The sequence below is a fragment of the Pseudophryne corroboree genome, chromosome 3, assembly GCF_028390025.1.
Source record: "Pseudophryne corroboree isolate aPseCor3 chromosome 3, aPseCor3.hap2, whole genome shotgun sequence".
In the NCBI taxonomy this organism is placed as follows: Eukaryota; Metazoa; Chordata; class Amphibia; order Anura; family Myobatrachidae; genus Pseudophryne; species Pseudophryne corroboree.
Genome location: NC_086446.1, coordinates 667,088,816 through 667,160,904, shown reverse-complemented (window position 1 = coordinate 667,160,904; position 72,089 = coordinate 667,088,816). Strand labels below are relative to the sequence as shown.

Here is a 72,089-nt window from a genome sequence, read left to right as displayed (position 1 = left end):
AATCTGTTAACTATTTTCATATTGTGTCTTACACTCCAGCTATGTTCAGAAAATTTATACTTCAAAGTTATGTTCATGATTTGTATAGCTATCTCTCAGATACTTTTGGCTCATCCATGAATGTCAAGGGGTTAAATACTCCTCAGAAGCATTACTCTCTGTTCAGTTCACTAAAAAATCTTAGGGCAGGGATAGTACTTATTCAGGAGATGCATTTTAAGTCCCACTCACACCCATCCTTACTGTCTAAATAATATCCTACTGTCTTCTACTTCTCTAGCCAAACCAAACACAACGGGGGGGGGGGCAATCATGATGAATAGTAAAGTCACATACTCCCTTGACTCTGTTAATAAGGATTCTGAAGGTCATTATATCATGCTGACTGGTAAACTGGGGTATCTGGATTGCACAATTGCAAATCTCTATGCACCTAATTCTGGCCAAGCCTCCTTCTTTAATTCCTTTTTATCAGAACTAATTAGACTTAGAAAGGGTTACTTGCTAATAGGTGGAGACTTCAATGCCATTCTCGATACCTTCTTATATAAATCCTCATCTCCTTCCCAAACACAATCACAACCCTCAACTGGATATCTAAACAAACATATTATAGAGTTTGAACTTTTTGATGTCTGGCGAGCCCTTAACCCTACATCTAGAGATTATACCTTTTCTTCTGTACCACATCAATATTACTGTTGAATAAATCTCTTTCTGTGCTGTACTTTTGCTGCTAAACATATCGCAGGCTCCTCTATAATCACTAACTCATGGTTTGACCACTCAATAATAACTGCCTCATTAGACTTTACAGCATCTTTCCCCCCATGGTTTTTAAACAAAACATTACTAAAAATACCACATTTTCAATATAAAATTAAATCTGCTTTATCAGACTACTTTACTATCAACGTCAATGATGGCTCCTGCTCTCCATTAGTTTGGAAACCACACAAGGCTATTATTAGGGGCCATATCATCAGTTATGCTTCCTACAGAAGTAAAGAACACAACTTAAAGTTGAGTTCTCTTACAGACGAGGTCCACAATTTAGAAACCCAACATAAAAAGAGTCCTACCCGAGCTCTTTTTAACCGACTCTCTGCCGCAACGTCTGCCCTTAATGCTCAGTTAGTCGAAAAAAATGAGAAATCTTTATGCTGGCTCAAACAAAAATTTTATGAAAAGAGTAACAAAGCCTACACTTTATTAGCTAACAGACTTAAAACTCAGAAAGTTTTGACTACTATTAAAGCTATTAAAGACTATAATGGCACCCTTCAATAAAACCTGATCTAAATTAACTCTCTCTTTAAAACCGATTATGAAAAATGGTATAATCTCTCAGACTCCCCAAGCATAACACCTTCAACCAATCCCTCAATTTCACTTTGTTAGGCTTGGACAGGCTTATCACTGAGAAAGAAATAAAATCAGCGCTTGCAACACAAAAAACGTCTAAAGCTCCAGGACCTGATGGCTTACCAATGTCATATTATAAAACCTTTCAGTCCTCTCTGATCCCTCACCTCTGTAACATGTTCAATCTTAGCCTACATGTCTCTAGTTTCCACTCCTAGTCTACAAAGGCCACAATCACAGTAATCCCAAACCCGGCAGGGATCTTCAATCTATTCCTAACTACCATCCTACAGTATCTCACTCTTCAATACTGATCTGAAAATCTTTGCTAAAATTCTTGCCAATAGACTCAACACAATTCTTCCTATCCAGATCCACCCTGATCTGGTGCGCTTTGTCCCATCCAGACAAGCAATGGATAATACTAGGCATACGTTTGATATTATTCATCATATTAATGCTAACAGATTGCCTTCTTTGGTGCTTGCTCTGGGAGCGGAGAAGGCCCTTGACCGGGTTTTTTGCCCATTTATGCACTAAACTCTCTTGCAATTTGGTCTCCGAGGGAAATTTTTGCAAGCCATTCAGGCTTTATATCTCAACCTGTCAGCTATGGTTCATTCTGGTGGACAACTATCTGATCCCTTCTCAATTAACAATGGCACCCCTCATATTCGCACTTGTAATTGAACCTCTTGCTAGTCACATACGTATCAACCCTGATATCTCTGATATCACAATCAACCATTCTCAATATATTCTTTCCTTAATCGCAGACAATATACTTCTTACTCTTATGAAACCACTTATCTCCTTACTGCACCGTTTCCGTGAACTCCTCATCTATGGTAATCTCTTGGGCTAAAAAATTAACCATATTACAGTAAGTCAGAGGCTTTACCGTTCCATTTATCGGCCGACACCAAGAAGTTATTGCAGTCTAATTTTTATTTTTCCTGGCGTAACAATGTACTGAAATATTTATGAGTACAAATTACAAAATCATAAAGCTCCATTTATAACGCTAACTACCCCTCGCTATTCAGGTCAATTCATAATTATCTTCAGCAATGGCAGTCATATTTTTGTCTTGTACTGGTCACATTAACGCAATAAAAATGTATGTACTTCCCAAGATTTTATATCTTTTTCAAACACTCCCAATCAGGGTTCCCACACATTCTCTTTGTACTTAGCTCTTTAAATTTATCTGGAACCACAAAAAACATGAATCAGATGGGATATTCTAGTTAAACATGTACAAAATTGTGGTCTTGGCTTACCCACCCTCCAGCGTTACTATAGAGTCATATGATTGCATGGCATTCTCCTCGATTTATTAAAAAGTGGGTTGACCTGGAAAGCGATTTAGTAGGTGTATCGTCGATTTCTTATTTACCATGGCCGCCATGCAAACATCTTCCTACATCTGCCTCTTCTTCTTCTACAGTGGAGTTTACTCTTCAAAACTGGGTGACCCTTAATAAGAAATTAAAGCTTTCTACTCTTCTATCCCCCCTAAATCCCTTTTAGTTTTACCAAACTTTTCCCCCGGGACTCTCTCCCACGATGGCCATCCCCTGAATTCCAGCGGGAATCACAAGAGTCCACCATGTTACAGGTACTCACACCCTAAAATCATTCACTAATTTTCAAGAAAAATTTGGAATCCATACCTCTTTACATTTCCAATACCTACAAATTCACCACTTCATATCATTTCTACACATATTTTTCCCTCTTCAAATCCCCTCCCCACAAGAAAGATCCTGTACACATAGGTTCACTGATAAAGGTGCTATTTAAATTGTATACACTTTTATTCTGGCATTGGAACCTCCTCCTATTGAACCTCATGAGCAAGCATGGGAGACAGATCTAGGATTACACTTAGATGATGAGGATTGGGACACAATTTGGACCATGATATCCAAATTTCTATGAGTGTAGCTATACGTGAAAATTAATACAAAGTTTATGCAAGATGGTACTTAGTACCAGAGAGATTACATCAAATGTATCCTAGTACTTCTAATTTGTGTTGGAGAAACTGTGGGCAGACAGGCTCATTTTATCATATATGGTGGTCCTGCCCAGTGATTATGCAATACTGGAACAAGAATTGTTCCCTTCTTACCCATCTCGTAGAGTTTACAACTACTCCCTCTCCTGTAAATCTACTCCTCTGTGCCCCAGTTGAAGGTTAATCTAAAGAGTCAAACAAATTGATTCTTCATATTGTATGTGCAGCCAAATATCAAATATCTCAAAACTGGAAGGTTTCCAATGCCCCTAACAAGCAGGAATTACTAAATAGAATATAGTTCATCCCAAAGATGGAATATATTACAAGTTTACAAAATAACACAATACAAAAAAATCCACTCTATATTGCTCCCTTGGTATAGATATCACAATATCTCTTTTCCGGGCCTTAGATAAAATTCTGAAACCCCCCTTTTTATTTTATTATATTTTTTAAAATCAATAATCCATTTTTATTTTTCTTCTCCCGATTTGTTATGGTTTTTTCAACTTTATCTCACCCTACTCCCCTCTTTTGCCTTTCTTCTCTGCAATAGGGCCCTCATTCCGAGTTGTTCGCTCGCTAGCTGCTTTTAGCAGCATTGCGCACGCTAAACCGCCACCCTCTGGGGGTGTTTCTTAGCTTATCAGAATTGCAAACGAAAGATTAGCAGAATTGCAAAAATAAATTTCTTAGCAGTTTCTGAGTAGCTCGAGACTTGCTCCTCTACATTGCGATCAGTTCAGTCAGTTTCGTTCCTGGTGTGACGTCACAAACACACCCAGCGTTCAACCAGACACTCCCCCGTTTCTTCAGACACTCCCGAGTTTTTCCCAGAAATGCCAGCGTTTTTTCGCACACTCCCAGAAAACGACAAGTATCGGCCCAGAAACACCCACTTCCTGTCAATCACACTACGATCACCAGAACGATGAAAAATCCTCGTTATGCCGTGAGTAAAATACCGAACTTTTGTGTAAAATAACTAAGCGCATGCGCTCTGCGAACCTTGCGCATGCGCAGTAAGTGACTAATCGCAGCATAGCAAAAATCGTCAACGAGCGAACAACTGGGAATGACCCCCTATGTGCTTAATTCAAGGTTAATTGCAAAACAACATTTTCCTTTAATGGGTAAAACCATGGGGGCCACTGAGATCTGATCGCTGCTGTGCGTTTTTGCACAGTGGGCGATCAGATCCAAACTGCGCATGCATATGCACCGCACTGCGCCAGCGCATCGCACAGCTGCACCAGGTATTAATGCCCTGCAATGGGATTGTGTGAAGGATCCATTCACATGGGTGTTCGCAAGGAGATTGACAGGAAAAGGCTGTTTGTGGGTGGCAACTGACCGTTTTCAGGGAGTGTCTGGAAAAAGGCAGGCGAGCTCAGGTATTTTCTGGGTGGGTGTCTTAACGTCAGCTCCGGCCCTGATCAGCAGGATTCTATCGCACAGAATAAGTCATGTGCTGCGCAGAGACTGCACAAAATCAGTCTGTGCAGCTCTGCTACACATATGATCACACACTTGCACAGCAAACATACTCTCCCCCTGTAGGCGGCGACTATCTGATCGCAGGACTGCAAATATTGCCCAGCATTCAGATCTGAATGTTTCCCATGTGCAGTGGAGGTGGGGCTGATATAACGTGCAGAGAGAGTTCGATTTGGGTGGGTTATTTTGTTTCTGTGCAGGGTAAATACTGGCTGCTTTTTTTTTACACTGCAATTTAGATTTCAGTTTGAACACACTCCACCCAAATCTAACTCTCTCTGCACATGTTATATCTGCCCCACCTGCAGTGCACATTGGCCCTCATTCCGAGTCGTTCGCTCGGTAAATTTCATCGCATCACAGCGATTTTCCACTTAGTGCGCATGCGCAATGTCCGCACTGCGACTGCGCCAAGTAAATTTGCTATGAAGTTAGTATTTTTACTCACGGCTTTTTCATCGCTCTGGCGATCGTAGTGTGATTGACAGGAAATGGGTGTTACTGGGCGGAAACAGGCCGTTTTAGGGGCGTGTGGGAAAAAACGCTACCGTTTCCGGAAAAAACGCAGGAGTGGCCGGAGAAACGGGGGAGTGTCTGGACCAACGCTGGGTGTGTTTGTGACGTCAAACCAGGAACAACAAGCACTGAAGTGATCGCAGATGCCGAGTAAGTCTGAAGCTACTCTGAAACTGCTTAGAAGTGTGCTAATCGCAATATTGCGAATACATCGTTCGCAATTTTAAGATGCTAAGATACACTCCCAGTAGGCGGCGGCTTAGCGTGAGCAACTCTGCTAAAATCGCCTTGCGAGCGAACAACTCGGAATGACCTCCATGGTTTTGCCCATTAGAGGTAAATTATGTTTTACAATCAACCTTGAATTAGGCCCATGTTCGAATTTTTTCTTTCACTTTTTTGTCAGCCCTCTCTGTTTTTGACTAAACACTTTTTTTGACTACTCAATGCTGGGGATTCTGCAATATATATTAAATTTATGATAGACAGTATACTACAGTTTGTTGAATCTGTTAACTATTTTCATATTGTGTCTTACACTCCAGCTATGTTCAGAAAATTTATACTTCAAAGTTATGTTCATGATTTGTATAGCTATCTCTCAGATACTTTTGGCTCACGTCTTTTGTATTTCTGTTCTATGCTGATTTTCTGTATACATTTATTCATGCAATAAAAATTTATGTAGAAAAAAAACGGTTCCAAACTCTTTCATTCACTTTTTTAAGTAAGCAGATTGCATTTTCCACACTTAGAATGGGAAATGAGAACTTACCGAAACTACAATTTATTTAAAAAAAAACACAGCAGTGAGCCCTGTGGTAATTACGCTAGCAATAGTACAGCTTGCGTAATCACAGGGCTCACTGTGGACTCTGTACTTCTAGGCAAAGAAAGCTGTGCGGGTAGCCGGCAGTGTGATCAGCCATGTGTGTCCAACAGACACATACTGTAAGCTGATCACTGAGTAAAAAAAATATATATATATACTGTATATATATATATATATATATATACTCACCTACACCTGGGCTGGTAATCGGTGCGGGCTACCGGTCACCAGGTCCTCCTGCATTGTTGAGCACAGGTGCGGTAAAGTGATGCTGCAAACTTTACAGCACTGGGAGTCACAGCAAAAAAGAGGCTCCGATGACCGGCAGCCCTCCATCCTCTGGTCCCTGGTCTGGTGATGTCACAGTTCAAGGAAAATACCTAGGCTGACTGGTGTGGAGATCTTGGTAGGCTGAGGATAACAAGTAAGAAGGACGCCAATCTTTTGGACAGTAAATCTGCACACCTGGCTGTAAGACTAGTAGACTATGTCAGCAGGTCTTCTAGCCTATAACAGTCGTCCTTCCCATAAGGCCAGACACGCCTACCAGTACTAGAATGCTGCCAGGACTCATGCCACTGGCGACAGTATGAGCTTACCCCTGAGATAACCAGAGCTACCTGTCAGTAGAAAAGACAAGGACAGAAAGAAAAGAGCTAAAAACTAGAAAAGGTCTGGGTGCAGAATATGGGTACTACAGCAACAATTATGATTAAAGATGTGCAATGCAGAAAGACTAGTAGGGAAGAAGGTAGAGGATAATGAGAAAGATTATATGGTAATGTATGGTACTGTTGTTGGTTTAATTCCAACAAGTAATCAGGGGTAACAATTAGAAAGACAAAGTGCTAAGCACAAGTAAAAGATAAGTATAATCTTTGGAAAAACTCACACTGAACCTGATGCAGACAAAGTTCTGGACAGGACTGGATATTGCACAGATTCAGGAGTACATAGAACTGGCAGTTTCACACCAAAATAATTAATTATAACCAGCATTTGAGGAGTGGACAGGAAATGAATATAACTGGTGACTGCACCAATCAAAACTGAGTAGTCTTGATGAATAACACTGTGCAGCTTCCCTGCTGCATGTCCACACACAGCGCTCACTGATTGCGCAGCAACGGGGACCTCTATCTGCCTCCAGCGTCCCTGTTGCCAAGAACCCAGAGGCTCCCAGGCACCCCCATAGCAACATTGCTAGGCTCAAGACTGGTCCTGGAAGCTCCAGTGGCTGGAAGAGGTACAGCGTCTCAGTTCCCTAGCAATGGCCAGGAACTGTCTGCCTCGAGCCACGCTGTGGCCACTAACAGTACCCCCCCTCCTTGAAAAGGGGTTAAGAAACCCCTAGATCCTGGTTTCAGGGGAAAGCTCATGAAGAAGCTTTTTTTAAGTTCAGGAGCAGGTAGGAACTCCAAGGAATCCTTGCCGTCTCTTTTATACCGTTGCCCTTCAAATGGACTAAAAAGTGTACCTGGCCAAAAACAAACTGGGAGTCCAAGATTTTTTTCATCACAAACTCTTGAACGCCCCTGAACCATGACTGGGGCAGGCCTCCTAAATTTTCTGACCTTAAACCTCCTCGAAACAAATGCAGGCTTGAGCAAAGAACAATTATATGTGTTATTATTTCTCAAAGATCTGGGCAAATGAAGATGGAAGGCAACAGTTTTAACTTGTTGAATGATTTGGCATGGCCTAATATAATGGGGGACCAATTTCTGTGATGGTTGGCAAAGCTTGACAATCCGGGCAGATAACCTCACCATACAGATGGAGCCGCACTCATCTGAGATGGCTCCATCGCAAATGAGCACTGCCAGCGTGACTAGGCAATTCGTCCACCTTGCCACGCCGGGAGTGCACAAAGACGCTCTCCCATTCATAGAATAGGAGAGCGTCTCCATCTGGTCGCACGCGCCCGCCCGGATGGAGACGCTCTCCCATTCTAGTGAATGGGGTGTGTCTCCGTCATGGTCACCCGCATCCAGTCGGAGACAGAGATGCTGATTCATTGGCGGGCGTGCCTAGGCACAGATGGAGTCACGACTAGCATGGCTCCATCTGTATCTCACAACAGACCCTAAAAGATTGGTCATCAAACATCTTGGACTGGACTGCAGCACTTTCCAAGGCTTGATGTACCTTCCTCCAGACCTTCCTGAGATTAAACACAGGAGATAAAGATGGAAGTGACTGTTGAGAAAGAGTGAAAGTATTAGATTTGGGATGGAAACCAGAAACACAAAAGAATGGAGACATGGAAGTAGAAGAATGTCCAAATTGTTTTACGCAAATTCTGCAAAGGTCCACCCAATCAGCCTGACATTCAGAAACATAATATCATAAATACTGCTCCAGAGACTAATTTATCCACTCTGTCTGTCCATTGAACTGTGGATGGTACCCTGAAGAAAAGCTGGGGTCGATCCCCACTTCGGAACAACAAGACCGCCAGAAACGTGCTATAAACTGCATGCCCCTTTCAGAGACAATGTCCTGAGGAAATCCATGTATTCTGAAGATGGATAAACAAAGAGGCAAAATCCTTGGCACTAGGCAAATTGGTCGGAGGAATAAAGTGAGCCATTTTACTGAAACGGTGTACAACATCTGAGATAACCGAACACTTAGAGGAGTTTGGCAGATCTACAATAAAATCCATGTATAAGTGAGTCCATGGGTTGAAGGGCACAGGTAAAGGTAACAACTTCCCAGAGGGAAGAACTCAAGGAGCCTTATTCATGGCACAGACACTGCAAACCCTTACAAACTCCTGTGCATCTGTTTTAATTGTAGTCCTACACACAGGATGTATAAGTAGATCCAACATTTTAGCAATCCCCAGCTGCCCAAAGATCCTTCTGAAGTGGAATTCAGACAAAACAACAATTCTGAACTTTTCCAGTACAAACAAAAGTCCAGATGGAGTATTGGATGCAGCCAGTGCTTGTGCAGACTGTATGAGAGACTCCAAATCCATGGTAAGACCGGCAAAGATGCACTTGGGGGAAATAATTGGCACCAGAGATCAAGAGACCTCTTGACTATGTAAAAAACTGTGAAAAAGGGCATCAGCCTTCAGGTTCTTGGACCCAGGCCTAAAAGTAATCACAAAATTAAATCTAGCCCCCCAAAAAATGCCCATCTGGCCTGCCGGGAATTAACTCTTTTTGCAGATTCAATGTATGCCAAGTTCTTGTGATTGGTGAACACTGTTACCGCATGTCTGGCCAGTGTCTCCATTCCTCCAGGGCCAATTTGACTGCCAGGAGCTCCTGATTTCTTACATCATAATTGACCTTTGCAGAGGAACATTTCTGAGAGAAGAAAGCACAGGGGTGGAGTTTATGGTCAACTGGATCTTCTTGTGGAAGAATAGCTCCTACTCCAACCTCAGAAGTGTCAACTTCTACAACAAAGGGCAGATCTGGATCAGAGTTGCAGAGGACTGGAGCAGAGACAAATGCCTTCTTTAAATCTTCAAACATTTTTAATGCATGTGGGGACCAACGTGTGGGATCTGCACCTTTTTTAGTTAAATTCACAATAAGTGCCACAATGGTGGAGAAGAAGTGAATAAACCTCCTGTAATGGGGGTTATTCCGAGTTGATCGCTAGCTGCCGTTGTTCGCTGCACAGCGATCAGGCTAAAAATCGGCATTTCTGTGCATGCGTATGGGACGCAATGCGCACGCGCGACATACTTTCACAACAAATGCAAATGCAGTTTCACACAAGGTCTAGCGACGCTTTTCAATCGCACTGCTGGCCGCAGAGTGATTGACAGGAAGTGGGTGTTTCTGGGAGGTAACTGACCATTTCGGGGGAGTGTGTTTAAAAACGCATGCATGTCAGATACAAACGCAGGTGTGGAAATGCAGGCGTGGCTGGCCGAACGCAGGGCGTGTTTGTGACATCAAAACAGGAACTAAATAGTCTGAAGTGATCGCAAGCTAGGAGTAGGTCTGGAGCTACTCAGAAACTGCTCAAATATTTTTGTGCCTTTTTGCGATCCTTTCATTTACACTTCTGCTAAGCTAAGATACACTCCCAGAGGGCGGCGGCTTAGCATTTGCATGGCTGCTAAAAGCAGCTAGCGAGCGAACAACTCGGAATGAGGGCAAATAATCAGAGAAGCCAAGAAAGCATTAAGTGGCTTTTAAATTTGTGGTACAAACCCAATATAGGATAGCTTGAAGTTTCTTAGGCTCTACAGAAAAGCCCTTGGAGGTGATAACATATCCTAAAAATGCAACCTTCTCCACCTTTAACTCACATTTCTCCAGTTTAGTATACAGATGGTTCTCTCTGAGTTTCTGGAGAACCACCTTGACATGTGCCCGATGTTCTTGAGGAGACCACAAATAAATCAAGATATTGTCCAGATAGTTGACCACAAAATTTCCTAAGAATTCCAGGAGAACATCATTAATCAGATCTTGAAACACCACCAGCACTTTTGAGAGGCCAAACGGCAAAATGAATACTCATAATGACCTGACTGGGTGTTAAAGGCAGACTTCCACTCATCGCCCTGTCTTATCCAGATTTGATTGTTTGCTCCTCATAAATCAATTTTGGAGTAGATCACAGACTCCCTTAGTTGATCGAACAAGACAGAGATTAATGGCAGTGGGTACAATTTTTTTATAGTAATCTTATTCATACACCTATAATCATTGCATGGCCATAGATAGTTATCCTTCTTGTCCACAAAGAAGAAACAGGCCCCACGGGTGATTTGGAAGGGCGAATGAAGCCCTTTTCAAGACTCTTCTGAAAGATACTCCCCCATGGCCTTGGTTTCTGGCAGAGACAATGCATAGAGTCAAACCTTAGGAAGCTTGGGTCTGGGAATTAAGTTGATTGCTCAGTCATTAGAATGATTGGGAGGCAGAGATTCAGCCCACTGCTTGGAAAATATATCCATGAAAGCAAGATAATTGTTTGGCAACCCCTGAAGAACTGGAAGTACCGACCGGACAGGAATGGTCACACATTTAAAAAAAAATACTCTACCTCAGGAAACTAGATCTCCAGTTCTCCAATTGAACACTGGGTTATGTGCTTTAAGCCAAGTTAGACCTAGCACAACAGGAGTCAAAGGACAATGGACAAGAAAGAAAGAAAACTCAGAATGTAGGACTGCAACAGAAAAATTAAGAACTGGTGTCCATGAGTTCACCTGGCCATTGAGGAGCGGATTCCCATCCAAGTCACAGGCGGTTATTGGTAAATTTAGGTCTTTAGGAATACCCTAGGAATGGGCAAATTCCAGATCCATTAAATTTCCAGTGGCCCGAGAATCTAAGAAGGCCAGAACCTCAATCATTGCAGTTGGAATAGAAACCTTAGTGCAGGGCAAAAATTAATTATTCAGGGAATAAGACCTGAGAAAATTCCCCACTTGTTTACCAGCTTTTGAGGACAGGTACAGTACTTGCCATGTTTCCCTTCCCTTGCAATATAAGCATAACCCAAAATCTTGTCACCTAACCTTCTTCTTGGTTTCAAGCAGAAAGCCCCGATCTGCATGGGGTCCACAGAATCCTCAAAAACCTTCTGCACTGTCCACCGCGATGATGGCAATGAAACTTCCTTTTCCATCCTCTATTCATGGATCCGTATTTCAATTTTAATTGCCAGCTCCATGTGAGCATCAAGGGTTGCTGGAGTCAGGTATTGAACCAGATAATCCTTAATTTGTTCAGTAAGGCCTGGGCGAAACTAGCTCCAAAGTACCGGGTCATTACAACAACAATCATTAGACTAATGGCTAAACTCAGTACAATAAATCTCTGCTGAATTTATCCCTTGCTTTAGGGAGCGAAGATGTACCTCTGCGGATGCTGCACGATCTGGGTCATCGTAGAGCACTCCCAGGGTCTGGAAGACAGCATCCACCGAACATAGATTAGGATGATCTGATGGTAGACCAAAAGCCCAGGATTGAGGATCACCCTGCATGAGGGAAATAACAATACCCACCAACTGGATCTCAGAGGCCGATGAATAATGCCTGAGTCGGAAATAAAACTTGCAGCTCTCACTGAAATCTAGGAATTGTTTGCATTCCCTAGTGAACTTGTAAGGAAGATTGAATTTAGGCTCCTTCGGTGTTGGCTGAGAAGAGGACTGAGACCTCTGGCATTAAAGGTCCTGTAGCTGCTGGGTAAGACACTGAATTTAACTAGCCAGAATCTGGGCAGTGTTTTGCTGTAACGGATCCATCCAGACAAGAACAACCTGAGATGCTACAGTTTAGTGGCTGGTTATACTGTCATGGTACAAGAAGAATACCTGGACCGAATGGTGTGGAGATCTTGGTAGACTGAGGATGATGAGTTGGAAGGACGCCAATCTTCTGGACAGTAACACTGGACACTTGGCTGTAAGACTCGTAGAGTGTGCCAGCAGGTCTTCTAGCCTATGACAGCCGTCCTTCCCATAAGGTCAGACACGCCTACCAGTAGTATAATGCCGCTAGGAGTTATGAGCTTAACTTTGAGATAACCAGAGCTACCTGTCAGTTGAACAAACGAGGACAGAAATAAATGAACTAAAAACTACAAAAGTTCTGGGGGAAGGCTACTGGTAATACAACAATGATTATGATTAAATAGGTGAAATGCAGAAAGGCTGTAGTAGAGAAGAAGGCAGTGGATAATGAGACAGACTATATGGTATGTTACTGTTGTTAGTGAAATGCCAACAAGTTATCAGGGGTAACAATTAGAAAGACAACAAGCAAAATACAAGGAAAAGATAAGTATAATCTGTGGTAAAACCTCACATTTAACCTGATGCTTTGGCAGACAAAGTTCTGGACAGGACTGGATATTGCAGAGATTCAGGAGTACACAGCACTGGCAGTTTCACACCAGAGTTATGAACTATAACCAGCGTTTGAGGAGTGCACAGGAAAGGAATATAACTGGTGACTGCACCAATCAAAACTAAGGGGTCTTGATGAATAACACCGCACAGCTACTCTGCTGCACATCCACACACAGTGCTCACTGATTGCCCAGTAATGGGGAACGCCGTCTGCCTCCAGCGTTCCTGTTGCCAAGCACCCGGCAGCTCCCAGGCACCCCCACGGCAGCATTGCTAGGTGCAAGGCAAGGCCGGAAAGCTCCGGTGGCCGGAAGAGACATTGCCTACCAATTGCCTGGCAATGGCCAGGAGCTGTGTCTGCCTCGAGCCCCAATTGAGTATGATCAGCACTTGGGGGGTTGCGGCATGGGAGTGGTAGTTTCGATTGGGGGTTGACCTGGTGGTGATGGTAGGGGCAATGGTGGTGGCGAATGCACAGCACATACACAGGGTGTTTTTCACAAAATTTACCCTTATAACACTGTGGAGTGGCATTGCAGACAGGGCTGGTGATACAGTGTTCATCGCCCCCTTGCAAAACTATAAATTTGCGCCCTCCCATAATTTACAAAGAGACGGTGTGCATTTAAAAAGGGGTGTGGTGTCACAATGAAGGGGTGTGGCCACACAATAGTACCCAATTTCAAAAATATGACACAGAGTAGAACAATCTTATTCACATTACACCGCAAGTGGTAGTGCAGCTTATACACATAATGTCCCCAGTAGTAGTGCCATTTCTACACATAATGCCCATAGTAGTACTACCGTGTATACACATAATGCCCACAGTAGCAGTGCTGATTACACACATAATGCTTACAATAGTAGTGTCGCTAATACACATAATGCCCACAATAGCAGTGCCCCTTATACATATAACGCTCCCAGTAGTAGCGCCACTTAAACATAATGTCCCCAGTAATAGTGCTGCTTATACACATAATGTCCCCAGCAGTAGTGTCACTTACACATAACTCCCCCCGTGGTAGCATCACTGATTCATAATGCCCCAGCAGTAGCACCACTTACACATAACGTACCCAGTGGTAGCGTCACTGATTCATAATGTCCACAGAACTAGCGCCACTTATACATAACGGCCCTGCAGTAGCACCACTTATTATACATAATGCCCCTAGCATCAGCACCACTGATACATGGTGCCCCCAGTAGTAGCACCGCTTATACAAGACACTCCCAGTAGCAGCGCCGCTGATATATGACGCCCCCAGTAGTATCGCTGCTTATACATTACGTCCTCAGTAGTAGCTTTGCTTATACATAACGTCCAAAGTAGAAGTGCTGCTGATACATAATTCTTCCAGTAGTAGTGCGACTTATACATAATGCACCCAGCAGTATATTATTATGCCCCACCAGCCTGCTCCCCCGCACACCCATATGCATACTCACTCAGAAACAAATACATACACATATACATACATACACACAAGGGCTGGATCCAGACTTTGTGGTGCCCTGGGCAAAAAATATGGGCGTGGCTTAATGGAGAAAGGACATGGTCAGTTATGCTCCTTCCCACGGCGGCACCCTGGGCAAAAATCCTGCGTGCCCGTAGCAAGATACTGGTATCTGGACGCCATTACTTACCCTTCAGATGCCTCCTAAGGCTGGCTCAGCGTTCCAGGACCAGATTCCATCTGTTATACTGATGTCCACATTCTTGCCTCCTCTCCTGTCACTCTGAGACGCTGTCACCGCGGCGCCATCCTACATCCGGAATGGCATCTCCCGCGGCCTCCGCCGCCATCCCTGAGTTTCTGCATGCAGGATGTCAGAGTGGTGATTACGTCAGCCGCGGCCTCCGCTGTGCCCGCGTGGTTCAAGTGTGCACTCATCAGCCTGGCGTCTCATGTTTACTGTGGCTGGTGCCGCCAAAACTGTTAAAGTTCCCACATGTATTAAAAACCCATCTTCCCTCCAAGTGTCTGCATGGGCGCAGCCATGTTGGATTCTGTCATCTGTTCATTTCCACCAATCTGCTGTCTGCATTGTTAATCTGCATAATTGCCTAGCCAATCCCTTCCTTGCTGCAGGTATAAATATTCTGTGCCTGAGCAAGGAAGGCGTCAGTGCTTTGGTTGTCAAACCTAGTTCCAGTTTGTCTCTCTCCTGTGGTTGTTTTCCAGGTTCCAGATCCTATTTCCAAACCTCCACTAAAGAGATCCGCTCCAGCCTTCCACCTGCGGTGTAGCCTGACTCTCCTATCCTTTTGGACTCATCTGCTTCCAGCCACAGATCCACCTGCTTACAGCATCCAGCTTCCAGCAGAGGTCAGCTCTTCTTAAGGTGCCGGTACCCTTTTCTGCAGATTACCATTCACCATTGGTATTATTATTTCACCGCTCTCAAGCTCCACACATCATTCCATATTTCATCGCTCTCAAGCTACATTTTATTATTTAACTGGTTTTAGCCTGGTTGTCGTGGTCACGCCTTCGGGCAGTTATTCTACATGTTACTTACATGTCTAGGGGTCTGATACAACCTCCCAGGTTCCGTTACATCTCAGCCCCTACAACTGAGGCTGCCTCCCGTCAGCTCAGGCCCTCAGTTGTGACAGAAACGCTACTGATACACATACACTTTCTCACTCACTGTCCCTCCACTTGCCTATCGCAGTCTGGCTAGCTGGATCTGGAGCAGCACGTCCTCCTCTACAGCAGTCTTGTAGTCCCATGTAGCTCCGCCCCCTGTGTCCGCCCTCAGTCCGTGTTGCTCAGGCCCCTTTTCAATGCCTGATGCTGTGTTGAGGACGGTGGAGAGACAGTCTCAGCAGCTGGTAGAAGGGGACCTCAGCACATGGATGCATAGCAGGGACAGCGCCTCTCCAGCCTGGTGCCTACCTGCTTTGCATCCCTTTGCTGATCGTGCAGCGTCGGGTATGATCACTTGTACAGCTCTCTCAGAAGCTCTGTTCCTGTATGCAATTATTGATACATCCATGGACTGCAATCAAAAATTGCATTGCGAATTGAGTCAATTTTATTACCTCACATCCTCAGATGCAGATGGTAACAAATAGTCCCCTAAACATTTTATCTCATTTCAATCTGGCTCAAACAGTGCATCCTGTACTGGACCCATTTTTCATATAGATTGTAAGATTGTGAGCAGGGCCCTCCTACTGTATCTCTTTGCTTGTACCCTGTCATGTTTAATTATTGAGGCTGGTACTACTTTATATGCATAAATGTTTATAATAAAAATAATTAAAATATTAATCATATTAAAAATAATGATTCATTATATTGGACCGATCTAGAAATGAAATGTTTTGGCTGAGCACCTAGATCACAGGGAAAGGGGGGTGGGGGGAATGTAATAGCCAATTGTTATTCCCAAAAATCATGTGTATGACTTCTGACAGAAGAGGAGAAAAAGTAAAATCTCACTAGTGAAGTTATAAAAGTTATTGACAAAACTAGTTCTCTTGTTTTTCAACAACTCTTTTGAATACTCCCCAGAGTTTATAATCCCTAGAATTAGTATAAAATAGCTCACTGTGGCAACTCTGCAGTTACAGTAGTTTACTGTGACGATCACCATCATTCTCATTTACAGGTGCTGGTGATAACTTTTGCAACTGTTAAAAATGGGTATGTACAGTATGAACGGAGCATAATTAATGCAGTGAACTTAAATACAAATGTTTTGGGTATTTTTCATATTACCAAATTTTTATTACATATTATATTGCTCAAGAAATGTTAGTATTAGATCTTACAGCTACATGCTACTTACATTTTATAATTTGAATGGTACGTGCCTACCTGTATACCTGAGCTGAAAAACTACTCTAAAAACGTATGTTTTGGATGTTTCAAAGAGTTGTTAATTTGATATGTGAAATGATTCTCTTAACCAATTTAGAGTTCATTTCCTTAATGCATTTAGATTATTCAGTGTACTGTTTGTCAATTACTTTTGAACACAATATTCCCACCACTCCCACTTGTTTCACGCTACACAGTACTAAATGCTACACTCACTTTTATGCCAAATATAATATCACAGATACAGTATCTTGGTTAATGATGTTACATAAAAACTGATTGTTTCAACGCAGATGGTCTTGGAGGGGTCCTGTAGAAGATTCAGCAAACACATAACAGAGAATAATTTTTATCTAAGTTTCAGTTAAATCACTAATCAAGATAGCAACCCAAACATATAACAATGAAATAAACTTTATGATATTTTTATGTTTTATCAAGATCAGATTTAAGATATAACCTGACATATAAGCAGCACTCCAAATCCTAAACATACTCTCCCTGTCAGGTGACCCTTAATTAATAACTAGTTGCTTACCAGAAGTGAGGGATTCAATAATCTATTATGTTAAGAACTGGTTCTCATGCAGATAAACAAAATGCGAGATACAGTATTAATGTTAAAGGCTAACTTTACCGAAAATCTCTTATTTACCACAGCAGGTCTGTCACTGCTTCTAACATTCTAAACTAGGACAGAAATTGTTTAAGCTGTCAACTATATGAATAAAATAGAAATGCAAATTAAAGTACCAATGTAAAATTAACCGTATAATCTAACAATTTGTAAAAAAATATTAAATATATATGAAATTAACAAATGTACAACTATAAAATGAACCATATAATCTATCAATTTGTAAAAACATTAAATATATACAGGTTGAGTATCCCTTATCCAAAATGCTTGGGACCAGAGGTAATTTGGATATCGGATTTTTCCGTATTTTGGAATAATTGCATACCATAATGAGATATCCTGGTGATGGAACCTAAGTCTAAGCACAGAATGCATTTATGTTACATATACACCTTATACACACACAGCCTGCAGGTCATTTTAGCCAATATTTTTAATAACTTTGTGCATTAAACAAAGTGTGTCTACATACACACAAGTCATTTATGTTTCATATACACCTTATACACACAGCCTGAAGGTCATTTAATATAATATTTTTAATAACTTTGTGTATTAAACAAAGTTTGTGTACATTGAGCCATCAAAAAACAAAGGTTTCACTATGTCACTCTCACTCAAAAAAGTCTGTATTTCGGAATATTCTGTATTTCGGAATATTTGGATATGGGATACTCAACCTGTATATATATAAAATGTAGTATATATGAACATAAGTATTTTATCTATGTAATTACAGGATTATAACTTTAAAAAAAATGATCCTTTAGAGCTACAATAGCAACTTGTAAAACACCAACACAAATCCTGGCAATTTGCAGACTAGTGACCAGTATTTCAGTGCTTTTCTAACTGATTACATTATTACTGATTTATAGTATCTGACAACATATGTACAGTACATACGTATTTTATTTATATTGATTGTATTGCAAACACTGAAACTGTTACAGTAGGTGTCTGAAAATACAGTATGATGCTGATCTTATAAAATTGTATATATGTATGTTTCATATTATTTCATGTAATAATTTTGATTTATATGTAATATTATATAGCTATTGCTCAGCTGTTTCATTACGGAATGGCTTCCTCTCCTTGCAGACCAGGCCAAGTTTAACAATTTGGTTCATTATTTGCTCTGCATTATAAGCGTTTTCATGACATATATGCAGGCCCGGCGCTACCCGCTCAGCAAGGTCTGCAAAGCAGGGAGGCGCTGGGCAAGAGAGGCACTCCCCGCTCTGCAGACTTGCTGATGCGCAGTGCTGTCACACACTGACAGGCAGCAGCAGCGCCGGCAAAAGCACTTCACTGTGAGGAATTTCTGTGTGAGCCGAGGGCCATTCCCTCTCCTCCTTGCTCCTCCTGCTGCAAGTCAAGCTAGAGACATACAGCAGCGTCCCTGTCCAGTGTCCATCCCTGTTCCCTCCCCCTGACTCTGAAGACCCACTCCCTCCCTCTCTCCCCTCCCCTCCCCTTTGTGGATTCACTAAAACCCAGGAAGTCACGTGGTGCACTTGCCTGTGTGCACCGTGCAGTGACGGAGGAGCCTGCAGACGTGAGTAGAGGAGCAGCCACACCACAGGCAGTGGTGTATTATTAATGTGTGTGCTGGGTGGGGGGGGGGAGAGAGTGTAGGTGTAATATTAATGTGCGTGCTGGGAAGGGGGGGGAGAGAGTGTAGGTGTAATATTAATGTGTGTGCTGGGAAGGGGGGGGGGAGTGTAGGTGTAATATTAATGTGTGTGCTGGGAGGGGGGGGAGTGTAAGTGTAATATTAATGTGTCTAAAAGGGTTTACAAAGGACTGCCGCGCCCCAGAGAGCAGCAGTAGTGATATCTGCAGGTGGTCACTCAACCCCCTAAAACATGGATACACAAAACAAAAAGAGAAATCACGTCTGCGCTCGTCTCGGAGTATACACTAAGAGGTCGTCTCGGAGTATACACTAAGAGGTAGGGTTAATAGTACATAAGTCTCTAATAAAAGGATTGTTCTTGAATTAAATGTGTTGACTTAATATATCCCGTAGGGTCATTGATGCGTATTTGGGCCTCTCTTTATGTGTTTTTGTTTCTACTTCTCCAAGTTGGATCATGAGTGGGTTCGTGTTGTTGGACTGTGGTGTATTCCTCTTGTACCGGTAAATTTGGTATTCGTTCTCTGGATTTTCTCCTGTGCTTCCCTCCGGGGTACCAAGATATTTCTTGTCCTCAAAAATTAGGGATAGAGAAACAGAGATAGCCGCTGATAGTGTAGTAAGCGTATTAAGAATGACGTTATAGACTAGTAGGGGTGTCTTATGGGGAGATCTTAAAGAAGTGGCAACTGTTGGTTGCGTACCGTACTCACGTGAGAGACGTGATGTACCCCTTGCATAAAGGTATCTTTAATGTTCTTATGCTGTTCTCCTCTTCCTCCAGACAGGATTCTATATGGTTCTTATCCTTGAACAACTAGTGAGTGACATGGGGGTCACGGCAAGGCACCCTCAGATCTCTTCCCAGAATTAACCCTACTAGGCAGAAACGGACAGAGAACTGACCGGAATCTGCGGAGAGCAGCGGCAACAGAATCACAGAGCACAGAATAAGTGATTGTGCGCGCTGCCGGCCGGCGCGCACAGCTGCTCTGTCTACACCTGTGTAGACAGAGCAGCTGTGCGCGCCGGCCGGCAGTGCGCACAATCACTTATTCTGTGCTCTGTGATTCTGTTGCCGCTGCTCTCCGCAGATTCCGGTCAGTTCTCTGTCCTTTTCTGCCTAGTAGGGTTAATTCTGGGAAGAGATCTGAGGGTGCCTTGCCGTGACCCCCATGTCACTCACTAGTTGTTCAAGGATAAGAACCATATAGAATCCTGTCTGGAGGAAGAGGAGAACAGCATAAGAACATTAAAGATACCTTTATGCAAGGGGTACATCACGTCTCTCACGTGAGTACGGTACGCAACCAACAGTTGCCACTTCTTTAAGATCTCCCCATAAGACACCCCTACTAGTCTATAACGTCATTCTTAATACGCTTACTACACTATCAGCGGCTATCTCTGTTTCTCTATCCCTAATTTTTGAGGACAAGAAATATCTTGGTACCCCGGAGGAAAGCACAGGAGAAAATCCAGAGAACGAATACCAAATTTACCGGTACAAGAGGAATACACCACAGTCCAACAACACGAACCCACTCAAGATCCAACTTGGAGAAGTAGAAACAAAAACACATAAAGAGAGGCCCAAATACACATCAATGACCCTACGGGATATATTAAGTCAACACACTTAATTCAAGAACAATCCTTTTATTAGAGACTTATGTACTATTAACCCTACCTCTTAGTGTATACTCCGAGACGAGCGCAGACGTGATTTCTCTTTTTGTTTTGTGTAATATTAATGTGTGTCCTGGGGAGGGGGGAGTGTAGGTGTAATAATGTGTATGCTGGGGAGGGGGGGGAGTGTAAGTGTAATATTAATGTGTGTGCTGTTGAGGGGGGTGTGTGTGTAAGAGTAATATTAATGTGTGTGCTGGGGAGGGGGGGAGTGTAGGTGTAATAATGTGTGTGCTGGGGAGGGGAGGAGTGTAAGTGTAATATTAATGTGTGTTCTGGGGAGGGGGGGAGTGTAGGTGTAATAATGTGTATGCTGGGGAGGGGGGGGGAGTGTAGGTGTAATAATGTGTATGCTGGGGAGGGGGGGGAGTGTAGGTGTAATAATGTGTATGCTGGGGAGGGGGGGGAGTGTAGGTGTAATAATGTGTATGCTGGGGAGGGGGGGGAGTGTAGGTGTAATAATGTGTATGCTGGGGAGGGGGGAGAGTGTAGGTGTAATAATGTGTGCTGGGGTTGGGGGGCATGTCATTGTGTTATGTGGAGGAAACCCAGTGGTGCAACAAAAAAAAAAGGGAATACTCACCTGCTCCGGCGGTCCGCTGTTTTCTGTTTCAGGCTGCTCATCCTCTGACCGTTGAACCAACTCCTGCATGAAGAAAGAAGACAGCCAGAGACGGTAAGTGTAGTGTAGTTTATGCAGGGAGAAAGGCGCAGGGTAGCGGCGATGTAGTGTGTGGGGTGCAGTGTAGTGTAGTGTGTGGGAGGGAGCTTCAGGGCAGTGGCTGCAGTGTAGTGTGCATGGAGTAGAAAAATAGAATCGGGGGAGAGGCAGCTCTGCATAAGGTAATTAAAGACTATGCTAAATGGAAAATTGCTTAATTAGTCATTGGGGGTTGCCTATCACCCGCTGCATCACCTCTCTCTCTCGCTCTCTCTGGTCACCCACTCACTCTTACTCTCTCTCTTGTCACTCTCTTCCTCCCGGCGCATATGCGGGTTACGCAGCCGCATAGAGCGCCAGACAGTAGAGGGCGCTGCTGCAGACAGTGAGTCATCGTGACTCACTCTCTACAGCGCAGCGGCCGCCCGCCCCTCAGGGACACAGTTCCCCCTGCATCGCTGCCTTCCCCTGATGCCCAGAAACATGGAGAGGGAACAGTGCAGCGTGTGGTGACGGCAAGAAGCTGTAGCAGCCCCATAACAGAGGTGAAATGGTTTGTCCCTCTGCATGGCAGCCAGCTCTCCCTGCACAATGTCTATGTATGTGTGTGTCAGTGTGCACCTGCTCCCTGTGTAATGTCCCTTGTCACTATCACCCTCTCCCCCCGGTCTCAGTCACCCATTATCACCCTGTCGCCCCTGCTTCAGTCACACACTATCTCCCTGTCGCCCCTGCTTCAGTCATCCCCCATCTCCCAGGCCCTGTACCCTTGGGGGTACAATTGTATAGCCACACCCCTGTCTTGTAAGACCACACCCCTTTTGTGGCACGCGCCGCCTTCAAGGGGAGCCAAAATTGATTTTTGCTTACTAAAATAAAATAAACTCATGCGGCCCGGCCTGTTACCCACCCCTCACCCCATCACCTCTCTCTCCTACCACCCTCTCCCCTACCCATCACCTCTTTCTCCTGTTAATCGCTCCGTCTCCCTATGATTCTCACCCTTTGCCAATCACCTCCTTCTGATTCTCACCCTCTCCCTGTCATCCTCTCTTTTCACTCTCTGCTTTCTCAGCAAACAGGATTTGTTTGCCATGATAAGCTTGCCCGTGGGTATGCGTGAGTGTGCATTCACTTGCGATCCATACAATTGCATGGTGTGTACACTCCTGCGAATTGGCCACAGCTAGTCTTATGCGCAATGTAGTTGTTTGCGGGTTGGATGAGTTTGGCCACATCTGTGCTTGTAGAAAGGCGCAAAATGTATAGTTTGCAGGAGGGTGCCGAACACCCTAGCACCGGCCCTGCATATATGCACTATTTGTCATAGAACAGTGGAGTAAAAGTATCCTAATTTTCTGGTAATAATATGGAAAATACCAGAAAAATAAGGGGAAGATGAGTTATATTACTTATGATTCATGCACAAGGAAATAATATAGTGCTACCCAAATATTTGTGCCACTCCCCACTAGAGTGTAATGCTGTCTCGCAATCCTGCATGATGTCTGCTTCCCCCCCCCCCCTTTGTCTACTTGTTTTTAAGCCTCATCCATGTTCTATACTGTGTTTTTGTGTTTATTCTATACTTTAACTACTACAGCTTAGGTACTATATTATTGGCCTTATTCAGACCCTGTCGCGAAACCGTCCACACTGCATGTGCACGAGGTGACATGATGCGATTACCTCATGATTGACAGGTGATGGACGTCCAGGGCAGCAATGTGGATTTGCAAGGATGAGGGCAGGAAACGCAGTCATATAAAGGCCATTTTGGGGATGGGCCGATGATGTCGCCTGCGTTTCCTGTGAGTGGAAACATGGCGGTGGTGCTCCTGCATTCGTGGCCATGCTGCCTAGGCAGGGGTCAAGCTGTATTTGAATTTTCTTCTATGTGATCACTATTCAATTGGGATTGCAATGCAGGGTGGCTCCACACATACTGAGCCCAGTACTGGGCGTCACCCAGATGTGATTTAAGTATTCGCAGATTTCGACTAACTCTGAACAATCCCCTATGTAAAGGGGACAATTTATCAATTAGTATATGTTGGATTTCCCGCAAATGTTAAGTATTTGGTTATTGTATGTGCAGGTGCCCCATTTTCACATCAAAAGCACACTACCACATATCTTGCTTCAATACACCACACAGTGTACGATACCTAGCTTGAGCGGCCAGGTCACATGCAACTCTGAAAGCATTGGTCGTCATTTTCTGCCAAAAATCTATTATTTGCAATGTGATGCATCTTGTGTATTGTGTGTGACTGGGTCTGTATACAAAGGACGACAGAACCCGTTTTCGAGAAAAGCTGCAGCTACTACATTGTTGCACTGTGTATGCAGATTCAGTAACACTGTCACACACAGAAATACAAGTGTTGAATATCAAATTATTCAGCACGGTTTCCTGGTGTGACCTAGTCGCATCAAGTTGCGACTAAAGGGCCCTACATACAGCGCATTGTGCCGCCGAGGTGCCCGACGGCCGATGCAGGGCTGCGCATCATTCATTGTTGGTGCATACACACTGAAAGATATGAATGATATCCCGTTCATTAATGAACGAGATCGTTCATATCTTTCAGTGTTAATGCTTAGTGTGTAGGTCCTATTAGATGTATGAGTCTCAAAGGACCTAGTACACCAACCGAGGGGGCTGTTTGGCATAATTACAGCAATGATGAAGGTTTCTATTGGGGGCTGTTTTTTTTTTTTTTCCCACCAACTTTACCAAGCTACTGACTGCTGTGCATTCAGGAGCATGACCTGGGTAACTTATGGCGTTCTCTAATCAACATATGCAGTCTGCAGATAGCGCATGTGCATAACGGCGCCTTTATTGGGAAGGTGAAGTTATTGCATTAGCGATCACTTCACCTCTAACACACTGCAGGTCTGGTCTTGTTACAGAACCCCTGTACATGCAGGTGCATTTTAATACATTCCGGTGATCAATCATTTCTTGTTGCCATGAATAGCAGTGACAACAAATCATAATAGTTTTATTGATTCATGCATTCTTGATTATTATATACTTTAGTGGCATTTTTTGTTGGACCACTCAGTTTTAATCACTGCTTTGCTTTCCCACTTTAAGATACTTGGAATTTTTGTGGATCCCTATAAATATACAGTAGAAGTAATAATAATAATAATAATAATAATAATAATAACGATTTTCTCTAAATGAACTACATTATTTCTGATGAGCAAAATGATACCAAATATATGTAATTTATACCAAAACATCACTATAAAATCCAAGGGCAAGTGTACAGTATGCATTTTGGCTTTAAACTGTGTTTATATTATACTAAACTATGCTTTGTATAATACAGTATGTCCATGTAAACCAGTATTCAGGTCATTTGTCAAATAAAGTGGGAGATTTACCAAAGCTTGGAGTGATATAATGTGTGACAATTAAAAGCTGATTGATCAGTACTTATCTCTATCAACCTTATCTCTCTAAAAGGTTTAATAAATAACTCCCATAATCACTGGCACAACTAAGCAGGGGAATGTTGTCTTGTGCCTTGGGTGTCAAATTTATGATCATAAAAATATACAAAATCAACATCTAATTTGGTTACAAAACTTTATTTAGGGACAAATTGGATTAATAATGTATTAGTTGAATAACAGCTAAGGGGGGTCATTCCGTGTTGATCGTAGCTGTGCAAAATTTTGCACAGCTACAATCAACTTTCCTGACATGCGGGGGGACGTCCAGCACGGGGCTAGTCCTCCCCGCATGTCAGTCTGGCCCCCCTCGCAGAAGTGCAAAGGCATCGCACAGTGGCCTCCCTTTCTTTCCTGTTTCTTTGCATTCATCCCCTGTAATTTTTTTTTTTCTTGTTCCTCTCTTTGTCTCTCCTGATAACACATTTTGCCCCTGGCGTTCCCACCGGTTCAGCCGGGTGTCTTCACATGTGTCAGGTTGCGAGTCACAGCTGCCAGTGGTCTCTCTGGGCCCCATTGTATGACGATGGTTAACCCAGCATTCCAGCAGGACCCCGCGGCTTCTCCACTGGCCCCACACAAGAAAACAGTGAGTTACAGTACAAGACAATGTAACCCTGTTTGTGAGATCTTAAATCTGAAAGTGAATATATTGAGATTGCGGCTTCGGGTTAATTGCACTATATATATTTCAGGCATGCTCACACCTTTATATGGAATCCCTGTGAATTACATTTAATACAAGTGACATTGTTTAGGGTTTCAAAACAACTATCCTATTACGGATATATTATGGATACACACTGCAGAGGCTCCCTAGAGGTTCTGTTTTTATATGTGCATATGATTTTTTTTACAGCTTGAGATACGATTTCAGTGTCTATGTATATGTATTTTATGTTTCTTATTACATATTAAACTATATAATTTTTATAATTTTCCGTGTATAGCGCTCTTTTTAGGTGACATAGTTTGACTACAATCCAGCGTATAAGGGATCAGAAGCTTCTTTTAGTATCTTGGATTGTGGTTATACACACACACACACACACACACACACACACACACACACACACAGACACACTACTGTGCAAAAGTTTCAGGCAGGTGTGGAAAAAATATGCTGCAAAATAAGAATGCTTTCACAATAGAAGTGTTAATAGTTAATAGTTTATTTTTGTCTTCTGTTCATTCAAATATGAAATGAACAGAAGAGAAATCTAAATCAAATCAGTATTTGATATGAACAACCTTTGCCTTCAAAGGGGTGGTCAGGCTAAGCAGTGTTTTGCATGATGCAGCGGCTGTTGGTTCCTGGGGAAGGAAGCCAGGACATATGTTGCCTACAACTTCATATATATGCTCATATGTTTTGGCCAGCTCCCCCCTGCAGTGTTTGGATGGCGCTGTAGCCCAGGGGAAGCAGCCACTACTGTTCCTGAATCAGGCCCATTTACACTGAACCCATGTCTGCTCTGCATGTCACTCACAGACACTCCCTTGAGGCTGACCTCTGCATACACGGCGAATCAGCAGTTTTTAGGTATAACCTGGGTCACCCCATTTACAAACTACACCCTTACACTTATTTCCCAAGGACCCTTTTACACTGAGCCACGACCCAAGTAGACCCAGTTCCACCCAATACTATTTTTCTGGAAATATAGGTTCAGGAACTATGGGTCTGGGTGTGGAGCTATTATAAAAGTTTCTAGAAATGATAGAAAAGAAGGTAGTCAAAATGAACTTAAAAATCCCCCGTATTTTATGGAAACTACATTTTGCCCAAGGACAGGTTCAGGAACCAAGTTATTAATCTACAATATATATATATATATATATATATATATATATATATATAAAAATATATGTATGTATTGTATGTATGTATGTATGTATGTATGTATGTATGTATGTATGTACAGTATGTATGTATGTATGTATGTTCCAGCAAAACTTTGGAATGCCTGGAGCAATTTACACCAAACTTGGTACACTTATGACTTACAATCTGGAAAAAAAAATGTGGGGGTAAGACACCCCTAGCACCCCTAGGGATGGGGGTGGGATGGGGTGACATGTAAAAATCCATAGTTTCCGGGTTCGCGGACATGAATAGTGACACTCCCAGTGCCGTTTCATTCCAAGCTCAGCCCCCATCAGCATGTACAAATGTGTACATATATATATATATATGTGCGTGTACTTAACCAACCTATTTCCAGTCAGGAGAGAATAGTGTCTCAATTATCAGAGGTTAACATGTCACTTTAATTAAACATTGCTGAACCTCTCAGAAAGCAATAGAAGGAAAGGTGACATTAACATTTTTACTCTTACATGCATTAAAGGAAAGCTTGATAGTCAGCTACTGCTTAGCTGCTGTGTAAAGGGTACCAACAGATCTCCCAGTGACCTTAAGTGTTGTGCAAAATCTTTACATTTTTATCTCAAAGGAAGAGCTCTCGGGAGAGTGAGAAGCTAAGCAAGGAGACTTAGGGCCCTTCGGAATAGAGTCAACCTAACCCTGCAAGCCTTACATATTTAACATACAGAGGGCGGAGCATGGCTTGTTATCCTAGCATTTACAGCACTGACCAGGGCAGCATCAGAGGCGGGACGGGGCAGAGAATGAAGCGGATTAGCTCCTCAGTGCCAGCCTTTTGACAGCATCAATCTGAGTAAGGCCCGCCCAGTCTTACAAAGATTGGCAGTGGCGGGTGCAGCAAGTCCTGTTGTAAGTCTAATTAGTTTACCAGAAAGTACTTCAAAATTATAGTTATACGCACAGAAATACTTGACATTCCGTAGCAAAGCACGGTTATTCAGCTAGTTATGTCATATTTAATGAAAGGTTCAGGAACTGAGTTCCTGTTGGTTCCTGCTGAAAAATAGCATTGGTTTCGCTAATGAAAGACTATTAGTAGTACAGTACTTAGAATCTCCCTTACTTTATTCTGCTGTCAAGATTTTAGATTTGCATCTCTGGTACTCATGAACTCTCACTCTTGCATAGTTTAAGCCAGTGTAAAAGTTATTGCTGGTTTAAAGTGTTACAAATCTGTCTAGCGATGCAGACAGTGTCAAGGGCCCCAAACTTAATGAAACCTAGTAGTTTCACTATTTTTTAAGTGACCAAGAACTCTATAGAATTATATCATTGGGTGGCACATAATAAGATATGTCTGCAATAAAAAAAAAAAATTGTATTTCATGGGTGTGTGCTCGGCGGGAGACGGCAGCGGTATTGAACAGGCGGCCACAGCAGTGACTAATGCCCATTACACAATATGCAACACACAGAAATTCCCATTGCACATTATGCAACACACAGTAATGCCTATTACACATTATGCCACACATGGTAATGTCCATTTTGCAATATGTCACACACCGTAATGCCCATTAAGCATCATGCCACACACTGTAATGTCAATTACATATTATGCCACACACAGTTATGGCCCTGACACTATTTTATGCAGCACACACAATACTGCCCCTTGCAAATGATGCAAAACAGTAAGGCTTCTAATTACTTTTAAATTACCTGTCTGATGTCAGGGGTCTCATGCTCATTGCCAAGGGTTTCATGCACGTTGTCAGGGGTTGTATGCTCTGGGTTCCATGCTCGCAGGGATCTCCTGTGCATTGCAGGGGTTTCATGCGCGTTGTCAGAGGTTTTCAGCACATTGTCAGGGGTTTCATGCGCGTTGCCAACAAAGTATGGGAGGGTAGGTGCTGGCATCACTAAGTATACTGCTAGTATACTGCTAGCCAGTGGCAGAACTGTTAGGGTCTCCTGCCCTGTGCTGCCACGTCGTCATGGCAACCGGGAGACAAGTGCTAGCGGAGTAACCTGAACGCAGCTGATACTTTGGTTCGGGTCTTTTGCTGTGCAGTGGTTACAGGCTCTGTGCACGGCAGGGCATCCGGTGCTGGTTTTTGTGCTCATAGTCTGTGAGGTCTGAGTGGGGCGTGGACAGCACATGCTTTATAAACCCTCTTCTCAGGTTAAGCAGATGCTGCTGAATCTTTGTTGTTTAGTCAGTTCCTGAAAGTTAGCCAGTACTGTGTAGCTTTGTATTTGTTGTTGCTTACTGCAAATAGGCCTGGGGATTTGGTACTACACTCTGCCAATCCAGACCTAGCAGTAAGACTGGAGTCAGTTGTTTAACTTGCTGGGGTTCTTTTGCTACTCTGTGAACTTAGCAAGTTTGCGGCTGTATTCTCAGAATTGTCTGCCTAAATCCTTCCACACTGTGCAAGGTGTTTAGGTGTCAGTTTAGTGGCAGTAAGCTGAACCTGTGCACTGCAAGTGAGGATTGGGATTGTGGAGACTCTCCTTGTGTCTATTATTCCATCTCTGACCAAGGAGTTTACTGCCACACCCGTTGGTAACCCTTTAGGGTTTTGCTGTTGCCCTTAGCAACAGCATTTCAGGTTCTCTACGTATTAAAACACAACATCTTGCTTTTTCCATCTGAGCATTCCTATACTAGGGAGACACCCAGTTTCTTAGCATCTGGGCTTCTCTGTTCACTTTGTGTTTATTTTGTTACCCTATCACATTCTGTGTATGTAATGTCATATTCCCCAGTCTGTCTGTGAGTTCAGACACCAGTGCATTCCTGCATGCACTGGTGTGCATAACAGTTCAGACACCAGTACATTCCTGCAGGCACTGGTGTGCATAACATATTCAGCAGCCTAATACTCCTGTTGAAATTTTGTGGGAATATGGAGCATACCCCTCAAAATACGTTGCAACAGGTGGTCGATCAGGTGCAGGTCCTGATTCGACAATTTAATGATTTGTCCATTAAAATGCACACCTCCCAGGACGCTGGCGGAGCTCCCGCAGCAGCAGCACCTTCAGGGGTTAAGGAGCCGATAGTAAATCTTCCGGATCGTTTTTCTGGAGATCGCTCGCAGTTCTTTTGTTTCAAGGAGAGCTGCAAGCTATATTTCCAGCTTAGGCCTCAGTCTTCTGGGTCGGAGATTCAGCGGGTGGGCATAGTGATTTCCTTGCTACAAGGAGACCCACAGGTCTGGGCATATGGGTTGCAGCCTGACTGTCCGTCGCTTAAAAGTGTTGATGCTTTTTTCTGTTTCATCCACTAGGGGACACTGGAGTCCTATACAGTAAGGGGTGTGAAGCCTTGAACCGGAAGTGTGGCACAATCTTAAATTAGCATTGTCTGCACAGCCGGCTCCTCCCCCTTCACATCCCTCATCCCTCAGTTTAAAAAATTGTGCTGGAGGCACAATACGTGGAGCAGCTCCAGACAGAAAAGCTAAAAGGGGCTGCGTAACCCTAATAAAGGGGGAACAAAGCTACCTAAGTCCAGAGAGACAAAGATCCCTATAGAAGGGAACTGCATCTCTCCACAGGAGATCCTCAAAACAGCTAATAGTGAGTACTGGTAAAAACTTAGGATAGGGTCTTACAGTACTAAAAGTTTTTTTTTTTTCTCCTTTCTCTTTTTAACTTCTCTCTCCCTCTAGTATAGCTTGCTATAATAAAATCCCCTTTATACAACAGGGAAAGGCAAGCGACGGTGGGCGGCGCGTGGGACCCTTAGTGCGGCGCGAGACTCGGTCTGTCTTCCCTTTAAGCAGGGGGGGACTGCAAGCGGCACTACACAGAGACCCACGGCCGGAGAGGAGAACGGGCGCCACTACAGCAGGCGGACCCTTCGCGCGCACCAGTAGGCGGCTCCTGGGTGCGCTGCATAATAGGTAGAGGCCGTACAGAGACCCACGGGCGGCGGAACAGAGCACAGGCGCCGCTAGGGGAGACAGACCCGTCGCGCGCTCCAGCCGGCGGGTCCGGAGCGGGCTGTATAGCGGCCAGAAGGAAATAAACATAGAACACTTAAATGTGAATAAAAGTGCAGCAAGCCAGTGTTTTATATGATCTTACGCAGTGGGGGCCATGTTGCTTCGCTTTGGCGCCAAGCTGAGGTGAGGGACGGGTCCTCCCCCTACCCCCTCCAGTAGTGTACAGCAGGGAATAGTTTAAGGAAAAGGAAAACTCCCCCTGCTGCATGGCCTGGAAAGTGCAGGCATTAAGATAGTAAAGAGAGTTAGACAACAGCTCCCTCTGCTGGTGAAATGTATATATAAAATATGAGGATCTCCTGAAAAAAGTAATCAAACTTTACAAATTATATTTTCAAGGGACGTCTCTTTCAAAGATCCCAGAGAAAATACACAGAAGCAAGCCAACTCTAACATCGTAGCTGATTTACAGTTGGGGTGTGAGGTTTGCGAGTCGGCTGGTGTTTTATTTTGTTTTTGTTTTTGGCCTGTTCCTTTTATTAAAAAAAAAAGAGACGGTTAATTCCAGCCGGATCCAATACCTTTGCTTCCGTCATCTCCCAGTCTTTCTCTTCCTAGTTTAAATGGTGAAACCGCTGCGTAATACCCTGATAATGGGTTTTAAAAATACAAAAACAACATGTCTAAGGCTACCAAGACCTCAAAGACCTGCTATGTTTGTACGAAATGTAACAAGAAGAGCACGCGGGTTGGCAGCTCCGGGGTGTGCGACTCCTGCTTAGACAAGGACGCTCCACCTGGGAGCAGTGCTCTGGCTAAGGCATGGGAGGACAACCTTGCTAATAGAATCTCCAAGGAAATGGCAGAATCCCACAAACAGCATTCGGAATGGGCTGCGGGATTCTCAAAGACAATGGAGGAATTTCTCATCAAGTTAACGCTGCCCGCACACGCTGAGACGACTGTGCGCAGGGCTGTTAAAAGAACTCTTCCTATTATACCAGAATCTGAGGAGGAAGAGGGTTTTCTTCCGGATACGGAAGAAGGTGAGTTAATTGAACCCAACCTAGACGCCGATTTTCCTGAAGAAGACTCGGCAATCTCTGGTCTGGATTCCTTAATTGACGCAGTAAAGGGCATCCTAAGCTTTAAGGAAGAGGAAGTCCGGGAGCCAGAAGATTTCGACTTGTTCGAATCCCAGAAACCGCATTCAGCAGCGTTCCCCATTCCTAAATCCCTCCAGTCTCAGATGGAGGAGGCTTGGAAACAACCGGACAAACGTTTTCAATTTCCGAAACGTTTTCAGGTAACTTACCCCCTACCTAAGGGTGTAATGGACAAGTGGGAGTCTCCACCGGTAGTTGATGCTTCACTAGAAAGATTGTCAAAGAAGACAATCTTGCCAATTCCTAACGTAACTACTTTAAAAGATGCGTCCGAGTGAAGAGTTGACACAGCGTTAAAATCAATGTTTGTAGCAGCAGGTGCAGCGCAGAGACCTGCGATCGTCTGTGCTTGGGTCAACAAGGCCATGGGTGCATGGTCCGGGCGTATTGTAGAAGCTATTGAGGAGGAAAATAGCTTAGAAGAGATTACACAGCTGGCGGAACACATTCGAGAATATGCTTCATACTTGTGTCAAGCTTCTAAGGATATTAGCAGAATAGCATCGCGCATATCTGCATCGGCCATATCGGCTAGAAGGATTTTATGGCTCAGAGAATGGCAAGGTGACTCTGACACCAAGAAGGCGGTAGAATCCATTCCATTTGGGGGTGACATGCTGTTCGGACCAGAATTGGACAAGTGGATTTCGCAGGCTACAGCGGGGAAGTCCACTTTTCTGCCTACTCCTTATACGAGAACCGCTCCACAGACTAGGAGAGGGTATTCGGGACCATCGTTTACTTCATTTAGATCACAGTCCTTTCGAGCCCGAGGTAGGGGTTTAGGTACACAAGCACGCGGGGGCAGAGGTAGAGGCCGCTCGCAAGCAGCAACCAGAAAGCAGGATAAACCTGCTGACAAGACCGTGGCATGATGGCCTCCCAGCTCACCTGGGGTCCCCCTTGGTGGGCGGCCGACTGGAAGGTTTTCAGGACATCTGGGCCAAAACCTCACCAGAGCTTTGGGTGAACAACTTAATCTCTCAGGGATACAAACTGGAATTTCAACAGAGGCCTCACAGTCAATTTTTTACAACAGGATTGCCTCAGTGCCCTCAAAAAGCAAGGGCACTACGGTCAGCAATTCAAAAATTACTACAAGCAGAGGTCATTATTCCGGTTCCCCCTTCTCAGAGAGGAATGGGGTTCTATTCCAATCTTTTTGTCGTGCCAAAACCAGACGGGATGGTCAGACCAATACTCAATTTAAAAGTTTTCAACCAGTTTTTAAGAGTCTACAGATTCAAGATGGAATCAATACAATCAGTTATTGCAGGCTTAGAACCAAGCGAGTTCATGGTATCCATGGACATAAAGGATGCATATCTGCATATCCCAATCTGGACTCCTCACCAAGCTTACTTACGGTTCGCACTGGTGGCGGAGCACTACCAATTCCGGGCCTTGCCGTTCGGTCTAGCGTTAGCCCCAAGAATTTTCACAAAGATCATGGCGATCATGGTGGCAGGACTGAGACTGTTGGGGGTCACGATTATACCTTACATGGACGATTTACTGATCAAAGCTCCATCTCAGAATCGACTGATCAGGGATGTTCAGACATCCCATCAATTTCTAATTCAACATGGATGGATTGTCAATTTCCAAAAGTCCAACCTCATACCGACTCAGCGGATTCAATTCCTTGGTCTCATCTTGGACACGGTCCTATTACGTGTGTTCCTACCAGAGAACAAGGTACGGGACTTACAGAGATTAGTGGCTCAGGTACTGAGGACGCAGACCGTTTCTCTGCACCTCTGTGTGCAACTTCTCGGGAAGATGGTGGCGTCGTTCGAAGCTCTCCAGTACGGCAGACTTCATTCCCGACCATTCCAAATGAACCTCATTGCTCAGGGAGCAGGCTCGCACTGGCTTCTCCATCGGAGAATTCGACTTCAACCACAAGTACGGGTCTCCTTGATATGGTGGTCTTTACACAAGAACCTTACAGCCGGCAAGAAATGCGGCATTTGGGATTGGAAGATCTTGACGACGGACGCCAGTCTCAAAGGTTGGGGAGCCGTCCTAGGCAACCATCAGTTTCAGGGACGGTGGACGCTACAGGAAAGCAAATTACCCATAAATATCTTCGAACTAAGAGCAGTCTACAACGCCCTTCTCTTAGCATAAGACCTAGTCATGAATCAGAACATCAGGATTCAGTCAGACAATGTCACGACGACGGCTTACATAAACCGTCAAGGAGGAACAAAGAGCAGGATGGCATTAAAGGAGGCCACAAAGATCTTGTTGTGGGCAGAAAGAAGAGACATCATTCTCTCCGCAGTGTTCATTCCAGGTGTGGAGAACTGGGAGGCAGATTACCTCAGTCGCCAGGACATGCATCCGGGGGAGTGGTGCCTTCATCCACGGATTTTCAACATGATTGTGAGAAGATGGGGTCTACCTCAGGTGGACCTAATGGCGTCTCGACAAAACCATCAACTGCCCAGATATGTGTCAAGAACTCGAGACCCAGCAGCAGAAGGAGTGGACGCATTAACACTTCCGTGGTGTTACAGAAGGGTTTACATATTTCCACCATTCCCACTCATACCCAGGGTTCTGAAAAGAGTAAAGCGGGAACGAGTGTGGGTTATTCTAATCGCACCAGATTGGCCCCGCAGTAGTTGGTACACCGACCTGCGAGGGTTACTTGCGGAAGATCCTTGGAGGTTACCTCAGAGAGAGGACCTGCTATCTCAGGGACCGTTCCTGCACCCCGACCTAAACAGGCTGCGTTTGACGGCGTGGCTATTGAAACCCGTATCTTAAGAAACAGAGGGATCCCACGAACGGCCATTCCTACAATGATTGCCGCTAGGAAGCCGGTCACAGCCAGGCACTACTACAGGATCTGGAGACGGTACATGGCTTGGTGTCAGGAACGGGGATGGAATTCATCAAACTTCCATTTATCGCGACTTCTACTGTTCCTTCAAGCCGGTCTAGAGGGAGGACTCAGATTGGGCTCTTTGAAGGTTCAGATTTCGTCTCTCTCCATTCTTTTTCAACAGCGGCTAGCATCCTTGCCAGAGATTCAAACCTTTTTACAGGGGGTTCTGAGGATTCAACCCCCTTTTCATCCTCCCACGGCACCATGGGACTTAGGTTTAGTGTTAGAATATTTGAAGTCACCGATTTTTGAGCCGTTGACAAGTACAGACCTGAAATATCTTTCTTGGAAGGTCACGTTATTACTTGCCTTGGCTTCGGCTAGGCGGGTTTCCGAGTTGGGAGCCTTATCCTGTAAGAGTCCTTTCTTAGTTTTTCATGAGGATACGGCGGAACTCCGTACAAGAGCAGACTTCCTTCCGAAGGTGGTGTCGGGGTTTCATGTAAACCAGCCAATAGTGGTCCCATCTTTCCAGGGTCTCTACAGGTTACGTCATCTTTCAGAAAGTCGGACCATTTGTTTGTTCATTATGATGGGCCAAAGAAGGGTTGGCCGGCCTCTAAGCAGACTTTGTCCAGATGGATTAGACTTGCCATTCGGCAGGCTTATATTTCCTGTGGAAAAGAGGTGCCGGTTCAGACGGGTGCTCATACTACCCGATCAGTGGGTGCCTCGTGGGCGGCTGCCAGGGGTGCTTCCACTACTCAACTTTGCAGAGCGGCAAAGTGGTCTTCAGCCCACACGTTTGCAAAATTTTACAAGTTTGATACTTTTGCGTCCGGCGAATCTAAGTTCGGACGTTTAGTTTTGCAGGCCACAGACAGCACTCCCTCCCTGGGGGAAAACTTTGGGACGTCCCCTACTGTATAGGACTCAAGTGTCCCCTAGTGGATGAAAGAGAAAAGAGGATTTTGGTACTTACCGATAAATCCATTTCTCTGAATCCTCTAGGGGACACTGGACGCCCGCCTCGGTGCTGTCAACCTGCTGTGTTCAAAGTTCTTGTTGTAAACAGTTCGTGCAAACAGCGTTAGTTATTCGGTTAAGAGTTCTTAGCCGCTGTTTGATATGTTGTACAGTTCGGTTCCTCGCCATGGGCTATAGTGTCATGTCCTAGTCTCTCAGTCAAATTTTTCAAACTGAGGGATGAGGGATGTGAAGGGGGAGGAGCCGGCTGTGCAGACAATGCTAATTTAAGATTGTGCCACACCTCAGGTTCAAGGCTTCACACCCCTTACCGTATAGGACTCCAGTGTCCCCTAGAGGATTCAGAGAAATGGATTTATCGGTAAGTATCAAAATCCTCTTTTTACGGCACTGGGCATGTTGTATGATAACCCTGACAAGACGGCCTCAGCCGAGGCTCAGATTTCGATCCTTAAGCAAGGGCGAAGGCCAGTTGAGGTTTACTGTACGGAGTTTCGGAGGTTGGCCCATGATACCCAGTGGAATGACCCAGCCCTGAGACACCAGTACCGAAGAGGTCTTTCTAACCAGATAAAAGTCCAACTGGTACAATATCCCTTGCCTGATAGCTTGGATCAGCTCATGCAGATATCCATCCGGGTGGATAGACGGCTGAGAGAGTGTAGGCTTGAAAGGGAAACCGAGGTTTCCTTCTTTCCCGAGGGAACCTCAGACTCTGAGGAATTTTCCGAGGAGCCTATGCAGATTGGGGCTACCCGCCTCTCCTCGCGTGAGAAGACGCGGAGGAGACAGCAGGGGTTGTGTTTGTACTGTGGGAATAAGGGTCATGTGGTAGTATCATGCCCAGAAAAGCCGGAAAACTTCAGGGCCTGAGGGTGATGGGAAATATCCTGTCAGGCCAGAAGTCAGAATTTCCCAAGAAGAATTTATCATTCTGGTGACCTTGAAGATCCTCGGTCAAACTGTCAAGACTGAGGCCTTTGTGGACAGTGGGGCCGACGGGGTTTTATGGACCGCCAATTCGCCCTGAAACACTCTGTTCCCTTAGTACCCTTGGCATCAGAAATTGAGATTTGTGGGTTAAACGGGGAACCATTATCCCAGGGTAAAATTACCTCTTGCACTAGCCAGATTTCTTTGTTTATTGGAGCCACACACTCTTAAAAATTGTCCTTTTATGTGACTGTCTGTACTTTTGCCCCATTGGTGTTGGGGTTACCCTGGTTAAGGGCCCACAATCCTCAATTTGACTGGGTCTCTGGGGAGATTCTTAGTTGGGGTACTGATTGTTTCAGGAGTTGCTTGAGCCTTCCAGTCAGGCTCTCGCAGCTAAGTTTGCCAGGATTGCCAGGGTGTTATGCAGATTTTGCGGACGTGTTCTCCAAAAAAGTTGCAGAGGTACTACCTCCCCATCGCCCCTATGACTGTGCCATTGATTTGTTGCTGAATGCTAAGCTTCCCAAGAGCAGGTTGTACTCCCTGTCACGTCCTGAGACTCAGGCTATGGCAGAGTACATTCAGGAGAACTTGGCTAAGGGATTTATCAGACCTTCACAGTCTCCAGTTGGGTCGGGGTTCTTCTTCGTGGGTAAAAAGGACGGTTCGTTGCGACCCTGCATCGACTTCAGGGAATTGAACCGTATCACGATTAAAAACTCATACCCACTGCCTCTCATTTCGGTCTTGTTTGACCAGCTTCGTACTGCCACCATTTTTTCTAAGATTGACCTACGTGGTGCGTACAATCTAATCCGAATAAGAGAGGGGGATGAATGGAAGACTGCCTTTAATACCCACTCAGGGCATTATGAATATTTGGTGATACCTTTTGGGCTCTGTAATGCCCCGGCAGTCTTCCAGGATTTCATGAACGATGTGCTCAGGGAATATTTGGATAGATTCTTAGTTTTATTCTTAGATGACATCCTAATCTTCTCCCATTCCCTGGAGGAACATCGGAAGCATGTACGCTTAGTCCTCCAGAAACTCAGAGACCACCGGCTTGGGGCGAAGCAGGAGAAGTGCGAATTTGAAGTTCAGCAAATCGCATTTCTAGGATATATTATCTCCCCAGAAGGTTTCCAAATGGAGGGTTCCAAGGTACAGGCAGTCCTGGATTGGGTGCAGCCCACTAGTTTGAAGGCACTGGGCTTTGCAAATTTTTATAGACGATTTATCGCTGGATTTTCGTCTATAGTGGCGCCCTTGGTGGCACTCACTAAGAAAGGGGCGGATGTTGCTCACTGGTCGTGTGAGGCCAAAGCGGCTTTTGCCCGTCTCAAAAGGGCATTTGTCTCGGCCAAGGTGCTGTGACACCCAGATCCAGAGCGTCCTTTTGTGGTGGAGGTGGATGCCTCTGAGATGGGTATTGGGGCAGTGCTCTCTCAGATTGGAGTGTCTGATAATCACCTTCATCTCTGTGCTTACTTTTCCCGTAAATTTTCGCCTGCCGAGATGAATTATGACGAGGGTAACCGGGAATTATTGGCTATTAAGGATACACTCGAGGAGTGGAGACACTGGCTTGAGGGGGCTAAGTTTGTGGTCTCAATTCTCACCGACCATAAGAATTTGGCATATTTAGAGTCAGCGAAGCGTCTCAATGCCAGGCAGGCACGATGGGCTTTGTTTTTAGCTCGCTTTAATTTTTTGATAACATATCGCCCTGGGTCAAAAAACATCAAGGCTGATGCGCTCTCGCAGAGTTTTGCTCCAATCCAGGAGACCACCGAGGAGCCATTGCCCATTGTGTCCCCATCATGTATTAAAGTGGGCATTACCCAGGACCTCTTGTCGTTAGTCCTTAGAGCACAGGAGCAGGCTCCTCCAGACCTTCCGGTAGGTCTTTTGTTTGTGCCTCCTAGGTTAAGACAGCGAGTGTTCCTGGAATTCCATGCCAAGAAGTCGGCAGGTCACCCGGGTATTGCCAGAACTCGGGAGTTGCTATCTAGGGCGGTGTGGTGGCCCTCGGTGGCTAAGGATGTGGATCAGTGGGTTCGGGCATGTGACATCTGTGCCCGAAATAAGACTCCTAGAGGGGTTCCTGTTGGCCCATTACATCCACTCTCTATTCCATCTAAGCCATGGACCCACATTTCAATGGATTTTGTGGTGGACTTGCCCAAATCCTCGGGGATGACAGCCATCTGGGTTGTCGTTGACAGGTTTTCGAAGATGGCGCACTTCGTTCCACTGGTTGGGCTGCCACCGGCTAGACGCCTGTCTGAATTATTTATGCTGCATGTTGTGCGTCTCCACGGGTTGCCACTTGATGTGGTCTCTGACCGCGGATCCCAGTTTGTGGCCAAATTCTGGAGGGCATTTTGTTCCGATCTCCAGATTTCTGTCAGCTTGTCGTCAGGCTACCATCCGCAGTCTAATGGGCAGACGGAAAGGGTTAACCAGTCCTTGGAGCAGTTCCTCAGGTGTTATGTCTCCAAGTGTCAGACTGACTGGGTTGCTCATCTGTCCATGGCGGAGTTTGCCTATAACAACGCGGCTCACTCTGCTACAGGGATCTCTCCCTTCCTTTGTGTGTATGGGCATCATCCTAAGGCCAATTCTTTTGACCCCCTGGACTCCACGCCTGGTGGTTCCTCTGTGGTTTCGGTCCGTAGAGGTATTTGGAGGAAAGTGAAGAAAGCCCTTGTGTCTGTGTCATTTGTGACCAAAAGGGTTTTTGATAAGCGGAAAAGACCCTGCAGCTTCAAATTAGGAGACTTCGTCTGGTTGTCTACCAAGAATTTGAAGTTGAGACAGCCATCTCATAAGTTAGGCCCCCGGTTCATCGGCCCTTATAAGATCACCAGGGTTATCAATCCGGTGGCATTTCAGTTAGATCTGCCCCGTTCTTTGGGTATCAATAAAACATTTCATTGTTCCCTTTTAAAACGGGCGATTAGTAATCCTTCTTCCAGTGGAAGACCTTCCCCTCTTCTGATATGTGGTCAGAGGGAGTTTGTTGTTGAAAGGATTCTTGACTCCAAGATGGTTCGGAGTCGGCTGTCATTTTTGGTGTACTGGAAGGGGTATGGCCCGGAGGAGCGGTCGTGGGTGCGCAGTTGTGATCTTCATGCCCCCAGACTGATACGCTCTTTCTTCTCGCAGTTCCCCGATAGACCCGGTGGTAGGGGTTCTTTGACCCCTCGTCAGAGGGGGGGTACTGTTAGGGTCTCCTGCCCTGTGCTGCCACGTCATCATGGCAACCGGGAGACAAGTGCTAGCGGTAAGACTGGAGTCAGTTGTTTAACTTGCTGGGGTTCTTTTGCTACTCTGTGAACTTAGCAAGTTTGCGGCTGTATTCTCAGAATTGTCTGCCTAAATCCTTCCTCACTGTGCAAGGTGTTCAGGTGTCAGTTTAGTGGCAGTAAGCTGAACCTGTGCACTGCAAGTGAGGATTGGGATTGTGGAGACTCTCCTTGTGTCTATTATTCCATCTCTGACCAAGGAGTTTACTGCCACACCCGTTGGTAACCCTTTAGGGTTTTGCTGTTGCCCTTAGCAACAGCATTTCGGGTTCTCTACGTATTAAAACACAACATCTTGCTTTTTCCATCTGAGCATTCCTATACTAGGGAGACATCCAGTTTCTTAGCCTCTGGGCTTCTCTGTTCACTTTGTGTTTATTTTGTTACCCTATCACATTCTGTGTATGTAATGTCATATTCCCCAGTCTGTCTGTGAGTTCAGACACCAGTGCATTCCTGCAGGCACTGGTGTGCATAACAGTTCAGACACCAGTACATTCCTGCAGGCACTGGTGTGCATAACAAGAACTAGCAAGTAGTTGGCCCAGGCACAAAAATATGCTTTGGGACCCCACCAAAACACCTCAGGGAGGGCGGACACACACTGGGCTCTGGGTGGATGACATGGTGACACATACACTGGGGCCCAGGTGGGAACAACATGGTTATACACATACCAAGGCTTGGGGAGGGCATGGTGACACACACACACACACACATACACACTTGGCCCTCGGTGGGAATGATATGGTGACACATACTAGGGCCTGTGGTGGGGATGGTGATGCACATACTAGGGATTGGGGTGGTGGCATGGTGACATAAACACACACACACACACACACACACACACTGGCTTTTGGGGGATTACAAGGTGACACACATACCAGGGCTGGAGGTGAGGGGGGTCATTGTGACACACACATACAGTGAGTCCAAGGGGAGTGGGGGGGCATTGTGATATACATACTGGGGGGAGGAGCATGGTGATGCACACAAACACACACATATACAGTTTGTCCCATGGGAGTTGGGGGCATGGTCATGGTGACACAAACACATACAGTGGGCCATGGGGGAGGAGCAGCATGGCGATAAACACGTAGGAGGTTTGCCATGGTAACACACACTGCGTCCTGAGGGAGGGGGGTGGGCTTGGTGATACATAAACTGGGGGGCATGGTGACACACACTGATACAGTGGGTACTTGGGGAGGGAGGTCATGATGATACACACACACGAATAGTGGATCATGGGAGGAGGGGTGCCTGGTATCACAAACACATTCATACAGTGGGTTCTGGGGGAGGGGGGTCATGGTGTCATACACACATAAATACATACAGTGGGTCCTGGGGAGTGGGGCCTGGTGTCACACATACATACACACATACATACAGTGGGTCCTGGGGAAGGGGGGGCATGGTGTCATACACACATACACATACATACAGTGGGTCCTGTGGAGGGGGGCCTGGTGTCACACATGCACACATACATACAATGGGTCCTGGGGGAGGGGGGGGTCATGATGACACATATACATATGGGGGTTTGCCATGGTAGCACACACATACTGTGTCCTGGGGAGGGGGGGGTCTTGGTGATAGTTCCACCACTGGTGCTTGTCACTGCAGCCCACACAGTGGATTGAGATGCGCTGTGGGCTGTGGAAATGCTTTCGTACAGTGCAGTGTAAAAAAAACCCTTAAAATGCCCGCTACCGGGGAGACAGGCGCTACAGGTCAAATGTGACCTTTGGCGTCTATCTCCTCCTTGCATGCACACTGCGGCCGGTGCACATGCACAGACCAAATTGACGAAGCTGCTGCATACAGACGTGCTGTGTGTCCATCTCTGAATCGGCCCCTAAGTTAGTTAGGCCTAAAGGCAAATCTGGCTAGCTGAATGTTAAAAGGCTGAAAACACAAAAGTGCACTGATTCCTATATTGGCCAAATTAAGCATTCCACTGTATCTGCCCTTCATAAGAACAATCCTAAACTGTTTAAATTTAAAGAAAAAGTGATAAAAGTTATTTTGTATATTTAACTTTGTGATAAAGCAATGTAATAATAATATTAGAATACTAGCACGGGAGTTTCTCCTTTTCACTGTTGCAAATACAAATGAGTGTTAAAAATTTGGTAAATCTATAGAGCTGTAAATTTGAGATGTCTTAATGTAAGTAAATATTAATCCATGGTTCTTGGCGTTACCTGAGGAGCACCCATAGCAGATAAGGTAAAAAGTGACAGGACCATTTTTGTAGTTTATTAAATTATTGTTTCAAACTCTGCCATCTGTTATATTCTGGCTTGCAGTACCTCTGGGCTGCCAGAGGTACTGCTATTATGTTCTTACCTGCAGTACCTCTGGGCTGCCAGGGGTGCTGCTAATATGTTCTTGCCTGCAGCACTTCTAAGCTGACAGGGGTGCTGCTATCATGTTCTTGGCTGTAGTACCTCTTGGCTGCCAGGGGTGCTGCTATTATGTTCCTGCCTGAGGTACTGTACCTCTAGGCTACCAGGGTTGTTGCTATTATGTTCTTGCCTGCAGTACCTCTAGGCTTCCAGGGTTGCTGCTAATATGTTCTTGCCTGCAGTACCTCTAGGCTGAAAGGGGTGCTGCTATCATATTCTTGGCAGTAGTGCCTCTTGGCTGCCAGGGGAGCTGCTATTACAGTATGTTCTTGCCTGCAGTGCCTCTAGGCTACCAGGGTTGCTGCTATTATGTTCTTGCATGCAGTTCGTCTTGGTTTGCTTCCAGGGGTGCTGCTATTATGTTCTTGCCTGCAGTACTTCTGGGCTGCCAAAGGTGCTGCTATTGTGTCTCTGACCTGCAGCACCACTGAGCTGTCAGAGGTGCTGTTGTTTGAAGAGCAGTCCAAGCTGGGGTAATCAGCTGAAACATGCTGCTCTCACCTGATTACTTTACCCAGCTGCAGTGCATTGCTGTTTAGGCCTGTCTTTGTAATTGGCCTTTATTTACTGTATGTTAAATGCTAGTGAGCCCTGAGAGTCAGGGCCAGTTATAGTTTTGTTTCAGCTTATTTTAAGTTCTGTTGTTTCTAATCAGTTTCTCAGCCAGTTTTCATGTCACAGTTTTGAGTTCATGTTTGCTCTGCCCAATTCCTGAATCCTTGTCATAGCCAGTATCCTGTACCTCATCTACACCATTCTTCAGAGACTGTTACCCTTGCCCAGGTGAAGTAACCTGCTTGTGTATTTCTGTAAGGGTGCATAAGGATTACGACCGTAGGCGGTACTCACCGGTCCGCGGAAGCCGTAACGACAAGTATCTGTTCACACTGGGAAGAAGGGGAATATTGTAGTGATGGCTGTAGGGCATTGGTTCCCAAACTGTGTGTCTAGGCACCATGGGGTGCCTCAGGACATTTGCAGGGGTGCCTTGGATTGGTGGTCCAGGACCTATTCAAATTAGTTATGGTCAATTTAACAGGCAAAAACAGTGCTGGTGGCTGTCGAACCTAAAAATATGTTTTTGGCTCGCCATTCAAACTGCTGCAATCTGATTGAAGGGACTTGAATCCTAATGGATGCAAGTCCCTCCGTACTGGAAGCCTGCCACCGTACCAAATGCCACTGTGAGACGCCGCCCACCGGAGGGGAACGGAGGTGTGTAACCTCCATTCCCTCCCCAGCCAGTCACCCGCACAGACCCCTACTAACATTTCTTCCTTTTTTGCTTCTTCAGTTAGCGTGTATGCCTTCTATGGAATTCTTTTCCACTGGAAGTGCATTCTAAATTTTGATCAAATTGTCCGGGTGGGCATTATCGTTCAAACAACGCAAGCCACGCATCGATAATGACATCATTATGTCAACCCCCATTTTCATCCCCTTAGAGGAGTTTTATTAAAATTCGAATTAAGTAGTTTTCCTATTTTCCACCTGCAGAATACCTATGTAAAATTTTAGCTTCTTAACATATCTGGAAGGGAGTGAGTGAGGGCTTTCGCATATATATATATATATACACTGCTCAAAAAAATAAAGGGAACACTAAAATAACACATCCTAGATCTGAATGAATGAAATATTCTTATTAAATACTTTGTTCTTTACATAGTTGAATGTGACAACAAAATCACACAAAAATTATCAATGGAAATCAAATTTATTAACCCATGGAGGTCTGGATTTGGAGTCACACTCAAAATTAAAGTGGAAAAACACACTACAGGCTGATCCAACTTTGATGTAATGTCCTTAAAACAAGTAAAAATGAGGCTCAGTAGTGTGTGTGGCCTCCACGTGCTTGTATGACCTCCCTACAACCCACACATGTGGCTCAGGTAGTGCAGCTCATCCAGGATGGCACATCAATGTGAGTTGTGGCAAAAAGGTTTGCTGTGTCTGTCAGCGTAGTGTCCAGAGCATGGAGGTGCTACCAGGAAACAGGCCAGTACATCAGGAGACATGGAGGAGGCCGTAGGAGGGCAACAACCCAGCTGCAGGACCGCTACCTCTGCCTTTGTGCAAGGAGGAACAGGAGGAGCACTGCCAGAACCCTGCAAAATGACCTCCAGCAAACCACAAATGTGCATGTGTCTACTCAAACTATCAGAAACAGACTCCATGAGGGTGGTATGAGGGCCCGACTTCCACAGGTGGGGGTTGTGCTTACAGCCCAACACCGTGCAGGATGTTTGGCATTTGCCAGAGAACACCAAGATTGGCAAATTCACCACTGGCGCCCTGTGCTCTTCACAGATGAAATCAGGTTCTCACTGAGCACATGTGACAGATGTGACATAGTCTGGAGATGCCAAGGAGAATGTTCTGCTGCATGCAACATCCTCCAGCATGACCGGTTTGGCAGTGGGTCAGTAATGGTGTGGGGTGAGATTTCTTTGGGGGGCCGCACAGCCCTCCATGTGCTCGCCAGGGGTAGCCTGACTGCCATTAGGTACCGAGATGAGATGCTCAGACCCCTAGTGAGACCATATGCTGGTGCGGTTGGCCCTGGGTAATGCAAGACAATGTTAGACCTCATGTGGCTGGAGTGAGTCAGCAGTTCTTACAAGACAAAGGCATTGATGCTATGGACTGGCCCGGCCATTCCCCAGACCTGAATCCAATTGAGTACATTTGGGACATCATGTCTCGCTCCCTCCACCAACGCCACGTTACACCACAGACTGCCCAGGAGTTGGCGGATGCTTTAGTCTAGGTCTGGGAGGAGATCCCTCAGGAGACCATCTGCCACCTCATCAGGAGCATGCCCCTGCATTGTAGGGAGGTCATACAGGCACGTGGAGGCCACACACACTACTGAGCCTCATTTTGACTTGTTTTAAGGACATTACATCAAAGTTGGATCAGCCTGTAGTGTGTTTTTCCACTTTAATTTTGAGTGTGACTCCAAATCCAGACCTCCATGGGTTAATAAATTTGATTTCCATTGATAATTTTTGTGTGATTTTGTTGTCAGCACATTCAACTATGTAAAGAACAAAGTATTTAATAAGAATATTTCATTCATTCAGATCTAGGATGTGTTATTTTAGTGTTCCCTTTATTTTTTTGAACAGTGTATGTATATGAAGGACGAAACGCGTTGGGACTGTTTGCTGCTGAAACTCCCCTTGATGGACAGATAAGTGTTTGAACTTTTTTTTCCTGTATGTATAACCTTTGGCTATCTTGTGCCGCTGGGATAGTTTGTTGCTGACCTCCCTATTCCCTTAAATGGACAGATAAGCTTTTATAATTTTAAATCTTGTACGTGTGTTGTCTAGCCGTTTTTATGTGATTGTTCATTAAATCTATATTTTATGTTGTGAAGTTACAGATTACATTTTATAGGGAATAAACTAGTTCCCTAAGCTCGTGCCTCATATTGCGAATCGCATCATTTTAATTTATGAACGATACACACTATGTTTTGCTGTTTCTTCTTTTTTACATGCTAATCCAAAAATGATGAATATCGGCTGGAAGTTGTTACTTACCAGATAAGTGTCCAAGGCCATATTAATTTCTTAACCCACCTGAGTATTTCCGTTATATTTATCACTACACTCAACAGCGCTTATTTTTCTTCACTACCTATTTTTATTTATGTGTATACCATACACTAACCTTGTATTATGAGCTGCTACTCTTAAAAGGGTTAAAAGAGTGTTCTTTATTATTTTCTCCACCGCATGTCTGTACTATAGCGCCTAGGTCTCTATTTCTTTTTATATATATATATATATATATATATATATATATATAAATCTTGTTTTTTTATTATACAGAAGTGTTATTTGAAGAACCATTTAATACAACAGAATTCTCATTTGAGGACTTGACTGAAGACATAATACTCCAATACTTTATGATAGTAATATTATTCATTTCCTACCTTGTTGTTATTTGTGGAAATGTCACCATTATTGCTGTGATTTGTGTGGCTCCCAACATGCACACTCCTATGTACATCTTCTTAATGAATCTCTCCGTCATTGACATTGCTTCCACCTCAAATATTTTACCTAAATTATTATATATGCTCATCACCAAGTATAACATAATCTCATTCTGGGAATGTATAGCTCAGCTGTATGTATTTTTGCTATTAGGTAGCACTGAAGTTGTCCTGCTTACAGCCATGGCATATGACCGCTATGTTGCCATCTGTCACCCACTTAATTATATCACTAAAATGAGTATAATACACTGTGCCGGCCTTTTAGTTACAGCCTGGACATTTGGGTTTTTAAACCCTATTGGACATGCTGTCCTTATATCTAAGATGTCCTTTTGTGCTTCTCATGGAATCAGCCACATCTTCTGTGACATTGCACATTTGTTAAAGATCTCTTGCAGTGATGTATCTGCAGTAGAAATGCTAAACTACACTGAAGGAACAATATTGGGATTTATTACATTTCTTTTCACTTTAGTCTCATATATTTTCATAATTTCAGAAATCTTAAATATAAAATCTGCTAAAGGTCAATCTAAAGCATTTTCTACCTGCTCCTCCCATCTGACCTGCGTTATTTTATTGTATGGGACAATAATATCTTTGCACATACAACCCACATCTAACTACTCTTCCAAACAGGACAAGTGGTTTTCTCTTGTATATGCTGTTTTGGTGCCAATGTTAAATCCTTTCATTTACAGTCTAAAGAACAAAGACGTCAAAGACGTATTGCTGAAATTTAAAAAGAAATGTGTATGGGAAAACATATGATCAATGTTAAAAATGTGTTCAGAGCAGTCCAGCTCAGCATCATCTTGCCTATTGATCTGTCTGTGGGGTTGTGCCTGTTAATCCTAAACAAACTTGCCACTTACTTGATATCTTTTGACAAAGCATTTAACAGAGATTTGTAAAGCAACACCTACTGAATGTTTGCAGAACTACAGAGGGCATGTATTTATCTGTCTAAGAGGTTGGTCATAAAGTTGACCTACATTATAGTACATCCACTACTGCATTAAACGTATGCTATGCTCTAATACTTTCTATCCTTTTCACATAGTTATTGCAATTAATTGCACATCACATGTAATACAGCACTTTGGGCAGAGATCCTCTGTAATGCAGCAATCAACAGTGAATGAAGCACAGAGGCCCTGTAATGTATCTCACATCTTCTGCTAATCAGCACATTTCACTGAACACAAATCACGTGTAATTCATCACATGTCCTTGGACGTACAACCTTTCATGTAGCTACTGTATTAGTGGTAATTGTCTTGTTGCACACATCAATTTTATTCTTCTCCCCAGTTTTCCTCCATGGTGAGTAGAGAGTGACAACATCATCATCAATATATTGTGCCCAAGCAGCCATGCCTTAAAAATATTGTGAGACTCTTCAGGCACTCAGGGAGATCACTAAGAACCCAATATATTACAGAAACACATGAAATATCCAAGGAATTCCCTTCAACTTTAACTACTCTATACCAACATCTGTCCTAAATCAGATTCACTCTGGATTGAAATCTATTCCACCAAAATTTTCTTGAGATCTGGGTGACTTCTGCACTGCACATCACAGGTCAAGGTTCAGTGGGAAATAAACTATCTTTGGTTCCATCCAACCTCTCATTTCTTTTATTAGTAATCTAATCCATGGTAATTCCCCATCAATTTTTCTGGGAGTATATTGTACAATATAAAACACAGGATCACAGCAAATTCCAATGACACATATTCTCTTTACGCATATATACTTCAAATTTGAAAAAAAACACTCTCCCATCAATTTAAACCACAGGATCCCAACAAATTCTCATGACGTTCACCTATCATTAACTATATACAGTCTTTACGATTCTATTAAATCCTCACAGGCTTCCATTCTTCAATCACATGAAAATTTAAAAAACAGTGTACCCTTGTCCTCCTGATTCTCCACACTTTGGAAGAGGAGACAAATAGAAGTGGTATACAACAGTCTATTGAAGAACAGAACTGTGAATTCTCCATGTGTGATTTTCATCCCTGCACTGGACATACACAATAAATGATGCTGGCAGCAAACTGTGCACAAAAGGGAACCCAAAGTGTGTCCACAAAGTGCAAAATTGCAGCAGCCAACCTTAAAAGATGAGTGTCAATCCTCTTAGCAAATAGATAGCTACCAAAGACAAATAAGGTGTGATACAGATAATATAATAATCTGTGTCACACAAACTTACACAGGAAATAAAATAAATTAATATATAAAATCAGTATAAGAAAAGAAACTACTGGGAGCAAATATTCTACATTAAAACATATATAGAATTCAGACATGCCACACATGTGTAGTAGATGTAAATAAATAAAAGAAATTAAAGTCACTGTGCAATGACTTAATTGTAATTGTTTCCACAAACAAGTAACACAATTTCATAAATCATACAGTTGTCACGTTGTAATGATTGAGGTGTAGTGAAAACCAAATAAGAAATCATCAGCAGTCATAGATCATATTAGTAATTACCATGGAGACTCTCGAAGTAATATAGTCAGTCTCAACATGGTAAGCACACTCACCAATATGCCACTAATGCAGGGGGTATGGGTCATTAGGTTGACAAGATTTAGGTTGACAGTCATTAGGTCGACCACTATTTGTCGACATGCAATAGGTCAACAGGGTGACTATGTCGACTTGAACAAGGTCGACATCGGAAAAGGTAAACTTGAGTTTTTTTTTACTTTTATGGTGTCGTTTTCTTCATAAGGTGACGAGGAACCCCAATTAGTGCACTGTGTCCCCTCGCATGGCTCGCCCATACTTTGGATAAGGTGCCTCGCTGCACTCAGCACAGGTTACTGTTCCCAATTGTAGTCCACGTGGATCGTAAAGTATGAAAAAATGTAAAATTGAAAAAAATGTGAAAAACGCACGTCAACCTTTTTCCATGTTGACCTTGTTCACATCGAACTAAAGACCATGTCAACCTAATTACCATGTTGACCTAGCGCATGTCGACCAATAGTGGTCGACCTATTGACTGTCAACTTAAGTCTAGTTGACCTAATGACCGTAAGCCAATGCAGGGTGGCATTGTTCTTGGTTTCATCTCCAGTATAAAGTTATGGAAGCCTTATCTCCGATATGGTCATTACCCAATATAAAGTTCCACCAGATGGTAAAGCAGGTTAGTATCAGGTACCAGGGGAGATGTCCCATTGGGCCACAAACTGGGACTAGTAATGCAGCCGACACACGTCAACCTCAGCCTAACCGGGAGAAGGGATCTCTCTGCACCAAAGAGTTCTGACTAAGCAGCTCCGATTAACTAGAGTTGATGTACTGTAGGTGATTGTTCTCTATGTGCGATGATAACTCATGACACAATGTCTGCAGGGAACAAGGGATTTGTGAACTTCAACACATTTCTCTGCACTGAGCAGCTTTTTCCCTATTTGATTTTCACTACTGCACTATAGTTACAACGTAACATCTAGATGATTTATAACAATTTGTCACTTGTTTGTGTAAACTTTTACAATTTAGTGATTGCTTGGTGACTTTAATTGATGAATTTTATTTACCTCTACTAGATACAGTATATACATATGTGTTGCATGTCTGCATTCTATATATGTTTTACTTAACTAACTCATCATTTTTACTCCTGGGAGTGTACAGTATTTTCTTATATTGATATTACTGTATATACAGTATTAAATTATTTTATTATATAACCTGTGTTATCTTGTGTTTCTTAGTAGCGCCATCTGCACTGGACATACAGGAAAACTACCTGAGGTCCTCTGGTATGCCCTATCAGATCTGTCTGATGTAATTCCACAGCTATAAGAAACAAGATTTCTATTATTTCTAACCTTATTGAATCAGATCCAGCATCTCTGCGAGTATAGTGTTAGGGGGACATCTGGGCTGCACTACGGGCAGTGACAAAAAACACCAGTGTCCACTGTGCACCAAGTGTTAATACTGCCCTTGTATTAAAACCTTTGGACTGCCCTGTGGACAGTGAAAATAAAACAACACAAAACATCAGTGTGCACTGTGTACAAAGGGTTAATGCTGCTCCTGTATTAGTACCCCGGGCTGTGCACCAAGGTGCTGCAGTTACTGTAAGTTACAGCACCAGTGTGACACACTAAGCTAAAATGCAAGTAATATATAGATGTTCCTTCCTACACTATTAAAGAAAAAAAAATGTTTGGTAACTGCCTGCATGATCCATCTAGCTCTTCCAGTACTATTAACTAGGGAAATGTGGGTGCCCATCAAACCCCTATGGTGGTCGTGCGTGAAATGTCACCCAAATCTCCATGGGAGGGAGATGGGGCCATATTATAATATTCTACATAGATCAGATAGATCTCTTAATAGTTTACTGCAAAAGCAAGAGCTTCTTTCATGACTACTAAGTACATTGGTGATGAGATATCTAATTAGAATGTCTAGAGAAATACTGTAAATTGTACAGAGAATAAGCATACATTTATACCGTCAACAAGAAAATGAAGCATACATGTAGGTAGAAAAAAAGAGGAAAGCGATGGTGCAAAAGAGAGAGAAGATATAAATAAATCAGAAATGTTTGGGCAGAGATGTAGCGTGAGCAACATAGATAGATAGAATAGAATTTCATTATTTCAAAGGTATTAAGGCAATGGTTGCCAAACTCTGTGCTCATGACACACTAACGGTCCAGGTATTAAGGATAGCCATGCTTGAGCACAGATAAGGGGCTTGATTCCGCAGCAGATAGGGTGTAAATTATGAGGTCATGTGGATACATTTTTTACAGTACTATATCATACCAACAGAATAATCTCAGTACCAACATAATACAGTTGATGTGATTATACCCAAGAAGCGGAGATAAATGATTTTGCCTTTACTGACTTTGGGATTTATTTTAGTCCAATTGGACTAAAAAACAGATCTGTGATACAAATACAATTACAATTGGTTACTTAGAATTGTGAGTCTCTTTGGAAAAATATATATTTTCTTTATTTTGAATTACAATCACGCTGTCACGTCTGAGGAATTCTGTGGATCAGGTTTTAGCACAGGAGGCACTTGAACACTAGGATCTTTAAATAACAGATGCAGGGGGCAGATGAAGGTTTTTTTGCATGGATTTATTGCTACGGTGACATATGAAAAGTCCGAACAAGTTTGCCAATGCTGATTTGCTTGAGACCTAAGGATACTTATAGGCTGGCAGGAGGCCGGAAGACACCGGTTACCCTAACCCAGGGCTAGTGGGTAGTTCCCGGCGGGTCGGTTACTGTGGCGACTGGGAGCAGGTAGCAGGATCGGAAGCCGGGACTGAGGTAGCTGGCTGAGTACATCCGAAGTGTAACCGTAACATGTTCTTTGGTCAGATAGCAGCTGAAGATGCTGCAAACAGGAGCCAAATGCTGAGGAGCACAGTGAACTGGAGTCACAGTAAATTGTGAGAGACGTTGCACCGGCAAATTTCCCCCTCCATGCCTTTCTGTTTTATACTAGCCACCCAAATTCCATTGGCCACAGGAAAGTACACTTTTCAGGAGTGATAAAGGCAAGACAGGCTTTTTGCCAATATCCAAGATGGCGGCGCCAGAACCCGGCACCGAGAACTCAGCTCCCAGCCTGCATCACTGGACAAGGAGTCCAGCGTCCCTGACAGCCCATACTGCGCACCCTTCCCAGTGCCAGCAGCCCTCACCCTGCCAGATGGTCCCCTCCAGAGTGTCCAGATGGGTAAGTCCCAGACACCTGGCACCATCCTGAGCCAGACTGTAACACACACATATGTTCCCCTGCTCATTTTTTACATATTCATAATAAATGTTATATTTTATCATTATTAACAGTGTAAAATGTAAGAGTATCATAAAAAAGAGTCTACTTTCTTTCTCTTTTAATATAAAAAGTCCATACAGTACATGGGTAAAACTTTCAAAAAGCTTATTTGAGATCTTTGGGCTAAAACCAAACAGTTCGAAAAACTTCTGGATAGAAAAGGTCTCACATCAGCAAGTCAGTCCACATAAAGTGTCCAGTGGAACAGTGTCTCCCGGCAACATATTTAAATAAAAATTGTTTTTTTTTCCGTTGGGACTTTCTATGTGGGTACAGGTACAGTAAGTGGTCCCACTGCCCATATTTATACAGTACAAAAAAATAAAAAATTTGCACTATCAAGAATGGAACCAGAAATGGTACCAGCATCACTTACGGTTTTAACATAATTTGCAATTCTATTTACAACTTAAATAAGGTATCCTATAGAGATGTTTTATCCATAGTAGGGTGTGTACATTACACTTCAGTGGTGGACAATGTTTATTCATACATGTGCATGTCTCCATGGAGTCCTGGAGTCACGACCAGAAGTGGAAAATCCCTGCTTCCAGTTTGGCATCAAATAGATGTAAACAGAGGCATGCCCCACTTCCAACCTTACTGCTTTACATACTTCTGCTATTAATACAGTATCTAGATAGCTTAGTACACAAACAAATAAACACAATTATAAATAATAAATCTGCATAATAATAATAATTATTATTTAAACCTCTTGATGAATAAATCCTTAATCTATAAATCCAAACATTCTTTCTGAGTGATAGTTTTAAAGCAAGGTGAACTTCCTCATTCATCATCAGCATACCAGTGTTCAGGGTGCCGGCAGATGGAATACCGATGCTGGAATGCCAACACTGGTCAGAGAAGGAGTTTGTACACATACCTGATAAAGAAGATAACAGACTTTGAAGATAAGCAAAAGTCATATTGTTGTTTATAACATAGCAGCCTTTTTACTAAGCCTTAGATGGAGATAAAGTCGCTGGAGATAACTGTGTGGCGTTTGTATATTCACCCCATACTTGCGTTGGTTTCCTCTGGGTACTCCAGTTTCTTCCCACATTCCAAAAATATAGTAGTACGTTAGCAAAAGAATACTGGAGCATAGAGGGAAAGGTCAAAGCCAGGTCTGGGTCTCAGCCAGGATGGGTGACAGACTGTGGGATGAAATACCATACTTACATACTTGGAATACCATACTTACATACTTACTTGTAGGAGATGGCTAGCAGGTACAGTACTGATGATATGCTGACACAGTGTAGTTGGAGTATCTTCGCAGACTGAGAGCATGTACACACTGAGGACTGGAGGTGGACACAGGCATGGCAAGAAATAGGACATAGCTGGGTAGCAAATCAAGGCAGCATATTCACAAGACACGCAGGGTCTTGTGGACATCAGGTCATACAGACAGGCACTAGGTACAGTTGGAGCCACGCTAATCGTGGCTCTATCTGTGCCTATCATCGAGAGCGTCTCCATCTGGTGAACACGCGTCCGTGACAAAGACGTGCCACATTCACTAGAATGGGAAGCGTGTCTGTGCACTCCCAGTGGTGCTATGCGGATGGGTCACCTAGGCACGCCAGAAGTGCACATATGCGATGGAGCCACACTAGATGAGTGAGGCTCCATCTGTATAACCAGCACAGAGTACTTAGTGCCTAATAACAGGTGGATGAACTAATGGGGTGCCAGTCTGGGAGCCTCAAGCTAACTTAACTAATTCTGGGCAGCTGCAGCACTGCACATACATGAGCGTCTGGCTGCTAGGGAACAGCAACCCCAGAATTCCCCACAGCCGGGGAGATGAGCCACAGCAGCGTCTCGTAACACAGTATATTTACTGATTGACATTGAACAAAAGTGACAAAGGATTACAGGCAGGGGCGGATTGGGAACAAAAAGCGGCCCTGGAAAAATTTGTACTAGTGGCCCCACATGGGCAGCACCAGAGGCGTAAGGTCTAGCCATGGGCCATGGCAGCAGCACCCTCCCCCCCAGATAGTGGGCATGTCCAGCATCAAGGGGTAAGTTAAAAATAAATAAAATTAAATATTATGAGCACATTATATGATACACCTTCAGAATTTAGGAAACAATATCATTCTTTAGAAAGATATATTTTCTTGCTTATTACACCAACCGTATGCCAATCACTATTCACTCAATCTTATATGTCAGTCAAGCAGGCAGACAGAGCATACACTAGATCATCTGCAATCACAGGCTAAGTGGCAAAGTAATTTTCATATATGCAATTTATTTTGCATCTTATTCATTATGTCTATAAAAAGGACCACATGTCCTCAAACAAAACAGGCCCCACAGGTGCGTCGGCCCACCGGGAATCTTCCCTGTAGACCCTATGGCCAATCCGCCTCTGATTACAGGTAGTTGTTAGAAAATCAGTATTGCTGAATTAGCACCCTAGTTGATGGGGATAGTGGACAAGTTCAGAGCCACTGAAAGACAACAAAATACCATGTGGAGGAGATGATGTTTTATGTAAGGAAAGAAAGAAAGAGTGCATAAAAGAAAATGGCCCTGCTTATGAAAGGTAACAATCTAAAGGAGATGTGTATTCGAACATGGGTGACACAGATGGGTTAAGTTAGTGTACGGGAACAAATGGAAAGGTTGAGAGAAGAGGTAGAAGGCTTTCATATAGAGACCTGCTGTTCTACCTGTTCTTCACATAGGAGTTTCTGATTTTCACAGTTGTAAATATAAATGAGTGTAAAAATTTGGTAAATCTACAGAGATGTAAATTTGAGATGTCTTAATGTAAGTACTGTAAATATTAATCCATGGTTCTTGATGTTACCCAGAGAGCACCTTTAGCAGGTACAGTAAAAAGTGACACGACCGTCTTTGTAGTTTATCATATTTTACACACTGGAGGTGCAATCCAATTTTTGATTTGATTGTCCATTTGGGCATTATCATTCACGCAACGCAAGCCACGCATCGGTAATGACATCATTATGTCAACCTCCTTTTCAACCCCTTAGGGCATGTTTAATTAACTTCTAATTACGTAGTTTTCATATGTCCCACCTGCAGAATACCTATGTTAAGTTTCATCTTCCTAACATATCGGGAAGTAAGAGAATTAGTGATGAGTCAGTCAGTCAGTGAGTGAGTGAGGGCTTTTTCATTTTTGTAGTTAATTAAATGCTACACACTGGAAGTGCAATACAAATTTTGATCCAATTGTCCATTTCAGCGTTATCATTCATGCAGCGCAAACCACGCATCGGTAATGACGTCATTATGTCAAACCCCCTTTTCATGCTCCTAGGGGAGGTTTATTAAAATTCTTATTACGTAGTTTTCCTATTTCCCACCTGAAGAATACCTATGTTAAATTTCAGCTTCCTAACATATCGGGAAGTTAGAGAATTAGTGATGAGTCATCCAGTGATTGAGCGGGTGAGTGAGTGAGTGAGGGCTTTTGCAGTTTATATATATATATATATATATAGAAAAGAGAGAAAGTGGCTGCACATAAAAAGCAAAAAGTCTCAGTATATAATAAAGTCCAAATGTATGATGCTGCAATCCTCCTTCTGGAGTCGACCATGCTCCTCAATTCATGTAGAAGAAAGAAAAAGATGGAGGGCGCAAAAGTGAGTAGTAGGTCAATAATGCTTTTACTGACAAGTATAAACTCACATACATTTAAATACAACGTAACTGGTGTAAAGTAGAAAATCAGTGTGGCCTCCGGATCGCACACACTGATTGACCCCGCTGCTCCCCAGATACCACGGACGTTGAAGTTTCCCAGCCTCACAGACTCCAAATGAAAACCTCACACTCCGGTACTCCGGTCAATGGGTCTCACGTCACACGTCCTGCTGGCCACGCCCAACGCGTTTCATCACGGGACTTCGTCAGGAGGTGTGACTGGCAACATTGTATCAGATTATTTATACTACTGCGGCATTACAGAACCGATCCACATGTATAGTTACTAATTAACAGAAATAACCATATATACAACATAATTCATCATACAATTATAAAATCACACAGCACAATAATACATCATATATGATACATACATATATTATTAAAAACGCACTGAGATAACGATCATAAGAGCGATACTGACATATAATCAATTAAACAGGATATTAAAACAACCTAATTAATAATTAAAAAACTTATCTTTATTAATTTATATTTATACTTAAAAAAGAATATAAAACTTTGTTTAAAAAACATTACCAATAACAAATTATTTTACAGGTCACCCAATTAAGAAGAATGTATGTAATAAACCTTAGTAAATATTTAAAAATTGCCAAAAATACATACATATATAACAGATACGTATATAGGTAAAGAAATATATAGATACATGTCTATACCTGCATATAAAATGTATTATCATTATATCGGTGCGTATTTAATTAACACTTCAAAAAAGCACATATAGACAATTAATAACCAAATGACAATATATTTATAGTTGAAACATGATGGGTTTACAACCAAGAAAGAGGACCAACAATAAAAAATGTAAACTACCATATGCATCGTCTCACATTGAACTAGTGTAGGTGGAAAAAAAGACACAAAGGAGCCAATGGCCCAACTACAGTGAGTCTAAACACCCACACCAGCAATAATGGATCTAATGCAAAAAGGGGGTAATATCATAATTCTCATTTAGACCATACGGACTGATAGTATTCAAAGTATGTATCCAATACATCTCTCTCTTTCCCAATTCCTTTGAAATATCCCCACCTCTATCTCCCAGTCTCACATGCTCAATAGCTGTAAAACTAAAGTGGCTAAGTGACCCTCCATTACAACTTAAAAAGTGTCTAGATACACTGTGATCTTTTAATTTATTAGTTATACTCCTAGTATGCTCAAGTATCCGGATCTTTAATTGTCGCTTAGTTTTACCTACATATTTTGCACCACATGTGCATTCTAAAGATAAACTACTGAGGTAGTTTGACAATTGATCATACTGTTGATCTTCCAAAACCGTGATTTATCTGTATTCCAAACTCTTTTTTTATCTTTACTAATATATGAACACACTTTACAATGGGGGTCATTCCGAGTTGTTCGCTCGCAAACTGATTTTAGCAGATTTACTCAGCCGCCGCCTACTGGGAGTGAATCTAAGCTTCTTAAAATTGCGAACGACGTATTCGCAATATTGCGATTACACACCTCTTAGCAGTTTCTGAGTAGCTTCATACTTACTCGGCATCTGCGATCAGTTCAGTGCTTGTCGTTCCTGGTTTGACGTCACAAACACACCCAGCGTTCGGCCAGACACTCCCCCGTTTCTCCGGCCACTCCTGCGTTTTTTCCGGAAACGGTAGCGTTTTTCCGCACACACCCATAAAACGGCCAGTTTCCGCCCAGTAACACCCATTTCCTGTCAATCACATTACGATCACCAGAACGATGAAAAAGCCGTGAGTAAAATTCCTAACTGCATAGCAAATTTACTTGGCGCAGTCGCAGTGCGGAAAATCGCTGCGATGCGAAGAAATTTACTGAGCGAACAACTCGGAATGACCACCAATGGCCGCAAGGATAACAACCGGTCACTTGAGTTTTATTCAACCAGGTTTCATCAGTCAATTTATTAAGATTGCTGGGTGCTAATAAACTCTTTAAAGATCTAGCTCTTCTGAAAACTACTTGTGGATTTTTAGGCAGACATTCTTTCAGAATAGGGTCTAAAGTCAACACATCCCTAAGGTATTTTAAAATATTTCTTATCTCGTTACTTTCAGTATTATATCTGGTAATACTAAACAGTATAAAAATTTTATCTTGGGTTTTATTTCTCTCTTTATAAACCAACAGCTGTTTTATGTCTAGACCATCTGCTTTATCTTTACATTGATTAACCAATTCCGCTGGATACTTTTTTTCTAAAAATCTCTTTGTGTATAATTCAGCTTGTTCATTATATTTATCGTTTTCTACACAGTTCCTTTTTAACCTAAGAAACTAGGAATAGGGTATATAACTGACACAATTTTTCTGATGACAACTCTTAAAATGTATATAATTGTTACTGTCGACGTTTTTAACATAAGTATATGTATTATCCGAACCCGCCCGAACTTCACCTTTTTTTGCACGGGTCCAAGCAACTCGGATCCGAGCGCGCCCGAACGTCATCATCCCGCGGTCGGATTCTCGCGAGATTCGTATTCTATATAAGGAGCCGTGCGTTGCCACCATTTTTCACTCGTGCATTGGAGATGATCGTGAGAGGACGTGGCTGGCGTCCTCTCAGTTTCTATGTTCTGTGGGCTGGAAAATATATGTGCTCAGTGTACTGCAAATATCTGTGCTCAGTGTGCTGCAAGTGCAAATATCTACGTTCTCTGCCTGAAAAATGCTCCATATCTGACTGTGCTCAGTGTGCTGCAAATATCTGTGCTCAGTGTGCTAATTGCTTTATTGTGGGGACTGGGGACCAGCAGGATTATATAGTAGGAGGACAGTGCAGAGTTTTGCTGACCAGTGACCACCAGTATTATACGTTCTCTGCCTGAAAAACGCTACATATCTGTGCTGCATTGTAGTATATATATATATACTAGTAGGAGGACAGTGCAGAGTTTTGCTGACCACCAGTATAACTATATATATAGCAGTATGGTACAGTAGTCCACTGCTCTACCTACCTCTGTGTCGTCAAGTATACTATCCATCCATACCTGTGGTGCATTTCAGTTTTGCACAGTTTGGTGACCACCAGTATATACTATATAGCAGTACGGTACAGAAGGCCACTGCTCTACCTACCTCTGTGTCGTCAAGTAAACTATCCATCCATACCTGTGGTGCATTTCAGTTTTGCACAGTTTGCTGACCACCAGTATATACTATATAGCAGTATGGTACAGAAGGCCTCTGCTCTACCTACCTCTGTGTCGTCAAGTATACATCCATCCATACCTGTGGTGCATTTCAGTTTTGCACAGTTTGCTGACCACCAGTATAACTATATATATAGCAGTACGGTACAGTAGTCGACTGCTCTACCTACCTCTGTGTCGTCAAGTATACTATCCATCCATACACTGTGGTGTATTTCAGTTTTGCACAGTTTGCTGACCACCAGTATAACTATATATATAGCAGTACGGTACAGTAGTCCACTGCTCTACCTACATCTGTGTCGTCAAGTATACTATCCATCCATACCTGTGGTGCATTTCAGTTTTGCACAGTTTGCTGACCACCAGTATATACTATATAGCAGTATGGTACAGAAGGCCACTGCTCTACCTACCTCTGTGTCGTCAAGTTTACTATCCATCCATACTTGTGGTGCATTTCAGTTTTGCATAGTTTGCTGACCACCAGTATATACTATATAGCAGTACGGTACAGAAGGCCACTGCTCTACCTACCTCTGTGTTGCAAAGTACACTATCCATCCATACCTGTGGTGCATTTCAGTTTTGCGCAGTATATATAGTAGTAGGCCATTGCTATTGATATATTACTGGCATATAATTCTACACATTAAAAAATGGAGAACTAAAATGTGGAGGGTAAAATAGGGAAAGATCAAGATCCACTTCCACCTCGTGCTGAAGCTGCCGCCACTAGTCATGGCCAAGACGATGAAATGCCATCAACATCATCTGCCAAGGCCGATGCCCAATGTCATAGTAGAGAGCATGTAAAATCCAAAAAAATAAAGCTCATTAAAATGACCCAAAAATATAAATCAAAATCGTTTGAGGAGAAGCGTAAACTTGCCAATGTGCCATTTACGCCACACGGTGGCAAGGAACGGCTGAGGGCCTGGCCTATGTTCATGGCTAGTGGTTCAGCTTCACATGACGATGGAAGCACTCATCCTCCTGCTAGAAAACTTAAAAGAGTTAAGATGGCAAAAGCACATCAAAGAACTGCTCGTTCTACTAAATCACAAATCCCCAAGGAGAGTCCAATTGTGTCGGTTGTGATGCCTGACCTTCCCAATACTGGACGGGAAGAGGATGCACATTCCACCATTTGCACGCCCCCTGCAAGTGCTGGAAGGAGCACCCACAGTCAAGTTCCTGATAGTCAAATTGAAGATGTCAATGTTGAAGTACACCAGGATGAGGATATGGGTGTTACTGGCGCTGGGGAGGAAATTGACAAGTAGGATTCTGATGGTGAGGTGGTTTGTTTAAGTAAGGCACCTCTTTTTTTCTTTGCATCATGTGCTGTTTGGGGACTATTTTTTAAATCTGCCATCCTGTCTGACAATGCAGTGCCACTCCTAGATGGGCCAGGTGTTTGTGTCGGCCACTTGGGTCGCTTAGCTTAGCCATACAGTGACCTTGGTGCACCTCTTTTTTTCTTTGCATCATGTTCTGTTTGGGGACTATTTTTTGAAGTGCCATCCTGTCTGACACTGCAGTGCCACTCCTAGATGGGCCAGGTGTTTGTGTCGGCCACTTGGGTCGCTTAGCTTAGCCATACAGTGACCTTGGTGCACCTCTTTTTTTCTTTGCATCATGTGCTGTTTGGGGACTATTTTTTAGAAGTGCCATCCTGCCTGACACTGCAGTACAACTCCGAGATGGGCCAGGTGTTTGTGTCGGCCACTTGGGTCGCTTAGCTTAGTCACACAGCAACCTCATTGCACCTCTTTTTTTCTTTGCATCATGTGCTGTTTGGGGACTATTTTTTTGAAATGCCATCCTGCCTGACACTGCAGCGCCAATCCTAGATGGGCCAGGTGTTTGTGTCGGCCACTTGGGTCGCTTAGCTTAGCCATCCAGCAAGCTTGGTGCACCTTTTTTATTTTTCTTTGCATCATGTGCTGTTTGGGGAATATTTTTTGAAGTGCCCTCCTGTCTGACACTGCAGTGCCACTCCTAGATGTACCAGGTGTTTGTGTCGACCACTTGGGTTGCTTAGCTTAGTCATCCAGCTACCTCATTGTGCCTCTTTTTTTCTTTGTATCATGTGCTGTTTGGGGACTATTTTTTAGAAGTGCCATCCTGCCTGACACTGCAGTACAACTCCTAGATGGGCAACGTGTTTGTGTCGGCCACTTGGGTCGCTTAGCTTAGTCACACAGCTACCTCATTGCATCTCTTTTTTTCTTTGCATCATGTGCTGTTTGGGGACTATTTTTTTGAAGTGCCATCCTGCCTGACACTGCAGTGCCACTCCTAGATGGGCCAGGTGTTTGTGTCAGCCACTTGGGTTGCTTAGCTTAGCCATCCAGCGACCTGGATGCACCTCTTTTTTTATTTGCATCATGTGCTGTTTGGGGACTATTTTTTGAAGTGCCATCCTGCCTGACACTGCAGTGCCATTCCTAGATGGGCCAGGTGTTTGTGTCGGCCACTTGGGTCGCTTAGCTTAGTCATCCAGCAACCTCAGTGCAAATTTTAGGACTAAAAACAATATTGTAAGGTGTGAAGTGTTCAGAATAGACTGGAAATGAGTGTAAATTATGGTTATTGAGGTTAATAATACTATGGGATCAAAATTACCCCCAAATTCTATGATTTAAGCTGCTTTTGAGGTTTTTTTGTAAAAAAAACACCCGAATCCAAAACACACCCGAATCCGACAAAAAAAAAATCAGGGAGGTTTTGCCAAAACGCATCCGAATCCAAAACATGGCCGTGGAACCGAATCCAAAACCAAAACACAAAACCCGAAAGATTTCCGGTGCACAACGCTAGTATTAATGTTTTTACCTGGACTCCACTACACTGATTTATCTATAACTAAATCTAGGAATTCTATTCTAGTTCTCTGATAGTTGGAAGTAAACCTTAAATTATAACAATTATTATTAAGATACAACATAAATCTATTAAAATCATCCTCACTACCTCTCCAAACCATTAGTATATCATCTATATACCTTTAAAATATATGTAAAAATTCTGAGAACAGATTATCACCAAAAATAACTTTTGCTTCCCATTTTCCTAAATACAGGTTAGCAAAACTTGGGGCATTGGGAGTCCCCATAGCACACCCACACAGCTGGTTATAAAATACACCTTGAAATTTAAAATAATAATTATTAAGAACATATCTAATGCACTCCAATCAAAATATTCTCTGGTCTTCACTTAAGGTTTCATCCTTGCTCAAATGAAAATAAATAGCCTCTAATCCCTCCTTATGTGGAATACATGTATATAAGGATTCAATGTCTATAGTACACCAGCTATATTGCCACTTTTCTGGGGGCACCAGCATTAAACACCCTGGTGACCTAGATTATATTTTTACTCACTTGTGTTCCTAGTCCTTACCTCTGGCTGGCTGGCTGGGAAGTTATATGCTTTAAGGATCCAATATTTTGGATGATTACCACACTCCAGCATTATAGTGCAAAGCAGCCAAAGCTGCAGGTGGGATTCTCCAGGCATTCTATAAATATGCAGGAAGAGTATCTGTCTTCCTTTTTTCTAGTTGTGATCTCCAGAAGGCTTGCTTAAGTACTAACAGTATTTGGCCCAAACTGTTTTTGCTTCCCTTTTTTTACATAGCATTTTATATCACATCTACTGTATGAAACACTGCCACAGAGTAGTGACAGAAAAGAAAAGTGGTGCAAAATGGAATTGTCCTTGAGCCCTATCAATCACCTGTTGTTGTATATTAAAAAGGAAATGCAGTGTAACAAACCAAGCACTCCAGCGACAGAGACTGTCATTGTGCTGAAGTGCTTGCGTTGTTTGGGTCCCCACAAAACAAGCTAAACATGAACTTTAGGCAGCTAACAGTGTTATTTTGTTAGTGATCTTTTCAGAGAGATATGTTGTCATTATCATCTTCATTTCCTCACCTTCTTCAGTATTACCAACATCATCATCACACAATATTAAATCATCCCTTCTGGAATACACCATTACCTTAGTCTCTGTACTTTGACGTAATTGGCGGGCAAGGTCTTCCTCATGGAATTTATAGTTAATTTTTATGACCATAATTTTTTTACATATTTTGATGCAGTAGCCTCCTATGCCGATCACTCACAAGGTTCCTGGATGTGCTGAAAACTCTTTCAAGTACACACTGGACAATGGGCATCTTAAGTAAAGCATAGTAAGCATAGGGACTTTCAGACATGATCATTTGTACACTGTCATTAAAATAATCCTCCACCGTTGTATGGATGGTTGCTGTATTGACTGAGACCAAGTAGAGGTGTCACTAATGTTGTGCAATTATTTGAGACCTGACCAGATATCAAAATATATCACTCTTATGTACTGAGTTGACTTTTACATAAAGGTTTCTTTCTACCACTTATATTACACACCGAGTATCATCAGTGGAGTGATGAAGAAGTATACAGATAGCCTTATCCCACTCACTTGTTTTTAGATTTGTTAAAGCACATAAAGGTATCTTCTCCAGTAGTTCATAGTATTGTAATGTGCTTGCCATCTAATCGTACCCCAACTCACACTTTATAGTGTATAGTCATCCACTTAAAGGTTTATTTTCTGCTACTGAATCAAAAACCCAGAAGAATGTGCTCAGAATAGACCACAAAATGACAGATGGGCGTACTCCACTCACTAAATTTGAAGGCTTATAAAACACATAACGGTATCTTTTTCAATAACCAGGCATTTTCTGTAAAGGATAGTTTACCCTGCTCACAGGATCTTAGGTGAGTAGAAGCATACAGTATCTGGGTTTCTTTATATTTCTTCCAACAGAATCCACTTCAATATGGTCCCAACGTCATTCAACTGACCAAAAATATTCCAATCAAGCAAAGGTTGTAAATCCCAAGCAAAAACAGTGTTTATTGAAAAAATCATTCCTCACATGGGGTGTGATGTAATGGCGCCCAAGTTCGGTGGCCATTGAAGAGTGGCCAATAAAAAGCCATTACTCAGCCTTAAAATAAGAAGGCACGTTTTGAGTTTGCCAAAAGGCATGTGGATGACTCACCAAATATAAGGAGGAAGGTGCTCTGGTCAGATGAGACTAAAATGTAACTTTTTGGCAACCAAAGAAAACAGTATGTCTGGCTCAAAGCCAATACATCCCATCACCCCAAGAACAACATCCAAACAGTGACACATGGTAGTGGCAGCATTATGCTGTGGGGATGTTTTTCAGCAGCAGGGACTGGTAAACTGTTTCGAGTCGAGGGAAAGATGGATGGTACTAAATACAGGAATATTCTTGAGCAAAACCTGTTTCAGTCTGCCTGTGATTTGAGACTGGGATGGAGGTTCACCTTCCAGCAGGACAATGACCCGAAGCATACTGCTAAACCAACACTCGAGTGGTTAAAGGGGAAATATTTAAATGTGTTGGAGTGGCCTAGTCAAAGCCCAGATCTCAATCCAATTGAGAATCTGTGGTCAGACTTGAAGAATGCTGTTCACAAGTGGAAACCATCCAACTTTAAACTGCTAATAGACCTTAATGGAAAAACAGTTGTCATCTGGGATCTTAAAGAGGGCAAAGACTTTTTGACCCATCTCGAGAACTTAAGCTCTTCTCCTGCGACTTCCTTCAACCCATAATAGGACTCTTCACACTTTTGTCTTCATAAGGCTATCTATAGGAGGTTACAAGTATTACTTTGATTTCTTTGATCAGTTGTGTAAGTGTAAGATCAGTTGTGTAAGTAAGTAAGAATATGATATGCAATATATGTCCTTTAATGCACGATAACTATTCACATTTCTCTTTTTGCTCGCCATCCTGGGGGTACTCGACGAGGTGTATAGTTTCCAACCATTCTGGAAAGTATTGCACAACTTGCTTTATGTCTGTGTTTCTTTATGGGGTTGTCCAATATTAAAAACTTGGTCCGGTCAACTTAACTAGCTGTTAAGGTCACTAATAGTTTGACATGTTGTTCTCATGCTTTTTTTCTTTCTTACTTGTGTGCCTCCTCGTGAGCGCCCTGAATATACCACACATATATCTCATGCTACTTACTCTAGTATACACGGTAACTGGATCACTTTCTAGTAAGGTGACGCACTCTGGTTACCCCGGGGCAGTTTTGCAGACACTCACTATAAAAAATGTCCTCATCATTAGGATGTTTTCTCATAATTCAGTTGTCATATCTCTATGATCTTGATTCAATTATTACCAGGCCTCTCTGCTGGCACTGTTACTGCCATCCCTCTTTTTTCTGCTCAGATATTTGAAGATGTTTATATAAGGCCAACGTTAAAAAAGTTACTTGTTAAATAACCACTGAAGGGACATAGCCCTCCTTATTCCTAGTCACTTACACCTTTTTGACTCTTCTATTTAAATGATCTAGGTTTTTCCCCACATCCCTCTTTCCCCATTCTCCATTGAGGTGGCTCGAGTGATATTCGGGCCTACCTCAATTGGGACCCTTTGGTCCCGATCTCTGTGTGCTTTTCCTCTGGTGGACATAAGGATTATTCACACAGTTCCTTCCCCTTATAACTCTCACACTTCTTGATACTCACTTTCTCTTCCATTGTCTCTGGCAGGTCAGGAGCCCTTCCTCCACTCCCCCCCTCCCCCATTTTCTATTAGCCATAATGTCTTTGATTATGACATCCATGAATGTCAAGGGGTTAAATACTCCTCAGAAGCATTACTCTCTGTTCAGTTCACTAAAAAATCTTAGGGCAGGGATAGTACTTATTCAGGAGATGCATTTTAAGGCCCACTCACACCCATCCTTACTGTCTAAATAATATCCTACTGTCTTCTACTTCTCTAGCCAAACCAAACACAACGGGGGGGGGGGGGGGCAATCATGATGAATAGTAAAGTCACATACTCCCTTGACTCTGTTAATAAGGATTCTGAAGGTCGTTATATCATGCTGACTGGTAAACTGGGGTATCTGGATTGCACAATTGCAAATCTCTATGCACCTAATTCTGGCCAAGCCTCCTTCTTTAATTCCTTTTTATCAGAACTAATTAGACTTAGAAAGGGTTACTTGCTAATAGGTGGAGACTTCAATGCCATTCTCGATACCTTTTTATATAAATCCTCATCTCCTTCCCAAACACAATCACAACCCTCAACTGGATCTCTAAACAAACATATTATAGAGTCTGAACGTTTTGATGTCTGGCGAGCCCTTAACCCTACATCTAGAGATTATACCTTTTCTTCTGTACCACATCAATATTACTGTTGAATAAATCTCTTTCTGTGCTGTACTTTTGCTGCTAAACATATCGCAGGCTCCTCTATAATCACTAACTCATGGTTTGACCACTCAATAATAACTGCCTCATTAGACTTTACAGCATCTTTCCCCCCATGGTTTTTAAACAAAACATTACTAAAAATACCACATTTTCAATATAAAATTAATTCTGCTTTATCAGACTACTTTACTATCAACGCCAATGATGCCTCCTGCTCTCCATTAGTTTGTAAACCACACAAGGCTATTATTAGGGGCCATATCATCAGTTATGCTTCCTACAGAAGTAAAGAACACAACTTAAAGTTGAGTTCTCTTACAGACGAGGTCCACAATTTAGAAACTCAACATAAAAAGAGCCCTACCCGAGCTCTTTTTAACCGACTCTCTGCCGCAACGTCTGCCCCTAACGCTCAGTTAGTCAAAAAAACTGAGAAATCTTTATGCTGGCTCAAACAAAAATTTTATGAAAAGAGTAACAAAGCCTACACTTTATTAGCTAACAGACTTAAAACTCAGAAAGTTTTGACTACTATTAAAGCTATTAAAGACTATAATGGCACCCTTCAATAAAACCTGATCTAAATTAACTCTCTCTTTAAAACCGATTATGAAAAATTGTATAATCTCTCAGACTCCCCAAGCATAACACCTTCAACCAATCCCTCAATTTCACTTTGTTAGGCTTGGACAGGCTTATCACTGAGAAAGAAATAAAATCAGCGCTTGCAACACAAAAAACGTCTAAAGCTCCAGGACCTGATGGCTTACCAATGTCATATTATAAAACCTTTCAGTCCTCTCTGATCCCTCACCTCTGTAACATGTTCAATATTAGCCTACATGTCTCTAGTTTCCACTCCTAGTCTACAAAGGCCACAATCACAGTAATCCCAAACCCGGCAGGGATCTTCAATCTATTCCTAACTACCATCCTACAGTATCTCACTCTTCAATACTGATCTGAAAATCTTTGCTAAAATTCTTGCCAATAGACTCAACACAATTCTTCCTATCCTGATCCACCCTGATCTGGTGCGCTTTGTCCCATCCAGACAAGCAATGGATAATACTAGGCATACGTTTGATATTATTCATCATATTAATGCTAACAGATTGCCTTCTTTGGTGCTTGCTCTGGAAGTGGAGAAGGCCCTTGACCGGGTTTTTTGCCCATTTATGCACTAAACTCTCTTGCAATTTGGTCTCCGAGGGAAATTTTTGCAAGCCATTCAGGCTTTATATCTCAACCTGTCAGCTATGGTTCATTCTGGTGGACAACTATCTGATCCCTTCTCAATTAACAATGGCACCCCTCATATTCGCACTTGTAATTGAACCTCTTGCTAGTCACATACGTATCAACCCTGATATCTCTGATATCACAATCAACCATTCTCAATATATTCTTTCCTTAATCGCAGACAATATACTTCTTACTCTTATGAAACCACTTATCTCCTTACTGCACCGTTTCCGTGAACTCCTCATCTATGGTAATCTCTTGGGCTAAAAAATTAACCATATTACAGTAAGTCAGAGGCTTTACCGCTCCATTTATCGGCCGACACCAAGAAGTTATTGCAGTCTAATTTTTATTTTTCCTGGCGTAACAATGTACTGAAATATTTATGAGTACAAATTACAAAATCATAAAGCTCCATTTATAACGCTAACTACCCCTCGCTATTCAGGTCAATTCATAATTATCTTCAGCAATGGCAGTCATATTTTTGTCTTGTACTGGTCACATTAACGCAATAAAAATGTATGTACTTCCCAAGATTTTATATCTTTTTCAAACACTCCCAATCAGGGTTCCCACACATTCTCTTTGTACTTAGCTCTTTAAATTTATCTGGAACCACAAAAAACATGAATCAGATGGGATATTCTAGTTAAACATGTACAAAATTGTGGTCTTGGCTTACCCACCCTCCAGCGTTACTATAGAGTCATATGATTGCATGGCATTCTCCTCGATTTATTAAAAAGTGGGTTGACCTGGAAAGCGATTTAGTAGGTGTATCGTCGATTTCTTATTTACCATGGCCGCCATGCAAACATCTTCCTACATCTGCCTCTTCTTCTTCTACAGTGGAGTTTACTCTTCAAAACTGGGTGACCCTTAATAAGAAATTAAAGCTTTCTACTCTTCTATCCCCCCTAAATCCCTTTTAGTTTAACCAAACTTTTCCCCCGGGACTCTCTCCCACGATGGCCATCCCCTGAATTCCAGCGGGAATCACAAGAGTCCACCATGTTACAGGTACTCACACCCTAAAATCATTCACTAATTTTCAAGAAAAATTTGGAATCCATACCTCTTTACATTTCCAATACCTACAAATTCACCACTTCATATCATTTCTACACATATTTTTCCCTCTTCAAATCCCCTCCCCACAAGAAAGATCCTGTACACATAGGTTCACTGATAAAGGTGCTATTTAAATTGTATACACTTTTATTCTGGCATTGGAACCTCCTCCTATTGAACCTCATGAGCAAGCATGGGAGACAGATCTAGGATTACACTTAGATGATGAGGATTGGGACACAATTTGGACCATGATATCCAAATTTCTATGAGTGTAGCTATACGTGAAAATTAATACAAAGTTTATGCAAGATGGTACTTAGTACCAGAGAGATTACATCAAATGTATCCTAGTACTTCTAATTTGTGTTGGAGAAACTGTGGGCAGACAGGCTCATTTTATCATATATGGTGGTCCTGCCCAGTGATTATGCAATACTGGAACAAGGTTTGTTCCCTTCTTACCCATCTCGTAGAGTTTACAACTACTCCCTCTCCTGTAAATCTACTCCTCTGTGCCCCAGTTGAAGGTTAATCTAAAGAGTCAAACAAATTGATTCTTCATATTGTATGTGCAGCCAAATATCAAATATCTCAAAACTGGAAGGTTTCCAATGCCCCTAACAAGCAGGAATTACTAAATAGAATATAGGCCCTCATTCCGAGTTGATCGGTCGCAAGGCGATTTTAGCAGAGTTACACACGCTAAGCCGCCGCCTACTGGGAGTGAATCTTAGCTTCATAAAATTGCGACCGATGTATTCGCAATAATGCGATTACTAACTACTTAGCAGTTTCAGAGTAGCTCCAGACTTACTCTGCCTGTGCGATCATTTCAGTGCTTGTCGTTCCTGGTTGACGTCACAAACACACCCAGCGTTCGCCCAGGCACTCCCACCGTTTCCCCGGCCACTCCTGCGTTTTTTCCGGAAACGGTAGCGTTTTCAGCCACACGCCCCTGAAACGCCGTGTTTCCGCCCAGTAACACCCATTTCCTGTCAATCACATTACGTTCGCCGGAGCGAAGAAAAAGCCGTGAGTAAAAATACTTTCTTCATAGTAAAGTTACTTGGCGCAGTCGCAGTGCGAACATTGCGCATGCGTACTAAGCGGATTTTCACTGCGATGCGATGAAAAATACCGAGCGAACAACTCGGAATGAGGGCCATAGTTCATCCCAAAGATGGAATATATTACAAGTTTACAAAATAACACAATACAAAAAAATCCACTCTATATTGCTCCCTTGGTATAGATATCACAATATCTCTTTTCCGGGCCTTAGATAAAATTCTGAAACCCCCCTTTTTATTTTATTATATTTTTTAAAATCAATAATCCATTTTTATTTTTCTTCTCCCGATTTGTTATGGTTTTTTCAACTTTATCTCACCCTACTCCCCTCTTTTGCCTTTCTTCTCTGCAATAGGGCCCTCATTCCGAGTTGTTCGCTTGCTAGCTGCTTTTAGCAGCATTGCGCACGCTAAACCGCCACCCTCTGGGGGTGTTTCTTAGCTTATCAGAATTGCAAACGAAAGATTAGCAGAATTGCAAAAATAAATTTCTTAGCAGTTTCTGAGTAGCTCGAGACTTGCTCCTCTACATTGCGATCAGTTCAGTCAGTTTCGTTCCTGGTGTGACGTCACAAACACACCCAGCGTTCAACCAGACACTCCCCCGTTTCTTCAGACACTCCCGAGTTTTTCCCAGAAATGCCAGCGTTTTTTCGCACACTCCCAGAAAACGACAAGTATCGGCCCAGAAACACCCACTTCCTGTCAATCACACTACGATCACCAGAACGATGAAAAATCCTCGTTATGCCGTGAGTAAAATACCGAACTTTTGTGTAAAATAACTAAGCGCATGCGCTCTGCGAACCTTGCGCATGCGCAGTAAGCGACTAATCGCAGCATAGCAAAAATCGTCAACGAGCGAACAACTCGGAATGACCCCCTATGTGCTTAATTCAAGGTTAATTGCAAAACAACATTTTCCTTTAATGGGTAAAACCATGGGGGCCACTGAGATCTGATCGCTGCTGTGCGTTTTTGCACAGTGGGCGATCAGATCCAAACTGCGCATGCATATGCACCGCACTGCGCCAGCGCATCGCACAGCTGCACCAGGTATTAATGCCCTGCAATGGGATTGTGTGAAGGATCCATTCACATGGGTGTTCGCAAGGAGATTGACAGGAAAAGGCTGTTTGTGGGTAGCAACTGACCGTTTTCAGGGAGTGTCTGGAAAAAGGCAGGCGAGCTCAGGTATTTTCTGGGTGGGTGTCTTAACGTCAGCTCCGGCCCTGATCAGCAGGATTCTGTCGCACAGAATAAGTCATGTGCTGCACGGAGACTGCACAAAATCAGTCTGTGCAGCTCTGCTACACATATGATCACACACTTGCATAGCAAACATACTCTCCCCCTGTAGGCGGCGACTATCTGATCGCAGGACTGCAAATATTGCCCAGCAATCAGATCTGAATGTTTCCCATGTGCAGTGGAGGTGGGGCTGATATAACGTGCAGAGAGAGTTCGATTTGGGTGGGTTATTTTGTTTCTGTGCAGGGTAAATACTGGCTGCTTTTTTTTTACACTGCAATTTAGATTTCAGTTTGAACACACTCCACCCAAATCTAACTCTCTCTGCACATGTTATATCTGCCCCACCTGCAGTGCACATTGGCCCTCATTCCGAGTCGTTCGCTCGGTAAATTTCATCGCATTGCAGCGATTTTCCACTTAGTGCGCATGCGCAATGTCCGCACTGCGACTGCGCTAAGTTAATTTGCTATGAAGTTAGTATTTTTACTCACGGCTTTTTCATCGCTCTGGCGATCGTAGTGTGATTGACAGGAAATGGGTGTTACTGGGCGGAAACAGGCCGTTTTAGGGGCGTGTGGGGAAAAACGCTACCGTTTCCGGAAAAAACGCAGGAGTGGCCGGAGAAACGGGGATTCGGTTTTACTCGGTTCTCAAAACCGAATCTTATTGGCTATCCAAAACACGTGACATCCGTGAGCCAATTAGATGCCGTTTTGAGAACCGAGTAAAACCGAGTAAAACCGAACCCGCTCACCTCTAGTGTCTGGACGAACGCTGGGTGTGTTTGTGACGTCAAACCAGGAACAACAAGCACTGAAGTGATCGCAGATGCCGAGTAAGTCTGAAGCTACTCTGAAACTGCTTAGAAGTGTGCTAATCGCAATATTGCGAATACATCGTTCGCAATTTTAAGATGCTAAGATA

General features: G+C 43.2%; 1 protein-coding gene across 1 annotated transcript; it reads left to right on the top strand.

Annotated features, from left to right (window-relative positions):
• The first annotated feature begins 46,392 nt into the window (after positions 1-46,392).
• LOC135057374 (olfactory receptor 5V1-like) lies at positions 46,393-47,256 on the top strand. Its single transcript, XM_063963263.1, has one exon. The coding sequence runs from the start codon at positions 46,393-46,395 to the stop codon at positions 47,254-47,256; it is 864 nt and encodes a 287-aa protein (XP_063819333.1).
• Positions 47,257-72,089: the final 24,833 nt, after the last annotated feature.

Coding starts and splice junctions, on each gene's coding strand:
- LOC135057374 (XM_063963263.1), top strand. CDS start 46,393: ATGATAGTAATATTATTCATTTCCTACCTTGTTGTTATTTGTGGAAAT.